General features: G+C 46.1%; 1 long non-coding RNA gene across 1 annotated transcript; it reads right to left on the bottom strand.

The window, feature by feature from the left end:
- Positions 1-44,155: 44,155 nt before the first annotated feature.
- On the bottom strand, positions 44,156-59,437 carry LOC128340611 (uncharacterized). Its single transcript, XR_008313831.1, has 3 exons — positions 59,307-59,437; positions 47,456-47,513; positions 44,156-44,496 (listed from the first exon to the last, which is right to left on the bottom strand). It is a non-coding gene; the product is annotated as an uncharacterized LOC128340611 (long non-coding RNA).
- Between the last annotated feature and the right edge of the window lie 12,652 nt (positions 59,438-72,089).

Raw genomic sequence — 72,089 nt, 5'->3', positions numbered from 1 at the left:
GTGCTTTCAGTTTTCCAGGTTCAGGCTGTTTGCTCCAGAGGCAGACATGGAACCAGTGCCCCTTCCTCCAGATCTTGTAAAAGTCTTGTAATGCAGCAAGGTAGATTAGGCCCCTCTTGTCTCGCTGGCTCCTTCCACCAGTGGTTCATATACTAAAGCTTTTGGTTAATGTTTGGCTTTTTTCATGCTTTCTAATTCTGGAGAGGGTGTGGTCTCTGCCCCCCCCCCAGCATATTTTGGAGTTTCTTGTTTCTCTCCATGGAAAGGGCTTGTCACATCACGCTCTCTTGCAAGGGCTAGCAGTGTGCAATATCCTTTTTCATTAAAGCATGTGGTCAACCTGGCCATAGAGCCATTCAGGGTAGCAGATAAGTCCAGGGATGATAGATTGTCAGTCCTGGTCCCCATCCTGCTGTGTATCCTGTCTGCTCTGCCCTCAATTTGTTTTGATTTTGAGGTCTATCTTTTCCACCTTTCTTTTGTCTTACTATTTTTTGGAGCTTTGCATATAAGTGAGCTCTTGCCTTGATCCAAGTTCAAGTTTTCCTATTTGTTCTGAGATGTTTCAGCGCATTACTCTATGGTTTCTTTGCACTTGCATTTTTTCCAAATCAGATCAGTTGGGTAAGGGAGTGGGGATTTTGTTGAGGGGTGGCATTGTGCAGGGTTTGTGCCCCCTTGAAGAGGTAGCCAGCTTCTTGGGTCACAGAACTGCCAGTTCCGGTCCATTTTTAAACCTAGACTGTACCCCCGACAAAGTTTCAATTCTAGTCCATCTTCAAGAAGGCATTTAAACTTGCCAGTTTTCTCATAGATTGCTTCATCATGCATTCTTTTCGTATCAGTACTGCTTCTGTTGCAGCTTCAGAGGGTGTCTCTGCCAAGGATGTGAAGCAGACTGGGTGCTGGTCTTCTGTCTGTAAGGGATTGTTCTAATGCACCAGTTAATTGTTACTGTTTTTGCTTCCTTGTTTAGGTGCAGCAATTGATGGGGACCGCATATTGATTTGGATCATTGGCCATAGTATTCCCTATTGGGCATCCTTCAACTGCCAGGATCTGTAGCCTGGGTTTGGGTCTCATGTGAATATTCATTGGGCATGATGTAGAGCAGGCCTGCTCATCTTAGGCCCCCCAGCTGTTTTTGGACTACAACTCCCATAATTCCCAGCCACTGTAGCCAATAGCCAGGGATTATGGGAGTTGTAGGCCAACATCTGCAGGAGGGCTGAAGTTGAGCAGGCCTGATGTAGAGAGATGTTGCGGAGGGACTTGGTCCTGGGCTGATGGTCAAATCATTAAGCCAAAGTCATCAACTGCTTAGTTATTCAACTAGGCAAGAATGACATTGCGTTTGTTCCCAGCCTCAAGTTTATATTGTTAGTTGCCAACGATCTGAGTTGTGTTCTTCAGATCTGTCCCAGCTCCACCTTGGCCATGGTTGAGTTATTACCTTGGCTGTGGTGGCCTGGGGCTCAGGAAGTCAGTATGCTTAACAGGTCCAGGAAAAAGATCGATTTGGAACTGTTTGTTTCTTGGCAGGAAGGTATCCTCTTCAGGCAGCCTGAATTCCAGGTGCCCAGGGGGGACATATTTAGTAGTGATGGGATTCATCTTTCTCAACTGGGGGGAAGGATTATGTGTGGGGCTTAAAGGGAGGCATATCTGCCTTCCTTTCTAGGAGTTTGTTTGGCAAGACAGACCCTAGCACAGCTGCAGGGCCACCTGTGGTGATGGAGACTGAGGGACAGCATGACAATTAGTCTTGAATATTAATTTTGGGTATTTGGGGTATAAGAACAGCCCTGCAGGATCAGGCCCAAGGCCCATCTAGTCCAGCATCCTGTTTCACACAGTGCTACATTGCTACATTGTAACTTTGTTGTTAATTATTTTGCTTGGTTAATTAGCAGACGTTTATAACTTTGTGTTGGTTATTTTATTGCTTTTTATTGCTTATTTGCTTAGACAGCCGGGCTGTGCAAGCTTGCCCTGCTCTGGATGTTCTCTGCTTCCTATTGGCTGCTGTCCTTCAGTATCCTTTTGCAAACAAAGCCTAGTTGGTTGCTTATATTATTATTAATAACCTTATGGCCAGAGTTTCTGCCCTGTGCCCTTTTACCACCATGTCACTTGTCTGGCCTAGTCATCTACCACCTCAAAACGTTTTCCATATTGATATTCCTAGAAGTTCTGTGCATTACAGAGGACATAGGGCATGTTCTAGGGTGCATTCACCTGGGTCACCAATGGGCCCTCGGCATTATCCACTGCACACTGAAAGGGCATCCCAGAACACATTGAACATCCCCCTATGGCTGTGCATTGCAGAGAGAGCAGCCTGTCTGAGTGGGGTGGGGTAGGGGACAGAAAAGAAGCTGCAGGTGCAACTCGTTTCCATTGTTTTTGCCCTGTCTTGGCTGCCTTGCTGTCTCATGCCTCACCCATGTTGTTGTGTTAATCCCCAACATGCAGGCTGGTCATTCACCCAGTTCCCCAACCCAGCAAATGACCAGCCCATGCACCTGGGGTTAATACGGTGGTGGGGTGAGGTGGGAAAAGCTGCACCTGCAGTTTGTTTTCTGCCCCTTCCTCCACCTCATCCAGTGAACAGGCCACCACTGAGAGGAAGATCAGTAGTTGTGGGCAAGCTTTCTTTCAATGCTTCTTCTAATTAAGGAACCTCTGAAATGTTAACAAAGATCCCAAGGTTTCCCAGTTAACAGTTTTAAAATCTCTGATATACTTGACAACATATGCTGGTTGGCATGCAATAGTATTTAATATTTGGTAGTTACGCAGTGGTATTTTTTTCTCTTGTAGCAATTTGATAAATAAAATGCAACAACATATAATGGTAATTAGCATTTGACAGTTGATTGCTTAGGAGATTTCATATCTGAACCCTGACCAAATCAAAATGGTCAAGAAATATCAACAAGTCCAAAGCATTCAAATTTCATAGTGGACAGTTCACATTTTTAAAAAATGATTTCACATATTGAATTTGAAATTTCTCATTCAAAATGCAGCTGATGATGAAAGGGGAAAATGTGCAGAATGTAAAAATATGTGCAAATATCAGTTCAGCTCCAGTGGCAGAACATGCTATATCTATGTTTTACCTTTTTGTTCTCTTGGTATTAGCTCTTCTGAATAAAGCTGCTGGCCCAGAACAAGAAAGGAAATATTTAATCAGTTTTTTACACCTGAGGTTTGCTCAAGGAAATACTAATTCTCTTTTATTGTTGATACTGAGTGGTTGGGCTAATAGATCATTAACATACTGGCAATAACTTCAGACAAATAATAATATGTGCAAAAGAAGTCTAAAAAGCAGTCCCTTTCTTCCCAGTTATGGGCATTTCCCAACTTACGCTGAAAAATCCCAACATTTTACTTGTAATTCCTAAACATGAACATGAAAGTTGGTCCTTGCTTGTAGAGACTTGGTGAAACTGAGATGCACCAGTAGAATACATTTCAGAAATTGTTGTGTAATGAAGCTTGCTTTGGACATTTTCCAAGGTGCCTTTGGTAAATATAATCCTTTGCCAGCAGAGGATGGAAATGAAGATGAAATGTGATCATTAGCTAAAGGCAATTGGATGCTTACTGTCCTGCTAAAATGCTAAGAACTGATGGTAAATGTTAACATCTACCAAGTTTCTGATGCATAGCAACAAAACGTGGTGCTCACTGAGAGCTCAGTCTCTATGATCGCACAACAAATGTTGTGGGTAGTGATGACATCCTTGTCCATGAGTGTCACCATTCTGTGGAACGGCTGATCTTTTAACTAGTTTACATTGGTTTGTTCTTCCACACTTTCCCCCATGGTTGGGGTACACAAAAGTGGGAGTTTGACAAATTTGCATCAAACCTAGATACATCTGGTGAATGGGCTGTAATTTCTAGTCATTTGTGCCCAGGTCTGCTTAGGGCTCCAAGGACATTCATACCGACCAACCACACATGCAGGTTTCTGCTACAAACTGAAGTAGTTCACATGTTCTGCTACAAACTGAGGTAGTTCATTAATTGGGTAGGGCAAGCATTCTACCCAGCTTCGGGAGCTGAGTGCACACACAATTTTTGGTCGTGTGCTAACAAAAACCTAGGTAGGGGGAGGGAGGAGTGATTGTCTGTGAGGCAGGAGCTGGGTAAGGTGGCACTATCCTACCCAGCACTTGTACCCAACATCTGAATGACATAGAAGGAAAACCTGTTCTACTCCACCAATGATAACTTCCCCCTCCTACCGAGATTTTTGTTAGCACATGATCAAAAAATCGGGAGCGCATACAGCTCCCAAACCTGGGTAGGATGCTTGACCTAGCCAGTTAACCCTCGTGTGAACTGCCTCACTGTTTCCGTAATTCTCTCACATGGCACCTCACCCTGAAGCCTTCTGAGCTTGCCTCAATACACAACAATAGACAATACACTACATTACGAGGCAGTGGTGATGTGGGAGGGGATATGAGTGGACTGGCCTGAGTGAGTGTGAAGCATTAAAGCCTTGCGTTTAAGGTGTGGTGAGTAACACCAGCCACTATTGCCCATTCAGTTCGATGGTCCAAAGGTCCTTCTAGGAAGAGCACAAGTAAGGCTCAACAGAATTAGGCATTCAGCCTTACAGTTCTCCACAGGCCGACACCTGAGCTTTGAAATGAAAACAGTTTTGAACACTGAAAACTGGCAGCGTTCTGCTTTAGATGCCGCATGGATGGTCTCTTGAAGGACATATTCCATTCAGTATGGAATAATCTGGATACTACAGTGACACAAATGCCTAAGGAATGGTTGTGTTATTCACAGACAACTGGACTGACTCGGATCACAGATGTGTCTGGTGTGGTCAGCAATACCATTATCTTTCTGATGTTGGTTACTTGCTCAGTGGGAACATGGCATATCTGTGAGTGGAGCCCCGTCCCACAGACTCCCAGTCTTAAGCAATAAGCTGTTCCCCCTTCCCTCAGCAATTATGCATTAGCACATGTATTATGAATGAACAAGCCATATTTCTTTCTACAACATAAGTCATCCAGAGAACCAGCTCCCTGCTAGTTTTCATGGTTAATTTAAAAATCTCTGCCTACTCTTCTTAGTCCCTGCAAGGGACAGAAAGTGTCTGAAAATCTCCCGACATTTTGTGTCGGGATCCGAGCTTTCAGAAACCATTAAACCTCATGTAACATTTATTCAAGGCTCGCAATGGCATTCAGAGCGAGGCAGATAAAAAGATGCGGGGACAGAGGGAGCACGGTGCAAGCCAAGTACCAGCTGATGTACTAGGGAGTTGGGTGGCTTTGTTTGGCTCATTTCCACGGCATTAGCCTCTCATTTTCCCCATTCAGTTACATCTCTTCTGATTTACTGATCAGCCACTCTGTTAAGGATCGCATATCCCAGGGAAGCAATTGTGGTGTCTTTTATGAACAGTGCAGTGGAAACACTACTCGCTTGGTGCCCTGTGCACCTGTCAAAAAGGGAAGCAGAATATTAGGGTTCATCAGGAACACGATAGAAAAGAACAAAGATTTCACTCTCGTACCTCCAGTGTGGTTATTCTTAAATGGAGGGTGGAAGGCACTCATGGGAAGTGTGGAAATATTCTTGGACGTCATTCGGCTTTTAGCCCTGGCTATTGGGATCAATATATTACTAATACTTAGCCTTTATGTGGTGCTTTAGAGTATTCAAAACACTCCACATACAGTAGCTTGCAAGTCTGACAACCACACAGGTCAGGATTGTGCCTTGCCTCAGGCCACCCTGTGTATTCACAGCAGGGACAAATTTCAAGCCAGGAACTTGCAGCTCCACAGCTCAGACTCTTAGCCACTGTTGTACCACATACAGTATGGCACACTTATTTCCAGGGAGCTTTTGGCAGCTGAGCTTTATTGAAAAACTTTCTTTTCTCCGCTTAATGTTCTGGCTTTGTGCTTCTGTTGTTGCTGAACTTAACTAAGTCAAGAAAAGGATACCATTTTCAGTTGATGTTGTAGCAAGCCACCTGTCATGTTCTGCCTAGCCTGAGGCTCTGCATGGTACTGCCCCTTGTGACATCTTGCTGCATTGTAGTAGGGTTTTAAGCCTAGGCTACGGGCAAGCCCCACCCTGTGTGGTCAATCATTGGCTCCCCTGTAGCAGGAAGAGAATAAGAGGTTACCTGTCTCAGGCAGGCCTTAGCTCAGTATCAGCGCCACCTTGCTTCTGTTGTGTTTCATGGTGACCTGGGCTTGCCCTGGGCCTGGAATTTACAGGGTAGCCAGAACCTAAGGGGTATACTCGTGAGTCAAATGGGCCGTAAGCCAGAATTTGGCTTTTTAAAGCCAAATCTGGCCACCTAGCCTGGAAAGCACCCAACCCTTGGTGTGTTCCTGACCTTTGGCTACTGGCTTGACCCTTGATTAGGCTGACTGCTTAGCTTGACCTCTGGCTACTTGTTAGATCCCAGAGCTCTGACTGGTTGCCTGCATCTCCTGATCCTGGCTTCTAGCCGTATGCCACCTAGTGGCCGCTGACCATGGTCCAGCCCAGATACCATCTCATGCTTTGGAATGGTAGAAACACCTGTCTGACTGCGTAAACAAGAAATAATAATATAATAGTCAATGGGAGGGAGGACTTGAGTGCCGAGTGTGAAAACTGAACAAATGGAGCCTGAACAAAGAACATTCTTCTGTTGGTAAATCTCCATGGGATAAAGTTATGGGGGGCAAATGTATTTATTTAAAATATCTGTATTCTGGCTTACCATCCTATTAAAGAGACGATCAAGGTGGCTAATGGCATATAACAAAAAGCAAGTCCACAAACAAAACATCAGTTAAGAAAATTTTAAAAGGAAGAAGGAAACAGAGAGGAAACACACAAATCTCTAACAGTAAAACCCCTCAGAGCCAGAAAAGGAGGTCACAGAGGCCAATAAATCAAGAAAAAGCCAGGTGGGAATAAATAGGTGTTTATTGTCTGCTTAGAAACTGGCAATGATGGGGCTTATTGGACTTCCTAGTAGGAAGAATTCTGTAACCTGGGTGCCATTACCAAGATTCCCTGTCAAAATACAGCTTTCCACCTCTCCAGTATAATCTCGCATCTCAGACGATGAGTCATTTCTCATGATTGGTAAGAAAGGGCTACAGAATCAGTGGGGAGCTTACCTCCCTGGAGACAATCCTTGTTGAGAGTCTGGGCACAGAGATAGTGCACCCAGATATGTAGCTGCCTCCTCAGATAGCGTGGAGATGGGGGTGCTGGGAGGCATCGTCCCACCCCACCCGAACTCCCATAATGTACTGCACAAGTAATGCATCCCCCGCTCCCTGGAGCTGGCCGAGATCCCCGCAGTCTTCTAGCCCTGCAAGCAGCCGGGGCTGGCAGACAATTTCAAAACTGGGGTTAAGAGAGCTCTTTCTCTCTTAACCTCGTTTAGGAGGGTGGCTGGCTGGGTGGCTTTGCCGCCGAGGCACTGCTGGGATCGGGCCCAATCCCTGCAGTTCTCGTGCATGGGCAGGAGCAGGCTTGGCTTTGTTAGCCTGGTTTTGCCTAAGCATGAGAACAGCCTCAAGACCATCTTTAGGATGCTTTGAGATGCCATCAGGGGCGTAGCAAGGTTGGAATGGGCCCAGAGACAAGATTTTAAAATGGGCCCCCCCCCACTCAAAGTCCAGGGCCTCCGCACACCCCAGGCCCCCAAGGGTTTAAGTCTGATATTCCAAAATAAGTATGCTGCCTGCAAATACATTTCACTGAATACACACACGCACACGTCACAATATATAGTGATATACATTGAGTACTATACATTTGTTTTACTTTTAATGCCTTGAACACACTAGAAAGATGAATGATTAAAATGGATCCCTCGCTGCAGATTAGCAAAGGAGACTTTCAACCATGCAGGGTGAGCCTATGTTTGTTTTCTCAGAATTCTGAACAAATTCAGTCAAGTTCGATTCCAGGAGGTTTTTCACAGGAGGCTTTTAAAGCCCTTTAACACACATCTCCTCTGGAATAGAGGTGCTGCATTCACATGTTGGCCAGATTTACCCTGAAGTCCCTGCAAGTTATTGGGGAGCAGTTCACACACAAGAAAAATAAAATAAAATAAAAGCACAAGCCATGCTTCACAGTTCTCACTCAGACCTTCTGGGTTGCAAAACAACTTGAACATAAGTGCATTTATAAATGAATGAATGAATGAATGAATAAAATAAATATAATACTGTTTCTTCCAGAAGTTTTTGTAATTTTCTGCCATGAAACAAGCCACTTATAGGCCTTTTTAGATAGTTTTTTTTAAGCCAGCAAATTTTCCAAGCTGTTTAAAAATAAATATTCAGAGACTTCTCAGTCCCTCCCCCCCATATCAAAGCCCTATGGCAAGCAGATCCCTATATATCCGGGTGTGGGGGGGGGAAGGTAACCACAAAAAGGAGTTCACACTCTACCTGGCAGCAAGGGGTCTTCTGCTGCAGAGACCAGTGGCGGCCACTCTGGCTGCCTCCTCCTTCCTGGCTGGCTTGGGCCCTACTGGAGTTCAGGCTTCACAGAGGCCTACACCAGACCTCCGTGGAAGCCCCGCCCACCCGCCGATCAGCTGAGAGGCGGGAGAAAAGGAGCTCTTTGCAGCTTGTCTGCTGCCTGGATTGCCGGCCAGGAGAACAAGCTGGAGAGACGGCGAACAGGGCAAGTGGCTGAGAGGCCTTGGGGCTGGGCAGGGGGCAATGGGGAGTCATGTGAGGTGCCTCTGGGGGGCCCCTCCAGGCAGTGGGGCCCCCAGACAACTGTCTCCCCTTGCCCTATCATTGTTACGCGCCTGGATGCCATCTAATAATGTTGTACACAGTCCAAACTACTGAGCTAGCAATGTGGACGTTATGAGGAGAGGATATATTAACAGGCAATTCCGTAGAAAATAGGCTTGGTTGACTATGGTCACTTTCTCCTAATCCATGGTATGCAGCTGAGCCACTACCAAATAGATTATTTAGGCAATCTGACTCTTGCTGCTTTGATGTGGTTAGGAGCTGAGCTACAGTCATACCTCTCAAAGCAAGAACAACATGGCAACGATCCAGCTTCACAATTCTCAACTCCATGTGGCCCCCCGACAGAGTGATTATACCCATTGCTCTCTCTCGTCTGCTGTCAGAATTGCATGCATTGGTTGAGCATTAGCACTGAGCTGCTAATATTCAGACTTTTTTTTCCTGTTGGTGGAAGCTACATACCCCATTGTTCGACATGTCTCAAGCATTTATTTATTTTTTGCATTGCTTCTATAATGTGTCGAATTCTATATCTGTTTCTGGGGTGTAATGATGAAGCCTGTTGTTGTTCTGCGTAGTCTCCTTAGGGAAATATTCATTTCATCTTCCTCCAAGCCTAGAAGCCATGTGGTTTGGGGAAAGAGGAGAGACAGGGCCAAGATTAGAAAAAACAGGCTCAACACCAGCAACAACCATTAGAGGGAAGCTATGCTGGGGTAGAATAGGGCCCCAGCTAAATACAAGGGGATCACCACTTCCATGGATATGGATTGGAAATGGCATTGGGGAAAGGCATTTCTTTCATTCCCCCACCCATCAGACTCTGTGTGTGTGTGTGTGTGTGTGTGTGTGTGTGTGTGTGTGTGTGTGTGTGTGTGTGTTCCCCCACCCATCAGACTGTGTGTGTGTGTGTGTGTGTGTGTGTGTGTGTGTGTGTGTGTGAGAGAGAGAGAGAGAGAGAGAGAGAGAGAGAGAGAGAATATTGTCAGCCAGCTACTCAATTCTGCAGTGTGACCAAGAAACAACCCAACAAAGAGTATACAAATAAAGTGAGACTATACAGTAGGGATGTGAGTAGAACCATTTTCGGCAGTGTGTTCAAACTAAATTCAAACCAAACTTGCAGTCTGCAAACTGGTTCCTTAGAACCGTCCGGCAGTTCAGTCCAGTACAACCCAGTTAGAGGAGAGATGCTTGTAAAGGGGAATCCAGTGAGGATTCCCCTTTACAAGCAAAGGAGATTCCTACCTCTAAAGGGGTTCAAACGGTAGGCAGGGGAAGCAGTGAGAGGGCACCTTACCACTGGTGGCACAGCAGTGGTGGTTCCTCAGTGGTGGCAGCTCCTCTAAGTCCCACAAATGCTCCCTCCAGCAGCATAGGCCAGCAGTGGCCTCTGTGCATGCACTGAAGCCAGAACCAGGCTGGTGCCAGCCTGCACCATTGGGGAGGAGTACTGGCATGGCTTAGAGGAGCCACTGCTGTGCCATTGTCACACAGATACCACGCCGGCATTCCACTTCCAGTAAGGTGCCCTCTCAATGCCACCCCACCTACCCTTTGAACCCTTTTAGAGATAGGAATCCCCTTTGCTGGTAAAGGGGAATCCTCATCAGATTCCTCTTTATAAGCATAGCTCCTCGAACAAGGTTGAACTGGGCTGAACTGATTTGATCTGAACCTGGCCCAGTTTGGTTCGAACGTGGACTGGCCCCCTTTTTGTGGGGCTGGGCCAGTTTGAGGTCAAACTGGACTGGTTTGAATCAAACCTGGTTCAGTTCAAAACAGTTCTTATACATGCCTACCATACAGCTAGGAACGGGTGCCATTCTTGGGGGCTTCCATTGAATTCAGTGGGGCAGAGAAAATGGCCAGTGAAAGCAACTCTGTTGGGAAGAGGCATGGCTCATTTGGGCGCCACCATGGGCAAGGCTACCTCCATGGGAATGTCACATGGTAGATAACTTCTGGAAGGTAGCAAGGAGAAGGGCAGCACTCCCAGAAAGCTCCCCAGTGTTTCTACCTTGTGCATGGGGTGCGGGTGGGATATCTTCTTCACTTCAGCATTGCAGCTACTGCCGGTGAGCATATGTTTAAGTTTGTATTGTCTACTGACGATATTGTAAGAATGGCATCAACATCAAAAGACTGCATTGAAGTGCTCCCTTTGGTAACTCCTGTAGCTATGTTTCTTGATACCAGAAAAGCTTGAGCAAATCTCTCAAAGTCAAATTGGGGGGAGGGCGGGTAATGCATTTATTAGGGACAACCAAAAGATCACAAAGTAGAGAGCAAGCATCTGAGTTCTCCAGGACTCTGACTCAGACTGGATATTAAAGCAAAAGAACAAATGGATGAGAGAGTGCCAAGACTGGCCACGATGGGAAAGCCCCAAAGTCTACCATTTGTAACAGTTTTGAGATGGAGCACAGAAGGGTTTATGCAGACTTAAGTAGATAAGAGACTCTGCTAAGTGCAAGAGAGAGCTGAGCTGGCACTGAGGGTTCCGGGGCGAGGGGCAAAGAAACAACAGCTGTTCTCCCCCTTAAGCTCTTGGATTCCGCCCCCCCCCCCGAATAAACCAACATTGCTACCTCTGATTTGTAAGGAAATCTGAAATTCTTGGAGTAAATGTAACTAAAGTGAATAAAGATTATCTGGGATTACAGAGATGTCTTGTAAGAGCTCAGGCCTCTGAGCATTACAATATTCAGTGGCTTTCCAAACCTAGTTGAAATTAATTATGTGACCCTGTTTAGAGGAACAGAAAGGCAGCGGACAGAGTCTCACCGTTCTGGTGGTTATGCCAAAGATCATGCTGTTCTCTGTCTTCCTCGTTTTTATTAATAAGTGGCATGTTTAGTGGAGTATTAAGATTCTTTCCTCTGCAGTTTCTTTTTAACTCAAAGTGGTGTGAAAAATTCTTTTACCACCTTTCCCCCATCTCAACAATTTCCTTTCAAAGCTGCTTTTTCCCCTGGGTGTGTGTGTGTGGAAAAGTTGCTCCTACACATGAGAACCCAACAGAGGTGCACCTAGGTAATTTTGGAGCCTGGACCCAAAGGCCTTTGGAGGCCCCCCTCCCCTGAAAATTAAGCATCATTATGGGCAACCACCACCCAGGACAGACTAAAGGAGGTTTAGGGGACCCAAGGGGCTGTGGAGGCCCTGGACTTTGGCCTCTGAAACCCAACCTGGGGATTTAGAGCTCAAAAATGATAGAAGGTGGAAGGGTTAAGCAGTGTTTCTCTATGCACTCTTCTGCTAAGGTGCAACTGTCCCTAAACTACTTTAAATTCTTTCCTTCCCTCTCTCTCACAAACACACTCTCTCTCTCTCTCTCTCTCTCTCTCTCTCTCTCTCACACACACACACACACACACACACACACACACACCCCAATATCAGGACACTGCTTAACATATTGTTTGAGTTTGTTTTGGCACCATAAATTATTGTTAATTGTTTATTGAATAATTATTCAGTTGCTTTCAAAGTGTGAGTTCATTCATTGTGGGCATTCTCTCAGACACTGGAGAATCCATAGAAATAAATTAGGTCACAATATTTTATGTTGAAATCACAATAGTCTATATATTTTTTAAAAAAGTTGCTGATCCCAATATCTTAGGGTGAAAACAGATGAGACATGGGAGTTTATCTTTAGCTAAAAGCAGTGCTAGACATCAAACCTGGACCCTAGCTGCTGTTTGCCCTACTGGGGAAAAATATATAGGTCCTTGTATTTAATAGTTGCTGTGGTTGTTTTTAATACAGAATAGAAATGTTGGGAGATCTGATTATGAATATTCTGCACCTCACCTGTCTGGCCCTTTAATGATATGCATATATGTTAAAGCAACTGTGTTCATCTAGGACTGAGGTTCTGATTGAGAACAGCAGGGCATTATCATATCAGGAAATAAATACATTGAAAGGGTTTGGACTTTATATTTAGCACTTTCAAGTCCTTCATGTTTTGTCTAAAAAACCTGATATTTCAAAATGGTCAGATCAGGACCAGATCGTGCTTTGAAGGATCTATATTTTCAGATAGCAACAAAGAATGACTTGAAACAGTGTATAGCATTTAGTTAGAAAAGTGCATTGCAGAAGTGTACCTATCAGGAAAAAAATAAGGAATTGATTGTAATTATACAATCCCACAAAACCAACCCCTTTTAAAAAAAAATGGTTTAGTGTTTCTTCTAAGATGATATCTATCTGCTTAAAAGAACAATTATCTAAAGTTCTAATTCAGTAGTATTTGACCCCTTATAAAGTGCATCTGATTTATAAATAGGTTCACTGAGTGTGTCAAAGATGTAATGATAATACTAATGATTTTATACATATCTAATGGTTTTGCCTCATAATTACAATGCGGGGAAATACTGCAGCCTCTTAAGGACATCTCAGAATCAGTACAGAAACTCCCATTGGAGCCTTTGGCTGTACTTTTATGTGTCTTACATGGCAAAGGTGGAGAACTTTGAGATGAAATTTGTTAGTAGCTTATACATTCAGCAGGGATAAATCTTGCAGCTGCCTGGAAATGAGTCTTGGCTGCTAAAGTTCTGGAGCTCTTAACCAGACTATGGCAAGTGGTGGAAATACTGAAGCTTACAAATTCCATTCAAGCTCAAGGGTGTCCAGTGACAGGTATGTTCATAGAAAAGGAGCCTTTCTTTGTCTGATACTAGAAAGATATGAGGGGTGCATGTGTCACAGTAGTGTAGGGAAAGCATAAGCAGCCCATGTTTTGGGCAGCCTGTCCCCCCAACTCGGTGCCACCCCTGCACAGATTCCCCCGAGCAACACACCTTCTTTTTCTACCGCGCATGCAGGGTGCCCTTTCTCTCCCCGCCACCTGTGATGGCAGCAGTGGTGGCTGGGCAGCAGGCTCCTCCCTCAGGGAGGCAGCTGCTGCCACTGCACATGCACAGCAGGGAGAAAAGGGACACTGGCAGGGGAGGGGGGCTGCCACCAAGTGCCCGTCACAGCAAGTGCCGGCAGCTGCACACCGGTTCTTGGAATCTATGCACACAATTACAGCTGCATCCTATGGATTCAATAAACAAGGCAAATCTATATAGAGTCAAGAATGTTTGTTCCAGAAACATGCACTGTTTTTCAGTGTGGCCACCTCCTATCTTGGTGGTGCAGGCAGATGGCGATGAGGGGTAGATAGGAGGTGGCAGGCAGTGAAGGCAGGTGTGTGTGTGGGGGGGTGGATCTTCCAATCTTGTCCCAGGGCTGCTTCCAACCTTGCTATGCCCCAGGACTGAGCCAGGGCTTTGACGAGGGATTTGAAGGAACTTGGAAGTAAGAGAGGTGACCCAGGTGTTCTGGGAGGCAGCTCCAAGTATAAGGGGCAGCAAGGTAGACTCGGCAGAGATGATTGAGGAACTAGGAGACCTTTGGGTGGCTTTTAGTGGAGGAGCAAAGGTCACGGGCAGCAATGTAATGCAATATAAGAACACCAGGAATGGTGTATCTGCTGTCCTTCTTGTCAATGTTCCTTTGCTCTGCAAAGACAAAAGAGGCATGTGCCAGCAGTAGCCATAGGCAAAGTGGAATGTTTGGTGTTCACCAATGAAGGCAACTATGTTCTCAGACTATAGTCTTCTCCTACAATTCTTTGAATCTGTAGCAACAGGACTAGAAAGTATCATGGGATGGCTGAATTTGGCTGTGGCCACTCTTGTACTTCCTGATGCCACTGAACATGCTTGTTGCAAGAGGATATTTCAAAGATATTTAGGAGGGGGAGAGCAACTGGCCCTATCCAGGTCCAGCAGAGCATCCCTCCAGTGGCTGTTGCTGGTTTCTTTTTGGGTTGTGAGCCCTTTTGAGATAAGGAAACATTTTCTTATTATTCTTTTTCTGAGAACTTGTTAATTGTTATTGAAAAGCAGTATATAAATAATAGTAGTAATAGTATCGGTATTCCAAATTCTCTAGTTGTTTTGTTTTGATGCAAAGAACAAAACAAAAACAAACCATCGGATCTTAGAAAAATAACAGGTCTAGGTGTACGTGAGGTGGCAGACCTATGTCTAGACTATACCATTTCACATGCAAGACCTTTCACTGAAGGTCTTGCATGACTGAATGTTCCTCCATACCAAAAATAAAGATTAAAAATCCCCATACATCCTGTGCATAGGAAACAAGCCTGTCAAGGGGGGAAAGCAGGCTAGAATCTTTTCCCCTGGCATTCAGTTTTCTTTGTGAAAGGAATTTGGACAGGTCTTAAGAAAAGGGGCTTTTATTCATTCATTCATTCATTTTCTTAAAAGAGGCTAAAGAGCCATAGGTACCATAGGTACCTTTGCTGTCTCTGGTGACAAACATTATTCCTGAGAATGAACAAGAGTGTCTTCGGCCATATAAGGAACCAAAGGTGGATTTTTGGCTGGTGGGATCCGGTCTCTTAATTCTTTAGAGAAGGAACCAGTGTTCAGAAACAATGAATTCTGTGACTCACAAGGCTGCAGCTAGCCGGTAAATATCACAGTGTACTATATTACACCAAGATCTATTTGGCTTGCTGTATTTCTGTTTGACACACAACTTTAATCTGTCCCAGGAATGGTGCAGATTTTGCTTGCAATCAGAAGGCAATATAGGCTCCCCCCCACCCCAATGCACTTCAATAGAACTATCCAATAATTTGTAGGCAAGGGCAAAATAATACTTAATTCTTGGGATATGGATATATGGACAAAACAGAAAAACAATGCCCCACCACAAAAAAAAAATCCACTGGCAATAATGATAATGGCTGGAGTGTTGGAACCTGGCATCTAGTTCACAGATGATGAATAAGCTACTTGACTCCCATTCATTTTTTATTTAAACCTTTCGTTCTGGCCAATCTGAAACTACATGTGCTCCCTGCTAATTAAAAAAAAAAATGTGTTCTCTGACTGCCATGGATAACAGAAACAACTCTGAGGATCAAGGAGGGTTACGCACTGAAATTTTCTTCTGTATTAAGTAATTACAACGCAGGCTGATTGACTCTTTGAGCCAGACTTACTTCCCGGCTTTTGCCTGTTTGCTCCATTTGCTTAATCAGATAATTGGGTTGCACTTTTAAGCACAGTGGCACTGTATTTCTTGTGACAGCATGATGTCACAGAAAGAGTTATGAGGATACAGCCATGCTAATCAAGGAAGGACTGGAAGGCAGAATGATGATTGGATGTTCCTTTGACTTTCACTTACACTACCCAGTCAAGTGGAGGGCTTGATCCTCATTTCCTGTCACAAACCCAAGTTGTAGATGACCTCATAGTTGCAATGGTCCTTTTCTCTGCGTGGTTGGAAAGGGCCTAGAATGTCATATTAGAACTATCACCTGTTCTATGGAACGAAATTTTTCAGATAGTAACATGCTTATATTTCCATTTATTTATTCTAAATAAATTCTCTTAAAGGAGTTCCCACATTGTTTGTGTCAAAAGTCATCTTGGATCTTCGAGAGAGTGGGGGAGCAAATTCAAATGTAACATGAAACCGGAGTTAAATAGGGCAGAGGTTGGAACTCCACTACGCCCAAATGTGTGCAACTGTGGTTGCGAGCTGAAAGCAACCTGCGGTTTGCCTTGCCAAACTCCAATTTGAACCTTCAGTTTGCACTAAGGTTCACTGACGAAACCAGAGGTTTGGCCACTGAAATGTTACATCTGAATGCAGACAGCTCCATAACTGTGGTTCCTTGCAGTTTTTAGAACCACAATCATAGAGATGGTGCTTAGGGTTGCACCTGCTCCATGCCTGTGACGCTTCTCACTGGCCACTTCTCTGAGCACTCACCCCACCCCTCCTTTCTCCAATCCAACAAAGCAGTTGCCTAGCAACAGGGACGCTGCCATGTCCTATCCAAAGCTTGGCATCCTGTCAAGTTGGAAAGTTATGCAAAGGCTTGCCCTCTCACCACTCTGTCCCTTGCTCCCCACTCCTGGAAATCAGGAGGGAAAGTGAATGGGATGACAGGACAGGCACTAAGTGCTTTGCTTCCCGAGAAAGAAGCAACAATGATGTATGTTCACAAGGCACAAACACTCCAGGTGGCAACATAAGCAGGGCACCCAATTGCAGCACCATGACATCATGCATATTTTAGGGTGTGGATACCCAAGGTTGGGTTTGAAAGACAGCCCCTACCAGGTATTCTTGGACAGCCAAATTCTATTTCCCCCAGGAAATAATTTGGGGAAGGGGGGCCCAGCCTCTTCCCCTTGGAGGTACCTGTGCGGTCTGTAGGCTTATTCATTGCCAACACTGAAAGGGAAGATTCCTCATATTTGAGAGTGGCAGATACAGATTCCGAGTGGGCCATTAACTCTTAAGAATGTAAGGACATGGGGAATAGACCCTCAGCTTGGCCTGAATTCGAGCCGGTTCAGAGGTTCTAATGAATTTTTTTTAAAAAAATACCTTTTACACTCCCCACTGGATCTAGGCCGGTGGCTATGGCTGCGGGGTGTCTCCGCCATCTCCCACACCCACCAGCCTTCTCCCACTCTAAAAAGTGCCAGTTGACCCATTTTTAGGCCATTCCTCCAGTGGTGTGGCCATTTTGGAAGTCGCTGTGCATGCCCAATGGGCCTCTGCATGGCCTAGATCATGACCTGGCCATGCAGAGGCCCATTGGGCAAGCACAGAGGCTTCCAAAATGGCTGCACCATCAGAGGAAGGGTCAGAATGGCAAAAAAATGGACCGAAGTGGCCCTTTTTAGAAGGCTGGCAGGGGGAGGGGGAGATGCCCCCCCCACACACACACATACACACAGAGTTGCCAACCTGGACCTGGTCAGTGTAAAAAGTTTTTAAAAATTAAACTTAGAATCCCTGAACTGGCTCCGAGGTTTTGGCTCATGGTTGAGCCAAACTGGGCCCTGCCCTTGAGCTGGCCCCGTTTGATGGTGAATCGGCTTGACCTCGAACCAGTTTACTTATCCCTATTGCCAGAGTGAGCCCTTGCAAGAGCATCGTAGGATATGGTGAAACAGACCCCCAAGGATCCTTTGCCCTCCCTCACATACACAGCTCCTCCTAGGAAGTCATCAGGTTCCCTTCCATTTCCTGAAATGGAAATAGTACCCACCCACCCCAAGACCCACTCCAAATCGTGCTCGTGTGGGACAGTTTTGTTGTGAGGCTTTTAGGAGCGTGGCAGTACTATTGCTGTCAGCACTGGCATGCCATGGCATTTAAAGCCCTTTCCATGCCAAGGGTGGACAACAGACCATTCTAAAATGGCATGATCACACTTGGCACTCCCCCTTTAAGATCATGGCCAATGGCAGCCACTCTGGTGATGTGCTCATGCCCTGCCCAGAGTCAGGCGATGCAAGCACTACAGAGCTTGCTGGGATCAGCCTCAGTGGACCAGGAAGAGGGAGGGGCTTCCCTCTCCTGAAACTGGAGGTTGTCAGATGTGCAGTTGGATGGATGTCTGTGATGTGATTTATGGTTTGAAATTGAAATTGCTGGTTTGTCAACCTCCAGTTTCATGTTACATGTGAATGTGGCTGGAGATGGAGGGCAGAGGGACCCTGTGATTATGTTTTATAGACCCAAATGTCTGATGCCTATTTTGATAATTTAGAAGGGTGAAAAATAAATTGGATTGAGGAAACTCTCCAAAATTCTGAAGAAAAATTGCTAGAGAAAAAATTCAAGATGGCTGCTAGCCAATAGTAACTAACACATTTTCCCTCACAGACATCAGAGGATCATATTTCTGGTATCTGTATAGGGTTCAAGGAATTGGTTTGTGTTAGTATAAAGCATTCATTGAGGATTCATTCCAATCTTCTAAAACTGTTAGTTTTGAATCTAGGTCAATCTACAGAGTGACTCTGATTGAGCTGAATGATATTATTCTGGTACCATTTTATTCACAAACGTTTTCTTTATAAGATACAAAAAGTGGAAGAATATAACTCAAAGCAAAATGGACTTTCTGACAATGTCAACACATGATGTATAATTCATTAAAATAAGGAATTTAACACCTTATGGTTTTATATCTATATTGGCTGGGCCATTTTTGTCATTCAAGGCAGCAACAGTTTCTCCTTCTCTAATCCTACTCTCTGTGATCCTTGTCTCTAAACCTCCTACCATTCCGTCTTCTGAGAAATCTGTCCGATATCTCATTATTTAAACCCTTCTTTACTGGGTAACATCTGGAATCAAATTAACTAGGTAATAGTCAGAATCAGCATGTCCATAGGAGCTAGGACAAGAGGGAAAGGTTAAACAGCCTCTCCCTACCCACCCTCCTTCTGCGCAGATGCACCCTGCAAAAGAAATAAACACAGAACTCCACTTAACATGTAATTTAAGCCTGTCAGTTAAATGGAATCAAAATGGATTGTTCCCTAGACTGCTCTGGTTGGAAACTCTGGACATTTTGTATTTACCATTTGTATCTACTTGATTCATTCTTTGTCTTACAGGTACCCAGCACTACGTGCCTTGGTTTGGTTGGCTCTCAGCTCATCGTATGCTACAGGTGAAACTAAAAAAATTAGAATATCGTGCAAAAGTCCATTAATTTCAGTAATGCAAATTAAAAGGTGAAACTGATATATGAGACAGACGCATTACATGCAAAGCGAGATAAGTCAAGCCTTAATTTGTTATAATTGTGATGATCATGGCGTACAGCTCATGAAAACCCCAAATCCACAATCTCAGAAAATTAGAATATTACATGGAACCAAGAAGACAAGGATTGAAGAATAGAACAATATCGGACCTCTGAAAAGTATACAGTGTACTGTGCTTGATTGGCCAGCAAACTCGCCTGACCTGACCCCATAGAGAATCTATGGGGCATTGCCAAGAGAAGGATGAGAGACATGAGACCAAACAATGCAGAATTGCTGGAGGCCGCTAATGAAGCATCCTGGTCTTCCATAACACCTCATCAGTGCCACAGGCTGATAGCATCCATGCCACGCCGCAATGAGGCAATAATTGCTGCAAAAGGGGCCCAAACCAAGTACTGAATACATATGCATGCTTATACTTTTCAGAGGTCCGATATTGTTCTATTCTTCAATCCTTGTCTTCTTGGTTCCATGTAATATTCTAATTTTCTGAGATTGTGGATTTGGGGTTTTCATGAGCTGTACGCCATGATCATCACAATTATAACAAATTAAGGCTTGACTTATCTCACTTTGCATGTAATGCGTCTGTCTCATATATCAGTTTCACCTTTTAATTTGCATTACTGAAATTAATGGACTTTTGCACGATATTCTAATTTTCCGAGTTTCACCTGTATAAATATGGATGAGGAGTTATCTGCTAGGGGTATTTGGTTCCTTGGAGCAGCGCTTCCATAAGGTTGGGTGAGGTGTTTGCGGGTGTGGGAGGAGTGCAGGGGGCAGCAAGCACCAGATCTCTACTGCCACAGGCACCACCCCACTGTTCACTGTCACCATCCTTCCTCGCCCTGGTAGGGCTTGCTGTTCATTGATGGGAGGGTGTTCCATTGTCCTTCACCTCCAGCAGCAAAATGTCTTGTGGTTCCTCCCTTCACAGAAGAGACTGACTAAGTGACTTGCATGTCCTTCTAGCTTTTCCATTCAGTGAGTTGATGACTACTGACTTAGGAACAGATTATATAGCTAGGTTGTCAACATTTTCTAAGAAGCTGGATGTTGACATTGACTTCTATTTACAGAGATCACAGAGAAGAGAAGCCAGCTATTCAATTGTTTGCATGTGTCCAGTAGTTTGCAGGGAAATGGTAGGAAATCTGAAAGATGAGCAGTCAAATACAAAGGGAATCCTTTTGAAGCGCATTTGTCTATTGAAATGTTGATATAAATATTTTAGAAGAGGGTTCTAAAGCTTTTAACCTGTTACAGCTTTGTTGTGTATGGTTTCTTTTGATTGCTTCCTGTTTTCACTCCTCTGTGGTCTTCTGGCACATTTTTGTTTTAATTATAATATTGATTTAGATTTGACATTAAAAAAAAGTTAATGGAAAACACTCAGTGGAGACTGCTTTTATGGAAAAGAGGCTCACATAGGGAGCTCTGCCAAGGAGGCCATGGTGATCACCACTTTAGTTCCAAGCTATAAGGTTTGCCTGTTTATTTGTGGAGAAAGGCACCAGATTACTCAATTGATCAGCACTTGCAAAGTGTCATTCAGATGTCTATATAAATACTATCCAATGCTGCTTATTATGGTACAAGTGGCCCATGGCATGTTGGGATTCAAAATCAAAGGTTTTCTTCATGACTAAGCCAGGGATCCTCAACATTGGGCCCCCAGATGTTAGTGGACTTCAACTCCCATAATCCCAAGCCCCAGTGGCCTCTGGTTGGAGATTATGGGAGCTGAAGTCCAATAACATCTGGGGGCCCAACGTTGAGGATCCCTGCTCTAAGCCATCAGCTGCAGGGGTGTAGCTATATTTGAATGGGGATGTCCATGGGGCCATAAGGGAGGAGGACCAACTGGCTGGGAAACAGCCTGCTCTACCCTCTCCCTTCCCCCCTTCCTTACTCATTGGCAAGCTGCTGGTTCCTGATCAGCATGTGAGGATTGTGTGGCATTATTTGCATTGGATTGAAGGAAAGGGCATGCTGAGAATAGTTTGTTTTTCACCATGTCCATATATTTATTTATTTTGTACATACCACCCCAAACTCACATCTCTGGGCAGTTTACAACCAGAGGAGCAGCTAGGTAATTTTGGAGCCTGGACCTAGTAGGCTTACAGGAGCCCTGCTTGCAAAATAAGCATTCATTCTCTCTCTCTCTCTCTCTCTCTCTCTCTCTCTCTCTCTCTCTCTCTCTCTCTCTCTCACACACACACACACACACACACACACACAAAAGTTTCACACAGCATTCTTGTACCCACTGTTTAAAAAACATTCAAAAATTATTAAAAATCAAGGAATAGACTGATCTGCTTCAGATTAAAAATACAAAGCCATCCCATCCTGTCCTAAATCTGTTCCCAATATCAAATTCCTAGGCCAAGCCATTCCAGGAGATCTAAAGGGTTGGGCAGAAAAGTGGACGGTTTCACCCTTTTTAACAAGGCAAAGGGCAGATTCCTCCACATGGGGGTGGAATTATGGTTCAAGGTGTATGGGGGGGGGGCAGCGGCTTCAATCTTAGAAGTTTTTTGTAGTTTTCTGCCCTGAAACAAACCACTTATATGACTTTTTTGAAGATTAAAAAAAATCAAAAAATAATTAAAAACCAAAGCATTGACCCATCTGCTTCAAATTAAACACATAGAGTCTCCCCGCCACCCTACATCTGTGCCCAATTTCAAAGTCCTATGCCAAGCCATTCCAGGAGATCCAAAGGGTTGGCAAAAAAGTTGAGTGCTTTACCCTTTTGTATGAAGGCAAAAGGCAGATTATTTCACGGGGTGTGTGTGTGTGTGTGTGTAATGATAAGCCAAGTGTACTGTATGTGGTGGGGGGAGGCTTCAATTCCAGAAGTTTTTGTAATTTTTTGCCATAAAACAAGTCACTTACAGGACTTGCTTGAAGTTTAAATCCCCACCACCACTTATTAAAAATAAATGGATTGACCAATCTGCTTCAGATTAAATATACAGAGCCCTCCCATCCTGCCCTGCATCTGTACAAAATATCAAAGCCCTAGGCCAAGCCATCTCAGAAATACACAAAGAGGGGAATGATCCATACAAGCCCCTTATAATCCCACCCACATACCTTCTGGATAGCTCCCACACTGAGGCAGGCACAGTACACAGCCAGTGGCAGCAGGGGCAGAGAAGAAGTCTTGCCCAAGTCTGGGGGCAGCCAGCACTGGCCCCCTGTTTCCCAAGCTCAGCCCTCTGCTAGACGGGGAGGGGAGGCATTGCAGAAACCACGCCAGCAGCTGTGTGGGGAGAAGATTCCTGGAACTGGCCATTGGCTGGGGAGGCTGGGGCCTTCGACTTGCACAAGGCCTAACAGCACTTCTGTTTAGAACAAATATAACATAAAGCCGTAAAACAATTGAAACATCAAAACAGTTTAACAAACAAATTCACAATTTACAAATCTAATTAAAAACCTGGGTGAATAAGTGTGTCTTGTGTCTTTTTGAAATATCTGCTTCTGCAGCAAAGCTGTGGGGGAGGACAAGAAGAAGACAGGGGAGCCCAAGGACTTATCTTCACTTCTTCTCCCAGGATGCACTTCAACCCTGCTATGCCCCTAATCACCTGTATGGGCACAGGACTACCCATGACATCAGAGCAGCTGCATCAATGGCAGCTGGAAGGACCATGTTATTTGGGCCCAGCATCAGTCTTTCTGATATCACAGAGGGCCTTTCCATCATAGGGTATATCAACAGTCTCATTTGCAAGAGTAGCAAAGGATTACTGTGTCATTAGAGCAAAACAGCCAATGAAATCAAGCAATGGAGAATTCAGGACAGTCACATAGGGAAGTTTGATGCCACTCATATGTCAGTCTATTTCACAGCTGGAGCTACAGCTAGTGTCAGTGTTGGGCTTTAGTGAAGGGCACTAGATCTTGTAGCACAGTTGAGACTGCTGTCCCCCTAGGCAAGCTGTAGCTTGACCTTTATCATCTTCCCAGGTCGGTGGAAGTCAATGAGTTGCCTGAGTGGGCAGAGACATCCTGGAGCTGAAGAACATGTCACCTTCTCACCTGAACCTCCAGTGGCTCACCACACACCAATCCAACACAGATCCACAAGGTCTCAATTCTTGCCCTGATGACTCTTGATGCCGGCTACACTGCATTAGCACCAGAGGTGCAGCTGCATTGAATGTATACATGCTGGAAATTAGCATTTCTTTAGACTGAGCGAAAGGGATCCAGTGTTGTCATTTGCCTGGTCTAGGACAGGGAGGGTATCCCAGCAGGGAACAGAAAAAGCTGCAATGAGTGTGTGGGCTTTGACAAGTGAGGCTCCCCTCTCCTCTGTGCCTGTAATTAGCAAGCACATATCACTTAGAGAGCTTGGTAGGGATTCAGCAGGTGAGAAGCAGCCTCTTGATAGGGATGTGTGAACCAGCTCGAGGTTGAGCCAGTTCACCATCGAACCGAGCTGGCTCGGGGGGTTCTAAGTTGTGTTTTTTTTAAACTTCACTCACCACTGGGTCTGGGGCAGTGGTTGTGCAGGGAAGGGGTCTCTGCCATCTCCCTCTCCCCCACCGGCCTTCTCTCACTCTAAAAGGGGCCAGTTCAGCCCATTTTTGGCCCATTCTGGCCCTTCCTCCAGTGATGGTGGCCAGTTTGGAGACCACTGTGCATGCCAAATGGGCCTCTGCATGGCTGGGTCATGACCTAGGCCACACGGAGATCCATTGGGCATGTGTGGCAGCCTCCAAAACGTCTGCCGCCACCGGAGAAAGGGCTGGAATGGCCCAAATATTGGCTGAACCGGCCCTTTTTTGACTGGGAGAAGGCTGGCTGGGGGAGAGGGAGATGGCAGAGACCACCCCCAATGGCTACTATGGCCCCAGACCCAGCGGTGAGTCTGGTTAAAAAGAAATAAAATAAAATATTTTTTAAAAACTTAGAACCCCTGAACTGGCTCGAATTCGAGCTGAGCTGGGGGGTATGTTTGGGGGAGGGGGCACAAAGCTGAACATGCCCAGTTTGATTTGCATTCAGTCTAGACTCGAAGCAAGCCTGGCAAACTGGTTTTTTGCACACCCCTACTCCTTGATTTCTGCCCCCGTGCATCTTTCCATCAACACAGATGAATGCTTCTCTGTTTCTCTTCAAATATTATATTAAGGATCTTCAGATGTAGGCTCAGCTTCCAAGAGCAGGCATGTGTCTTCTGAAAGTAAAGCAAAAAAGCAGTCCTGGATCCATAGCTGTTTGAGTCTTTCGATTTGAGCTCAAATTACCTTGATGCCAATAGGAGCCTACCTCTTGAGACAAATAGCAACTGCCCTAGGGGGTGGAAAGCTGAGTTGGAAGTCTAGTGGGGGGTATAGCCCCTCTTTCTTCTTCACACCATGGCCTCAGTCCAGATGTCTTAGTCATGACTAACATAGTCCAGATCCTGCCCATTGCTTGAGGTTTTAAAGTGTTTACTGAATATATTCATAAAAATATTCAAATCATAATTCCAGTCATTGCTTGTACAAAAAGCCACAAATATCAATAAAGACCATAGCAAAGGACAAAAACACATATCAAAAACAATGTCATACATTTAATGTGACTTATGAATTCTTAAAACTATAGACAGGTCAACGATCCATCAAATCCATCCAGTGCAGGGAACAACATCCATCATGCCTTTCCTCACAAAGAAGCTTTCAAAAACTTGCAGTATATCATCTCTCCTACAGCAGCCCCCCTCTCTAAAGTGTATGAAGCAGGAACACAAGGAGCTGTCTTATATCAAGTTAGCCCATTGGTCCCTCTGGCAGTGGCCCTCCAAAGATTTCAGGCAGGAGTCTTTCTCAGCACTACCTGGAGAAGCCAGGGATTGAAGCTGGGACCTCCTGCATGCAAAACAGGTTCTCTAAGCACTGAGGTACAGCCCCATCCCAAGGGAAACTTGAAACTGTCCAGCTAATAAAAGAGCTGTCCAGCAATCCTTCAGCTAAAGTATGTTTTAAGTAGTGCTATCTCCTTTCTCAGTGTGGCCCAATTAGCATGCTTGCCATTATCAATTAATTAACTACAAGTCCAGTCTCTTGCTTTGCTCCTGAATCTTTATGGTATCCTAAGACTACCAGTGGAGAATCTATTGACATTATAACTTCTGTTGCCTTTGCTGACACTTGATCCCTCAAGACATTTTGATATAACCAGTCTGTTGCACGTGTATGTGTATATGCACACAATTAGTCTATTTGATATCGCCAACAATGAGAAGAGAATTCTCTAAAGAATTTTTTCTGGATAATAACTCCCTTCCCAAAGACTTCCCAAAAGAAGAGCCAGGGGAGAGAAGAGAGACAGAGACAGAGACAGAGAGAGTGTGTGTGTGTAATTAGACAATACCATCCTGGCAGAAGGATGCCTTCGATGCATTAATTCTAGTAGTTCATTCCCCAAACTTGTCATGCCTGCACAGAAAGACTCAAGAGGTGACATCCCAGGGCGCTTTCCAGACTAGACCCTACAACAGGGTCAGGACGAATCTCGGAAGTGTGCTTCCACACTTCCTGTGTCACGACACTGTAGTCGCTATGCGGACAGGAGGTTGCCATTCACATTTCCAATGCCTTGTTTCGAATTTAATTACTGCAATATAGAGCACAGACATCGTACATCCGGCGTGAAAAAGTTGCTGTTTGGGTGGGGTTGTTAGTTGCTGTGAGACTGCTCCCCCTGCTTTTTATGTCCCGAATGCACCTTGCCCGAACGGAGGCATTTTGCTGCTGTTCCAGCAGCTAGTCTGGAAAGTGCCCAGGAGCTATGCCAGAGTAACATCTTAAAGATGATTATACTGGGGTTTGCAGCAATGTTAGGTTGCATGCTAGTTTGAGGCAGAAAAGAAGTTCCATTTTTCGGGCCCCATGGACATTTCTTGTGGGATCTGCTTGGGAGGCAAGGGCTGTGTGTGTTAAGTGAGTGGGAGAACTGGGCAGGGTTCAGCCTCAGAAGCACTTTCCTTGAGCACATTTCCCTGCTATTGAGCAGAGCAGATTCCTCCGACAGTTGTCGATGCAGTACATTTACTGAGTACTCTCCTAACATGCTTTTAGCAGTGCCCAGAGAAAGCATATCCAGGCTTTGCTGAAGTGTGATTCCAAAGAGCACGTGGCATTCAGATACTTACATGCTGAGCAGTGTCGAGTTGTTAGGGACACTGATCATGCCGAGACTGCTGGGCAACCCTAAGGAGGTTCCTCTCCTACAAATGGACAGCATATGAAGCAACCAGTCCTGGAGGAGGAGGTCATAACACGTACACCTGTCCTGGGTGTTCAGCATCAAATGCTGCAGAGCTGATCAGTTTGTGTATGGTTCTTAAAACACAGCCACAGTTAACATACTTCTGATGGGGTAAGTCAAATGTCAGCTGAAATTGCTGGGTCATCCCTGCCCGTTCCCTGCAAATTGAAGGCTTCGCCCATCTGGCAAAGCCATACGGTAAGCCTGGCTTTGCCATTTAAATAACAGGCTACATACCAGCAAGGAAGCATGATGCAGTCTGAAAATGTCCCACTGGCCCAAGTTATAGCTGAATACATGAAGTAAGCACCACCATCCACCCTGACCGGCAGTGGTTCTACAAGGCCTTTGGCCGAGGCCTTTCCCAGCCAGGCTGCTTAAGGTCCCTTTCTGGATATGCCTGGGATTGAATCTGGGACCTCTGGCATGCCAAGCATGTGCTCTGTCACTGAGCGATGCATTTGTCGCATCTCTGTGCTGATGCTGCTCGCCACCACAGCCAGCTCTCATCGATGAGAAGCAGGTGATGCTGCCATGGCTGGAGAATAGCTTCTAACTCTGAGCTTTAGCCACTGCAGCAAAACAGTCCCTGTGCAGAGGACAGCTGTTGGGTCCTTCTAACTTGCCCTAGCATGGCCTTTCTGAAGATGGTGAGGATGAAGGCGGATGTCACTGATGAGCACATATACTGCAGGTTCCTCACTCCTGCTTGTCCACTGACTCACAATGAATCTCACCAGCTTTGCAACTTGAGCAGGACTACACACCAGTGAATGGAAGGCTAATTCCATCCAGGGAGCACAAACTCAGCGCAGCTACTGTGAGGATTTCCAGCTGAATGTAGCCATATGTGGGACTGCACTGTTCTTCACAAAGCTCCTGTCCCATACATGTCCATGTTCAATTGGGTGCCGGGAACGTTGCTGTAGCTTCACTGGGTTTCTCATCCCTTGTGCAAAAGTGCTGCAGTGATTTGGAGGGTGGGGGTTCGTGACTAGCTCTAGCCAATTAACACCTCTGGTGCCAGTTCCTTCAGAGCTCAACCATAGCCCCATTTACATGTCATGTTCAACACTTGTATGATCTTTGTACTATGTACACATGTGCAGTTATTCACACATTATGTTCATGGCACATACAGCAGTGCACTTTCCTTCTGTGTCCTGCATTTGGGGCCTGTATAACCAAGCTCACTTTTAAAATGAACACAGACACAGTCATTCACCCACAAACATGTGCATGTATGCAGACACCTGTAGACATGTACAATGTAGTGTCTGAATAGGGCTAATGAGGAGGGAGAAATGCAGTGAGGTGGGAAATGTTTCCCATCTGGCTGCACCAATCTAGACATGGAATGGAATGGAATCTTTATTTCAGCCATTGACCAGACAAAAATGCAACACAATAGATAAGTAGTAACCTCCAGCAATCATGATTCTGCCAGTACTTTCTTACAAAGCACCATTCACAATATAACAATACATAGTACAACCGACGCTCATGATTTTACCAATTGCTTCCTTACACAGCTTGCAACATAGCACAATTTTGCCACCTTGGTGGAATCTGTACATGCAATGACAGTCTTCACGGGCTCCTAGGGCCTGTCCTAGATGGCTGCCATGTTGCTCTGAGGGTTGGAGGGCTCCCTGGCACCATCACTGAAGGGATGGGGCTCGGGGGTGACAATCCTTTCCCCTTTCCCCTCCACGATGCTGCGCATGAGTATCGATGAGGGGCAGCCCGCACCCCACCCCAAGATTCAGGACCAATACATACTCAGGGTTTTTTTGCTGCTTCTGTTGCTGCCTTTTACTGTTGTATCGTTGGTGGTTTTCATTTGATTCTTATGAATTTTATTGTAGTATTCATTCTGTAAACTGCCTTGGGATAATATTTATGAAAGGCAGTATTAAAAATCTCACAATAAACCAACAATAAATAATAAATGGCTGGATTAGATTTCTACTTATGTATTTTATGTAGAAAGTCCTGTGTCCATACTTTGCCTCCCTTCCATCCTGCCAGTGCATACAGTTGCCAGGCTGTCTGAGTCCTGGACTATCCTTGGTGGCACTGAGGGGAAAGGATTCATGCCAGGAGTCCTCACCTAGATGGCATCACCTCTGAAGAGCCCCAGACATCAGAGTGGCAGGGCGGAGCTAGGACTCGGTGTAGTGGCTTCCTCTCTCTCTTACTGGCCTCAGAATGGATCCTGTAAGAAATACCACAAGGTGGTGGCATCACACTGTTGAGTCAGGGGCAGATACTTTTAAGCTAGGCCTATCCTTCCTATTAGTTCCCAGTGCTGACCCATCTCCATAAAGTGAAGGAACTGCCAGCAGTTAGAGACAGGGCTGGGGAGAAGACAGGCTGTAGGTATGACCAAACTTGGGTCTCTTGTCCTTTTTGGACTACAGCTCCCATAACCCCTGGTCATAATGGCTTAAGGACAGGGATGTTGGGAACTGTAGTCCAAAAACAAATGACCCAAGGCTGAATATGACTAAGGCCATATGTGGCCACTGGTCCCTATCTGCTCCCCACATCTCCCAGGAATGGATGGTCAAAGCAGATGTGTGATATGACATCATTTTCCCCAGCCCTTCCCCCCTCCCTCTGGCAGGAGCCAGTGTCATGAGGCAGGGAATCCCTGAGGGCAACGAAGCCATGTTGCACCTTTGCTTTAACTGAACAATGCTGGGAGACCTTGAGAGGAAACATGGGTCAAAAGAGGAGGCCCCGTATTTTAAGATGGCCTGAAGCCTTTCCCACACCCATCATTGCTATGTGTGTAAACTGGAAGCTAGCACACCATAAAACTAGAGCAGCGCAATAACAGTCACTTGGCAGGAGATAAAGATATGCCGCACAGCATGATGGGGGAAATGAGTGTATGCTAAAGTGGCATTTTTAGTACAATGAGTTAGATACAAATAAACGACAGGCTTGAGGAAGGTCGGGGGAGGGTGGAGGCAGTTGCTGCAGCCTTTTGCATCAAGGTTAATTACATGGAAGGCGATTCCAGCATGCAGCGCCTCAAATATATGACAGAACAAGATCCGCTAGGCTGGGATTGCTCCCCCTCCCAGAAGAGCCCCTTCACCCAACTGTTACCATGACAGGCTGCTATTCAGCTGGAAGGCGATACTCATGGCAAGGATTCTGTGGGCTGTGAAAAGAAAGGCACATGGTGAATGAGGAGCGGAATGTTATCTTGTCATGGTAATAAAAGGGAGGAACGCAACCGCGTACTCCATAAAGAGAAAAGTGGGCTGTTTCTAAAATATAAGAGACATATTACTGAGAAAACTCTATTAAGAATTTAAAAGGTGAAAACCTTTCATCCAGCGGACTCCGGAGAGAAATTCCTCAGTAAAGAATGGATAAATAAAGGCATTTGCCCTTAGCTATCCTAGCATGAAAGGGACATCTTATGAATACTTAGCAGATTAATGAGACAGAGGACTCGTAAATATGTCAGGAAAATGAACACTGCACTGGCAATGAAATAGACGCCTCATTGGGATGCAGACTCATATTCAGGAGGGCAGGTATTTGGCCAGTGGCTGCCCTGATGCCAGGGTGGGCTGCGTTGTCAGCTAGAGTGCCCTTAGCATCTAAGTTAAGGGAGCTCAACCTGTCTTGCTAAGCTCTAGAAGGTCACTGCAGCACTTGGCGCTATAAGTTCAAGCACAGCCACTTAATGAGCAGAGGGTTGAGCACCCCAGGAAAGGCTGGAGGTGGTGCGGTTTAGTCACCATTATCACTCTGCTGTTACTCCACATGAGGCTGCCTGGACTGAGTCAGACCATTGCTCCATTTAACACAGCATTGTCAGCACTGACTGGCAGCAGCTCTTCAGGGTTTCAGATAGGAGTCTTTTTGAGCCTACCTGGGAGTTATTCACACATGCTGTGGGGTAAATGTTGAGCAAAGCCACTTTGAATCACACTCGCGGCATTGAGGGAAGCAGCCCCTCCCCTCCGCTCTCGGTTTCTGTTTTGATGCAAGTTCACATGGCATGCCTCCATGTTTTCCTTCTAGCCAATGGTGGTGCGGGGGGGGGGGAGATTACTAAAGAGCTATATCTGCATTTCAAAGACAGTATCCTGCTTATCATGCTAATGATTCTAGTCAGTGCCTCTCCCTATTTGCTCCGGTGTTTTCAGAAAAAGTAGCTTAAAAACAGCATTTTAAAAACCCAGAAATACCTCGAAATAAGCTAGAATCCATGAGGCAAAGCCTGGTTTGTGTGTGGAGTGGGTCCCAGGATCTCGAAGGGACTTCGGGGTAAGTTTGGCTGGTCTGTGAACACACACTCTCTCTTCTGAAGGAGATTTAGGGTAACAGCCCTGTCTGTAAAGCCTCGTGGAGATACCACAGAATGGTCCTGGGACCTTCTGCATACCAAGCATGTGTTTTCCAGTCCGATCTCCTTAGAATGTGAGCATCTGAAGCTGCCTTGTATTGAGGCAGACCAGTGACTCATCTCACTCAGTATTGTCTATAGTGACTGGAAGTGGCTCTCCCGGGTTTCAGATGCAGATGTCAGGGAATGAACCTCAGGCCCTTTGCAGGCAAAGCAGGTGCAGGTCTGAGCTACAGCCCCATCCTGAAAATCAGGTACCAGATTGGTCTTCCCTCCAGGCCAGCCATGAAAGAGGGAATTCTCCAGGAACATAGACCCTTATTTGTCCAGAATATTGGCCTGCCAAGCATGCTGATAGAAGCTGACTCTTTAAGGGACTGAAATGGTATGGAGTACTTTGTGGATAACACCGCAGCTCAGCTCAAGGTATTAGAGGAAGGGCTGATAAGCAACAGCTGACCATGGTGAGATGAAACAGGGAAAGCTGAACTTGTACAGACCAGTACCAAGCCCCAGAAGTTACTCTACATTCTGTTGTACTGTTGCACCAACTCACAGTTACCCCAGTGCAAAAGATGTAAAGAAGGGACAGAGGCAGGCCAAATGTGCACGGCAGTAGAATTTCAGCAGGCCAGATGTGTACGACAGATAGCTCAAATTGGCACTTTTACATGGTAAGCTAGGCTACCTGTGTTCTCTTGCACAGTTCGTCAGCTGGTCTCTGCAATTCCTGTTCTTCAAACGGAGAAGACTGATTATCTGATGATATAGTACCTTCTCACTGACACTTCATGAAGCAATTTTCCTTCTCTTATTACTAAAAAAGACATCTAAATTTTGCTGGGTTTGGAAGAAATGTCTTCACGGTCCTTCCCTGACTCTGTTCCTTAGTATGTAGGCCCTAAATAAAAAACAAACACGTGTTCTATAGCGTTTGAGACCAGGTTTCAAAAAGCCTATCTGAAACACATGACAGATACTGTGGCAGGCTGCCAGACCAATTTCTGCACTTCTGTTTTAAATGGTTTCCCACAAACAACAAATGGCTAATTGCTGGTGGGGTGAGCCATTTGGGCATTATTTGGCCCTTGCCTCTCCACACGCCTCTTTTATTTGGGTCCTTGCTGTCTTCACCTCCTTAATAGCCACCCTAAAATCCCCAGTAACAAGGAGGACCTAGTCTCTCATGGCATGTCCCTTAGGAAATGGTGACATCCAGGCTTCCCATCTACATAGGGCAAGACATATCCAACATCTTTCCATATTTGGGGTTTTACGGGAACTTGTGTGAGCTGAACAGGCAAATGGGAGGGTAAACTCCCTTCAGCACATTCAAACACCCTACTAACCCCCACTGTCAAAATACAAAAAGAGGTAATATTACAAATTGGGTCGGGATAGAAGAAGCAACCAGGCATATAAGAACATAAACACTTGCAAATTAGCTGCTAGCCCTACAGTCCTAATATGCAAGAAAACTTACAGAGTCATTCTAGGCCAATTTAACCAGTTTAAAGGAGGCCAGTTTAATCAGGGCTGGCTGCAGTCCTCCAGAAAGAGAGGGAACATAGGAAACCGCTGTATTGGCCCATCTAGCTCGTATTGTCTACACTGACTGGCAGAGGCTCTCCAAGGTTTCAGGCAGGAATCTCTCCCAGCCCTACTATACCTGGAGATGCCAGGGAGGGAACCTAGGACCTTCTACATACAAGAATATGCTCTACCACTGAGCTACGGCCCCATCCCCTAAGGGGAATCTCTTAAGGCAGTAGTACAGTACTCAGGGGTGGATTAAGCTTTTTGCCGCCCAAAGGCGACCAGAGATTTACCGCCATCGCAAGGGTTCCCCTTTACAAGTAAAGGGCTTGTGGGGGTGGGAATTAAATTTACTTTTAAAACATTTTCAGCCCATTTTGAGCCTCGCATGCACATGCGCAGAGGCCCGAAATGGGCTGGAAACCGCCTGACCTGTCATTTGGGAGGCAGGTGGGCCCGTGGGAGGGGCTCTCGCCGCCATCTCTGCCACCATCCCACCACATGCATGTACAAAGATGACCCGTCATGATTTGGGAGGCAGGCAGGCCCACTAGGAGCTCTCACCACCTTGGCTCAGTGGTGGTTTTAAAAAATTTTCACTGTAGATGTAACTTTCCCCTGCCCACCCCAGGTGCAAGTGGCAGATTAACAAACAGGAAAATTTGCTACTCCTCAAAATTTGCCACTATGGGCAAGTGCCTACTTTGCCTCTGCATTAATCCATCACTGACAGTACTCACATTTGGTCACCCTTCCAAATGCAAACCAAGGCAAACCTTGCTTAGCAAAGGAGACAATTCATGCTCGCTACCTACATTGGGCCGCAGCAATATAGGAAGATGCTGAAAGGCATCATCATCTCATACTCCATGGGAGATGACAATGGTAAACTCCTCCTGTATTCTCCCAAAGACAACCACAGGGCTCTGTGGCTGCCAAGAGTCAACACTGACTTGGCAGCACACTTTACCTTTACCATAAGACCAGCCCTCCACCCCACAAACATTGTTCAAAAGCAATGAGAGTGGGGTGCAGGGGTGGGTTACTTCACCAAACTAGATAGAAGTAGACAGGACCAAAATTATCTTTACCAATCAGAGATTACCTCCCTCAGCTTCACAGAGCTAGGAAGACAGTTGCCAGGAGGAAATCCACACAATTGGTGGGTTAATTGATGGACACAGGTTCTCCGGGTCTCCTGCTTACATGTCCAGAGAGGAGGGCTAAAAGAAAGGTCAACACTTATTGGCTCTGGCAAACGAGAGCTGATAGAGTGACTGAAAGGAAGGAAAACAAAATGGATGACTTCGCGTGTGGTTTTTGCTGGTAATGCTGGGTAAGCAAACAGGAGACGAGGGAGTGCAGTGCAGCTACTCGCATTGGTGGTGCAGAGGAATGGAAAGGCTGAGGTCGGAACTGCATGTGCCCCACCAGGCACTGCCCATGTTGGAGCATTTTGGAAAGAGACATGACATCTGGCAGGCTGCAGCTTCTGAGAGGAGGCACTGCCACAGGTAATGTTGAAAAAATGATTCGAAAGGAACAAAAAATTTATAGGAGTGCCACCAGTGTCATTGTGTCAGCAAAAGAACTTCCCTGCACCTTTTGAAAAATTCATCCTCCCCACTTCAATTGCCCAGAATTTTGTCTCCCACCTCCAGATTTCATTCTCTCCCCCCCACCAACACCTATTTTGACTGAAAGTTCATTTTTGGCTTAGACCTATAGCAACCAATTAGTATGCACTCTGGTTCAGGAAATAAATGATTTACTAAATGGGAAACTTGATTCAAATCTATTATTTAAATCAGTCTTTTTTTCTTCTTAGTGAATTAAATTGCCTTGATTTAATTCAGTCCACCTATTGCACATGCATGACAGATGTCCTGCATTCTTGAATTTAGTGCCTCTGCTGTAAATAATGCTACCTGCAGAAGAAGCCCCCAACATCCCCCTGAATGACCTTTATAAAATGTTGGGTGTAGGAGGACCCACCACGCTGTTCCCCAGAGCCCCATCCAACAACAATTGCTGCATACTCAGCCAACATCCACTCCAACGCAATTCACAGAGCATCGAGTTCAGTTGGTCTTAGGAGGAGGAAAAAACCCGGTTATACCTTTCCTCTGCTGAGTCATTTGCCCGCGATGGGTTTAGGGTGAGCATTTGGCCAAGCATGGTCAGTGAGGCAACCTCTGTCCCCCAAAACCCATCCTAGTATCCTGTTCCAGGCCTAGCCTGGAAGGAGGCAGGGATCCAGGCAGGACACATCCAAGGGAAAAGAGGGTCAGGACTTCAGATAGCTTCTAACTCGTGCTGCAGGGGGAGGAGGCAGAGGGCAGGGCAGGTGGGTGCGTAGAATGGGCTACAGCTGTGGTTTCTCTTTTTCTCTCTTCTCACTCCTCACTGGCTGCCTCTCTCTCTCTCTCTCTCTCTCTCTCTCTCTCTCTCCTTGTTGCACAAGCTGGTCATTTGTTGAACTGAGTTGCACTCAACATGGCTCAAGTTACAGCCAGGGCAGGGCAAGGAGCTAGGGGGTTGGGTGGGCAGCCAGGGCAGGGCCGGAAGAGAGAAAGATGAATTGCCACTGCAAGCAGCCCACTCTCTGTCTGCCCCCACTGTTGGCTATAGGAGCCTGGCCTGATTCCCTAAGCTGTGGCTCTGCTAGTGCTGCTGGGGAACCTCTGCTAGAGCTGAGGTCCTCAAAGGATTCCTCTGAGTTGGTGGATGAAGGCAGGGCTGTGTCCTCCGGTTGTGCTGTGGGGGTCCTGGCGACACAGGGTTGCCTGGGGTCTGGATCATAGAGTCTCCCCACCCTGTCTCATCTCCTGAACTATTCACCTCATTGCTGCCCTAAGGGCCCTGTTATTGCGCTCATCTCCTCAAGCAAGGTCAAAAGCTGCATCTTCACCCCTGAGCAGAGCTTTGAAGGCCTGGTGTGGCGGGGGACCTGGGTGGTGGTAGGGAAAAAGCAGGGTTGTGGTTTTTTTTTTCATTTTCCCCAAGGACTGTTTTTGTTCCAAACATTTGGACTATGAAATATTTTCATTTGGAATTATGAATAAAGTGTTTAAGAAAAGGTGTTCAAATATATGCATCTTTTAAAAAAGATGTTCTGGCCTTTAGTCTCCCAAGCTTCTTGCTTGCTTCAGATTCCCCCATGTTCTGCAGCATGTGAAATAAATTGGTTATGTTTGGTAATACATCAGATCAAGAAAAATGGTAACATGTGAAAACGTAGAGAAGAGCTTATCTCAATCCAGGCAAACTTTTGCAGTTTTTAGCGAAGTCAATGAAGATGGTAAAAATGAAGGATCAGAAGCAGCAGAAATTTTTGATAGAGAGAGCTCAGAAAATGAAACTCACTCAAACAAAATTTCATGTGACAAAAACTTTTATTCAATAAATTTTGAGGTTTTCTTTTTTACTCTCCCCTTTATTCTGAAAATGGGTGCTTTCTGTATTTACTTGACACTGGAGGAGGCTAAGTCCAGAACATATAACAACTTCCTTTATTTGACTTTAATGTTGGCAGTGTCTTATTTTTTTATTTACTTACTTACTTATTTATTTATTAAATTTATACCCTGCCCAAACTTATGTCTCTGGGTGGCTAACAACAATTAAAACACATATAAAAGTTAAAACAGTTCAACATATAACACATATAAAAGTTAAAACCATACAATAATTTAAAAACCATAAAATCAACAAACAGTATTTTTTAATTAAAAACCTGAGAAAGCTTGGGTTAAAAAAAGGGTTTTCAATTTTTTTTTTAAATAGCCAGAGATGAGGAGGATTGTGACTCAGCATGGAGCGCATTCCACAATCTCGAGGCAGCAGCCTAGAAGGCCCGTCTCTGTGTAGCCACCAAATACTCTTAGATAGAGTGCAGCAGCCTGCTAATCCAAGAGGTGGACATGCACACTCATTCTGTGCATCCCCAAACAGCATCTCCACTTCTACCTGGCTTGCAAAGCTCCATGGCTCCAAATAACTGCGGCATCACTGCAGCGACAAGCCTTCCGTTGGTGTTAATCGGAGGCTTGTTGTCACTGCAGCAATGACAGAATCATTAGTAGCGACGGAGCCTCCATGAGCTGGGTAGGACTGGGTTTGGGGATGCACAGAATGAGTGCACAAACCCTGCTCTTGGATCAGTTGCACTGTATGTAGCCAGTTTCTTCTGTTTTCAGGTTTAACTTGTTGCCTGCTTCTCATAAACTGGCAAACGCTAAGAGATGCTGGATTCCTTGGCATTCAACAGCTTGTTGTCCATTTGTAACGAAAATTAAAAATATTGAAAAGTAAATTCAGTTAGTACCTTTGTACTTATTATCTGAATAAACTATACTTCTAAATGTAATATAGCAAACAGGATAGATGTTATAAATAAAGAAGGTAAAAGATAATACATTTTACATTCCTAAAGAAACAAAGTGATTTTAGATCTGTAAGGTGCATTTTAAAAATAATTTTGCATATATTTCAATTCCCCCCTCCTTTCCATTTTTCCCACAAAAATAGGATCCTCCCCCTGATCACTGTTCCCTCTAAGGCATGTGCACACGTGTGTGCACTCACAAGTTTTCTGATGTCTGCTCAGTTAATTTTAGATTGTGATCAGGCTGAATTAGGAAGGCCCCACTCTGAATGCATGTGTGCACACAGTGCCTTGATACTACCACCCAGAAGAAAACTCATTCTGCACAGAGATGACAAAAATTAGAGGGACCACTGTCCCTGATTTGCAGAAATTTTACATCTCTGCTCCTGAGTTGTCCAATCTCTGATCCTTCACACAGAGGCGTAACTATAGGGGGGGCAGGGGGGGCACGTGCCCCGGGCGCCATCTTTTCTGGTCACATGGGGGGCGCCGCCATGACCAATTTTATTTTAATTTTTTGTTAATTTTTTGTTAATACAAATGTTTCCTGCTCAGTGCAGCAGCGCTGCAGCAGTCAAGGGAGCGCGTTGGTGCCCCCTTCCCCACGAGCGGTCCCTTCCACGCCACCTGCGCCCCCCCATTGCTTTGCTGGCGCCTGGCGGCCAGTCAGTAGCCTGGCTTGGCGGCGGCGGGCGCTTGTGAGGAAAAACCTAAGTATAATGTAGTATGTTGGGGGAGTGGTGGGGGGGGCGCGGTGGGGGGGCGCCATTTCAATGCTTGCCCCGGGCGCCGTTTTCCCTAGTTACGCCTCTGCCTTCACAGAGTGCTTATCCTTGTCATTCACTCAAGTGAGGCCAGAAACTATGTCCTCATCCTTGAGTTGTCCTCCCTTTCATCTCTCGCAAATGCTCAAGTAAAGCCAGGAGTGACACCCTCTTCCCTGAGTAAAATCACTGGCTGACATCCTGATCAGGGGCGTAACTATAATAGGGCAAGGGGAGACAGTTGTCTGGGGGCCCACTGCCTTGGGGGCCCCCCCAGAGGCAAGTCACATGACTGACTCCCCCAGCCACGAACCTGCCCGGGCTTCCTTCAGTTGTAGTCATCCTCCGAAATTGATGTGAGTGTTAAGACCTGGAGCTACCAGAACAGCATCTCTTTCTCTAGCACTATTACATGACTTGCATCATCCACAATTTACAAAACCTTTTAAAATATAATTTAGGATGATGTTCTATTGTGGCACGTAGGTTCTCTCTCTCTCTCTCTCTCTTCAGTAAGCGGGGGGCCCATTTTAAAATCTTGTCTCTGGGCCCAGTCCAACCTTGCTACGCCCCTGATCCTGATTAAATAAAATTGACTAGAGGAAGTCTAGAGGGAGTCCTATTGAAATTTGGTAGTCATTTAGAGTAACTCCTGAGTAGTAATATTAAGTAATTTGGTCAGGATGGCAACCACTGATACTCTAAACTGAATCACTGGACTAGGGCAAACCTAGAAGGATCTCCCTGTGGAACATTCCACATGAGACCACCCTAGGAATCCTTAGATCCCTACATGGGATCACAGAGGCTGGGCCATTCCAGATGAGGGCTTTGTACAGGCCAACCCCTGTATATGATTGCCACCTAATGGCACAGTGGGGAAGTAACTTGCCTAGGGAGCAAGAGGTTGCTGGTTTGAATCCCCGCTGGTATGTTTCCCAGACTATGGGAAACTCCTATATCAGGCAGCAGCAATATAGGAAGATGCTGAAAGGCATCACCTCATACTGCACAGGAGATGGCAATGGTAAATCCCTCCTGTGTTCTACCAAAGAAAAAACACAGGGCTCTGTGGTCACCAGGAATCGACACCAACTCAATGGCACAACTTTACTTTTACCTTTAGAACTCCAGTGCTCCTCTGATTGGCTGTTGGTCTGTGCAATGTATTATCCCTCCTTGGAAGCTGGTGCCTGCCCAGCAGCCCGCTGCTATGCAAAAGTTGACTGAGGGATCTGCCTTGGCAGTATCCTAGCCTCTGCTTTGGCAATCACCTTTGTGGAGGGGAATCTCAGACCTCCCGGTGGAGATCCAGCCCTTTGGCATCACTTCATGTCCGCAGATTTTAGGAAAGGTATTCAAATGACTCTTTCCCACAAAGTCCTTGTTTCTGACTTGTTTATCCCTCTGGGTAAACCTCACTGTCAGGACCTGACTTCTGGAGCATGCCATCCACACTTGCTGGTTGAGTGTTAGTAATTCTGGGCTCATTCTTCTGAGCGAATAGCTGCCTGCTTTCCCAACTAGTACAGTGGTTGGCAAAGGCTTTCCCCTAGCAACTGAGTTCCTGTACTCACCTAGCTTTGAGTAGTGTTTCTCATCCAGATGGGTGTCCCAAGCTACAGAATGCAACGAATGGGTTCACACATATATAGGACATGGGTCTGAGCAAGTGTGGTAACACACCAGCCCACATGTTACTGTCCAGAAGTGGACTGTACTCTCCCCACATGCTATAGCTGTTATTTGGGGAAGAAAAGAAAAAAAGCATGTACAGGAAATGATAATGACTATAATGATGCCTGTAACATCTTAACAGTTTGAGTTCTCTCTAGGTTGGTTTTGTGCTTGACTTCTGTCCTTAATTAGGGGATCTATAAATTCTGCTCTGTGCTGTGTTGTACTGCTCTGCAGGAGAGCTGCTTTGTGAAATCCTTTACTATGCTTTATCATCTTTATTGTGCTGCTGACTCTTTCAGCAATGCTGTGAGGTGGTCATTGACTTCTCTTATGTTCTTATAAAGCGTTAAATATATTCATGGCCAGAGGCGTATCTAGGGGAAATAGTGCCTAGGGAAAGCAGTGAAATTGCGCCCCCTGTCCAAACATCTGACACCCATCTGATTATCTGTACATAGTGTCAAACGGAATATGTGTACAGTGACTTATATTATATTATTTTTTTTAAAAAAAAATTACCTGTAGCCCCTTCGGGTGGCTTCCTAAAGGCCGTGGGCGGGTCTGCAAAGGTTCCCCCTCCCCATTCTGGCCTGTAGGGCCTCACAGGGACCATTTGAGCATTTGCGGTGGCCATTTATATATATATATATATATATATATATATATATATATATATATATATATATATATAGCCGCTGAAAACAAAATGGCCACTGCACATGTTCAAATGGCCTCTGTGAGGCCTGGCATGGCCTAGGGCCTCACAGAGGCCATTTGAGCATGCGCGGTGGCCATTTTGTTTTCAGCAGCCATTTTAAATTTTTTTAATTTTAGAAAAATGGCGCCCCCCTTCAAGTGGCACCCGGGGCACGTGCCCTGCCTGCCCTACCCTAGATACGCCCCTGTTCATGGCACACATGCCTTTTTGTAATTTAGGTTTTGTTTTGTTTTGCTTCATTTTAAAGCTCTGTGTGTGTGTGTGTGTGTGTGTGTGTGTGTGTGTGTGTGTGTGTAACATTCAAAATAGAGTGCCAGAGCATGATGCAGCTAAACATGCCAGTAAGATCCTTCATGAAGTACCTGTGGTCGTGTGTGTGTGTGTGTGCATAAGTGTGCACATCTGCTGGAGACATGAAGCATCCACTATGTATCCTTTTTAAAAAAGGATTGATGGAGATGTTTCTCAGAATTTGGCCAGGTTGTATACAACTTTGCTTTGCCCCACCCTTTCCCTAATATCAGTGGTATCATTGAAGGATTGTTAGATCTTCACTTAGATTTCCTGTCACATTCTCTAACACCATTATCTATGTTTCAGTTTATTTAGCAATAATATTTCATGATGGGGCTTTTTTTTTTTACATGCCCACTAATTAACTTCTATTGTTATGTCTGTGCCATCTGTGCCTTTGGAAGGGTCTTTGGATGATTACCCCTAACTCATAATGCAGTTTATACTTGCAAGGAAATGGGACCAAAGTACAGGAAGTCCTCAGACTTGCAACACAATTGGTTGCTGAAAACTGTGTCTTACATCAAAACATCTTAACTTGGAATCTAATTCCCCCATAGGAAACAATGTAATAAATGGGGGTGTGGGTCCTGAACCAAAGTTGGATACCCATTTGCTGCTGTCAGAGTTGCGGTGTGTCAATCACAGATGTGCAGATCAGTGGAGAAGCCGAGGGAAGAGAATCAGAAGTTGCCTTATCCTTGCCACCCATTCCTTTCCCAGTCCCTTCCTGGCTCATTCTCATTTTTTCTGTGGAAGGAAGGGAGGTCACTGGGCAGCTCATCTCCTCCTCCTCCTCTTGGGCAAGGGTTGGGAAGGAGAGTACAGGAGGTGGTGTGTGGACTGGGAATTTATTTATTTATTATTTATTTATTATTAAAACTTTTATACCGCCCTTCCAAAAGGCTCAGGGTGGAATGGTCCAGGCTTTTTCACTTTCACTGTCACAGTGCCACTGCTGAGCCTGAAAGATGAAGAGTCAAAGCAGCAGCAGTGGCAGCAGTGGCAGATGGGTGAGTCAGCCAATCCCTCTGCAACCTCAGCAGCAGTTAACAACAAGACTTCGATTCCCAATGACAATGTGAGCCTGAGCCACCATTATCGCCTCCGCCTCCACCTCCTCCTCCTCCTCTTCCTCCAGCCCACACACCAGCAGCTGTCTAGAGGAGTCTCCCTTCCCATAGCCCGTGTTGTAAAATTGAAACAAGGTGGCAATTTAAAAAGGTCTTAAGTGCCATTTGCCTTAACTCAGAGTGTCTTCTTAAGTCAAAGAAAGACTGCCTGTAGTGCATATGTCAATTGCAAAGCCTAGCTCATGGTGAAAGGGATAGCAGAGCAACCTGCCCGGGCTGCTCAGCAAAGGCCCCTCTTTCTGTGTCTGAGTTAAGGAAGTAAATGTAAAGCAGTAGCAGAAAGCCCTGATCAGGGGAATGCTGAGGACCCCGTGGCTGGTGAAAATGGCTCCCAAGTGTAGGTGTTTAATAGGGCTATCATATCAAGTAACACTACATTAATCACCATGGTAACAAGGCAGGAATAAACTATTTGAATGTGTCCCAGAAATCTCATGCAATAGGTTTTAATGAGAGCAAACAACCGCACTGGCAACGACACAGGGCCAAACTACATGTGGTAGCAGCAGAACTGTGTGTAAAAGCTGGCTTGCCACCAGTTTAATTTCGGGTGGAGGATGGGATGATTTAAAGTGCAGGGCGAGTGGGAGGGAGAGCGGCTGAACCCTTGCCCGCCTATGCATGTCGCCCTGAAATGACTCCACCCCATCTGTTCTTCTCCTCCAGAGACTCTGAGACCAGAAGTTACCCTCTCTGGGAGAACCACAGCTGGGGCCCGGGGCAGCACAGTTTTGCATGGGCAAGGGGAGGGCTCAGCTCCACACCTGCCGTGCTTTCGATCTCTTCCCCAGCCACTTTATCTTCAATCAATATGGCCCAAGCTGGGGCCTGTTGTTGTGTTCCCAAAGTATAACTCTTGCCTTTGCCTGTGTGTTTTCCACACAGCAGGGCTTTATCATGAGTTTACTGGGAGGCTTTACTGCAAGGTTGAAGTCTCCCCCCCCCCCGCAAAAAAGAGTAATGCAAAAAGTGGATTTTTTTTTACCCTGGAAATAGTTCAGGCTACACTCTAGCATGCAATGAAAGACCCAAATCAGGTGTGAAGTGCTCCCTGAGAGCTTGCAGGGACTTCAGGGTACATCTGGCCGATATGTGAACACACACACACTCCAGTCTGGAGGAGACGCGAGCTAAATGCCCTGTGTGAAAAACACCCAGCTGAACAGAGAAACCAACATTTACTTTTGAGAGTCAGTCAACCAAGACTCAGGCAAACTCTAAAACTGCCCAGATAGATCAGATCTTTTGGGCTAGAACTGTTTTAAACCCCTTCCTGTAAAACCCTACAGAAATCCTTTCCAATTCAATTCTGAATGCAAGATTTCAGATTAGCCCCAGCTCTACGCCTGTTGGGCATCTTCAGTCTGGTTTTCCAGTGTATGCCCGGGTTGCCTGCATAACATTTACAGAGGGGGCTCTCCCAATGGGCTTCTGCTGTTTTTAGTTGATAAGTAGGAGTGCTTTGCATCTTAATTTGTGATTGGAGGGCTGCCTAGCCAATCAGAGTGCCAGGATCTTCTCCAGTCCAGTATAGCTAGATGCATCAGAATTTTCATGGTGCATGAGAATCAAGGGCCTCTGTGCGGGGTATAAGACGCTGTGGGACACAAATGCACAAGATTCAAGGCTACTCAGAGAAGCGCTAACTTGTGCCACACGATAGCTGTTCCTAGTGTAGCCACTATGTCTTCTTAAGCAAGAGTGGGAATGGGAGAAAGGAATGGATGGCCTGTGAGAGAGTGGGGTCCCCCCCCCACCACTTTACTGATATGATTTCTCCAACCAGTGGGTTTTAAAAACTGCTTCTGTTTTAATTGTGTGGAGGGCAGTTGAATTAAATGGTGATTTATGATAGGGTTTTTTGGATAGCCACTCTGAGTGAGGACCATGTGGTGGGAAAGCATGATATAAATCCTGTCTATCTACAGTATCTATCTATCTATTGATACTGATATCAGGGGCACATATTTGGAAAGATGGACAAAGAACATGGGGTTACAGCTACAGGTAGGGCTGGTAGGAGGTGGTTGGATGGAGCTGGAACTAGAGTTTTAATCAACACACACACACACACACACACACACACACACACACACACACCATATTTGGGGGGCACCAGCCACTATTGCATGGATGGTGACTGATTATGCAGGCAGTAGTTGAATCAGGCAACAGACCAGCATCGTATCATGAACATACCACTTAAATAATTTAAGGAGACTTATTTGAAATGAACATTAAAGACACAGGTTTTATTTCCAAAACTGATCACTTTTTATTTATAGTAATTTCTCCCTCCTCCTCCTCCTCCTCCTCCTCCTCCTCCTCTTCTCCTTCTTCTCAGACTTTCCACACATATAAATAGAATTACAACAACATTATACAACAATTTGACTGACCACATAATAGAAAAGTACAAGTAAACATCCAGCTTAAAATGGATGGTCATGTGCAACAGAAATTGAGAGCAAGTGTTCACAAAGATCTTCTAGGATGGCTTACCATCATGCTACCTGACACATGCTAGACACACTTTTAGACATCAGTGTAAAATTCCAGGTGTTGAAAAGTCATTCATGTAATGATAGTACATTGGGGTTGCATCGGTATCTGCCGAGTAACTTGGGAGATAATGGTCTTTAGAAACAACATATTTTAAGTAACTCAACCATTACTTAGTCATGAAGACAGAGAATATCCCCTCTTGCTTCTCTTACACCTCTCTTACACCACCAGTGTGGCGTAGTGGTTAAAGTTCTGGACAAGGACCGGGGAGACCTGAGTTCAAATCCCCATTCAGCCATGATGCTTACTGGGTGACTCTGTGCCAGTCACTTCTCTCTCAGCTGAACCTACTTCACAGGGTTGTTGTGAGGAGAAACGAAACTATGTACACCGCTCTGGGGTCCTTGGAGGAAGAGCAGAATATAAATGTAAGAAAGAAAGAAAGAAAGGACAAAACAATTCTCAAAAAAATCATCACTGTCACAGTCCTACAAATCTACAAAATCACGGCTGGAACATTGACATTTCCAATATCTTTCCCTCCCTGGATAGTAAATTTTAAACAAGTGATTTGGTGTCAAATACCATCTGTACATAATTTTGTAGTGATCTCTCCTAACATTAATGCACTAAGAACAAGCTGGGCTATTAAAACAAAAAGACTAATGAAAGTGTACCATCATCTGGTATGGGCACATCCAACCTTCTGTTTCAGCTTACTTTAAAACCATTAATAGCCTTGGCACTCGAGTTCTATAATCTGCATATGCAACTTTATATTCTAACATGTTATTAATTCTCATTATCAATGAAGGTCTTTTATACAGGTGCCCAAGGGGACGTCAGCCCACTGTATGGCCAAGCTATATACATCCTTGTCTTGCTACTGGCCTTTCAATTTAGAGCTTCTGGCCCTTGCATCATTTTATGTTGCTCTCTTCTGATATGCTTTGCAGGTTGATCATTATAGGATCTACTACTCAGGAATGACATTATAAGAATGGCAAGTCTACACCAACTGATACTTGGAGGCTATTCACGTGATGGAGGAAAACTAGGCTAAGGGAGCCCGGTCTGGCTTTCCTCCATCGTGAGACCCACTGGGCTCGCAGACAAGCCCAGTGGTCCAACGGTGGCTAGCCTGCCAAAGTAGCCCTCCCCTTAGATGAGGTTAGCGGACCTCTGCTAACCTCACTTTTTAAAATCGTGAGTTGCCATGCTGTGGTTCCATGGCGTGGCGACTCACAAGGAGACCCCCGACCAAGAGGCTACAACAAACCTCCTGCCATGGGGTGGGGGGAGCTCCCAAAAATGCCCCACGCGCTTGAACGGGGCATTTGGGAACTTGTGGGGGCCAGGGGGCCCCTGATCCGCACTGCCCAGGGACAGCTCAGCAAACATCTGCGGGGAGAGGTAAGTTAACCCGCTCTCCCCACAGACCCGCCCGAAGCTCTTCTTATTGTTTGTGAGAAGAGCTTCCTGGTCTACAAGGGAGGTTATGGTTCCAGGCTGCTCTGGGGGTGCACATCTAGCTTTCACATAAGGAACCAATTGCACACTGTACTTAAATGCATTATTTCAACCCTTAATGCCTGCATTTTCAAAAGAAAAGCAACCTCTGGAACCAGGAGCATTTTCAGACAGCAGGCTTCACCACAGGTTTACTGCGAGGCTTTACTGCAAGTTCGAATTTGCCCCCCAAACTGATGCAAAACCCAAACACACGCTGGGCCACTTTCCAATGCCTAATTAAAAACCCAAATCATGTGTGGAATGCTCCCCAATAGCTCACAGGAACTTCGGGGTAAATCTGGCCGATATGTGAATGCACACTCTCCGCTCTGGAGGATAGGTGAACTAAAAGCCCCATCCGGAAATGCTCCAGGCAAATTTTCAGCAGAAAAGAGGTGGGAGAAGGAGTACATTGGTGTTGGGAATTCTCTCTGGTAAGAGATATCCTTCTGTTACAGCAGAGTGCACAGAAGTAAAACACAGCCGAGTCTGACAAGGCATGCATGTATGCTGAGAGTAAAAGAAACTTGGAGCCAGTTCATAGTTTCAAATCAATATAAGGAGTCTTTATTGGAGAACTTCATTCTAGATAGGAAAGTGGAGAGATGGGATCTCTAGTCTAGCTAGCTAGCTGGATGCAGAGGGATGGTTTCGGCATCTCTGCACACATGGTGCAGGGAGAGAGGAGTGTGAGTGTTGCAAGGGAGAAGAAGGGGAAGGAGGAAGAGGCAGGCAGGCAGGCAGGAAGTCCCTGAGAGTAGCAATCTACATATCAAAGGGATAGCATCAGAGCAGTAGAGAAGGGATGACCAAAGTCTTGACTCCTCTAGCCCTCTGACTCACTATTCTGTCCCCCTCTGTCACTGAGGCATGAGCCAGCGCAGGGTCCTTCACTTCCAACAATTGGAAGTTGCCTCTTATTGAGTCAGACCCTTGGTCCACTTACATCAGTATTATCTACACTGACTGGCAGCGTTTCAGACAGGGCTCTTTCCCAGCCCTACCTAGAGATGCCAGGGAGGGAATCTGGGACATGCTGCATGCAAAGCACGTGCTCTGCCACTGAGCTACTGCTGCCCCCACCACCCCATCCACCACTTGGCTATTGTAACTTCTCTGGTCAGGCTGTTGGAGTTGTGCTCCTTCACTGCTGAAGGGGTTGCAGAGGCCGGGATTGGTCTTGCATCTTCTGAGCCCAGTTCACCACCACACCACCAAGGATCTTTTGGGTGACCCAGAGGCAATCCTTGCAACAGGCCTATCAGGTGGCCCCTGCAAAGATGAAGGGGGCACGTGGTGGGTTGAGGAGTGGAGCAATGCAAGTGAGCCACTGTTTCCCCAGGCAAAGGGCAAAAGACCCTCCTGCCACAGCCCTATATGCTACATCGCTTACCAACCACCACCAGTGACATCGGCTCACACAGGTCTAAAGATGCGCATAGGTTAAAATGTCACACCGAGGCAGCTCTCAGTGAAGGCCAAAGAAAGATGCTAGTTATTCAGGGACTAGAAAGAGTCCTTTCTGTCAAGCCTACTGCAATCTTGCCAGCAAAATCCCCTGCTGAACTGATGGAAATATTGCTTGTTATGAAGCTGCAAAAGGCACAGCTGGAAGAGTCTCACTTCTTATATTATTAAACAGTTGGCATATCCTATTTGAGGAGAGAGCTATCCAGCCAGGCCCTGGGAATTTCACTGCCCTAGGCAAACTGGGGGAGGGGGACCCCTCCACTTTTTCTATCCGTCTTCCTTGTTCATGCCATTTTTTATTTCGTTTGTGTCACAGGAAGGAAGCCAGCTTGTCACTAACTGCCCAGATGCCTGACTGACTTCTGTGCTTCATTCCTTACCCAGAGGCAAGGGGTGATGTACTGTTGGGCTCAGACGCAATGCTGCCAAGGCCTTTATCTGTTGCAGAGGGGAGAAAATCAGACAGGTTCAATTTTAAGAAAACAAAAAACATGTCATATTAAATAGGTAAAGCATTGGTTCCACTCACAGAAGCCTGCGAAATTGCTGGCATTTTAGAGCAGCCCTCTTTTCACATGCCGTGGAGTGGAGGGACTCCCTCTGAGTAGGTCGGCATGCTGAGAAACAGTGCCTACAAACCTTCCATATTTTCAGCTTTCGAGGTCTTGAGCTGACAGCTATCCACTGGGCTGGTATTATTTTGGGGAGGAAAGAAATGGGCATGTTGAGTGTTTTTCTTAGACTTGCAAGGCCTCAGAGCTCTTCCCTGGACATTGATAGGACAGTGGGGGAGTAGTACGGTGCAATCCAGGCAAAGCAGGGTATGTGATTGTCCTTTGGGTGGCATGCCATGTCGGGAGGCATTGTGAAAACTGTCCTCCCCTCTCTATCTGTGGCATGTGATTGGTACTGAAGTAAATGAAAAGGCACAGAGTCACAGCAGCATTCCAAGAATTCAGAGGGCATTGTTTCACTTGGATAGAACATAACCGCTGGCGAACAGCTTACGAGTGTGGGAAGAACTGGCTTGTGAACAACATCCTTCTTCGGTTCAGAGACCCAAAGGTGAAACTGACAAGCTTGACTTGGAGATGCCCCCTTCACTGTCAAGGTGAAACTGACAAGGACTTTCAAATCCATGCCAGTTTCACTGGCCTCTAGATCATATCTGATTAGTTGAGAATGGAGAACAACTGTGTGCACCCAGCGACTTACCTGACTTCACGGCAGAGGTCAAGGGAAAGCCTTTCAGTTTCACAGTTGCTCTTTGCAGACCTTGTACACAAAACTCCACAAAATATGCCATATTCAGCCACATCTCACTGTTTTCTTTGATCAGCATGTTCAAGAGTTCATGCCCCCAGCTACTGAGAAACATGTTCCCAACTGAACTTAAATGAAAACAACCAGACTTAAGGAGTCTTCAGAATATGTATCTGCACCAGCAGAACTATAATGTCGACATTAGAAATCAAACCTGAAACATTATCGTAGCACCCCTAGAAAATATCGTGTCACTTTTTACAGTGACCTTATACTATTCAATAAGTGACAAGGTGGGAGGGCTTCAGCATAACATGCTGCCCAAGGGATAATAACATACCTTGCTTTGCCAGAATCACACAACCTCGCCACTGCTCCACAGTCCTATTCATGTCCAAAGGGTACTGCTAAGGCCAAGCAAGTCTAATAAAAACATTAAACATGACAGTTTCATTCCTCTAAAAAATAATACCAGCCCAGAATTGTCACAGGATAACTGCAAAATGCTTCTACAAAAATACGAATAAGAGGTTTTCTGATTGTTCTGTCACTTGGCTGGGTTTTTCTCTAATTCAGCCTTCATATTCAGCAATGCAATTTATGTCTCCATAATTAAAATACATTACCATCTATAAATGATTCTCTTTTTAAAATTTGGTACAGGATAAGGTCCTGCAGTGAAATTCTTTTAAGTCTAATAGAAAGACTTTGATTCCTCTGCAATAAAACTTCAGAGTTGAGAAACAGAACCGGGACAAACACATTATTTTTTTCAGTCTTTTAAAAATGCATGTTACTTTATCTTGTGAAGAATTTCACACATATTCAGATCTCAGCCTGTGCTTAGAAGGTTCCCTTTTTCTCTTCTGAAAACCTTTTTACACAGATGGCTTGCAACTGCACACTTGGATAAAACATCTGTAAGGCTAGAATGCATGTGCATATGTGAGCGTGGGTTGAAATAATCAGTTGATGCTGGGACAACCCTGACTTCACCTTAGGTTTCCAATGGAGTCCACCATGTATTACACCAATATAGAAAATGATCTCCCTCTAGTGTCTGCAATGAGATCATCAAGCTTCCCTGTACACATTTGAACCAAGACCAATGCCACAGTGATTCCAAGCAGCACTGTACCTATCGCTGGCCGGCTATCAGAAAGACATTGAAGATGTTGCCTTCATGGACCCTCAGCAACAGGAGATGGAGACCAAGTCCTTTCCCCTTCCTTGTTTCCTCCAGTTCCAGGCCACATCAAGGCAAGAAGGCCTTCTCCTTCCCTTGGCAAATTGTGAAGAAGTTGTTGCCATTGCCATGCAACCAAGAGAAAAGGTAATGATCTGTCCTTCATTCAGTGATATATTGGATGACAGGTTGCAAGTGGGAGTGGGAGGACTCTTGGAGGATTCACTCCTTACCCATCATCAGATTTACCCATGAAGGACGTGTGCAGCATGGAAGGGTTTCCCTTGTGCGGGATGAAAAGTGCGAATTCATGGTGAGTAGTGTGTGTGGTTGTAAGATAGAAATTATCTGGATTAGTGATTCCCAAACATAGGTCCCCAGATGTTGCTGGAATACAACTCCCATCTAGCTGGGGAGGATGGGAAATGTAGCCCAACAACATCTGGGGACCCAGGGTGATCCTCCCACTCAACTTCACCCTCTCCATTTGTCACAAAGGCAAGCAGTTGATAATGTAATAATTACAAATGAAAGCCAAGACGGATGTTCAAAAGAACAATGCAGCAGATTGTACCATTTTGGACAGTAGATGTGAGAGTCACAAATTTGACTGCTCCCTTACATTAAAACAATTCCCTGCACATCAGAGAGAGGTTTTAGCCTAGCCCTCTCCCTGACCTTTGTTTTTTATGTGGATTATCATTTTAAAAATGCAACCTTCTTTCTTCCTTTCCTCCCCCTGCCAAGTTGCCACATGGTTTTGCTGAGTATACTTCACAGTGGAGTCCTTCCTAGACTGTATCATGTGATTTGCTGAACCTGCTGTCCAGCTTTTTGAGATACTTGGAAGCAGCAGTGCTAGTCGAATATGTTCACACGACCAGCCCTCCCCAGGCATGTACAGTCCTACTTGGGTAGGGCTGGTCGTGTGGAGCACCAGGATCAGTTGTGTAGATGTTCAGGCTGCCTGCAGCTCAAGTGTCCATAGAGCTGGACAGCAGGAATGCCCAGCCATGGAGAAATCCCCCAATACACCGTGCTCTTCGTGCAGTGCATTCATTGTGGGATGCTGGAAGAGGACATCCTCCAGATCCTGTCTCTACCACTCACTGTCCCATCGCTCATGTGGGCACATGGGCAGCCAGTGTAAAGGAGCCTCCTGACCATCAATGGGGAGGCAGGTAGGAGCCTGCCTCCCCACCAGCCCTCCCCAGGCCCAGATAAACTGGTCATGTGAACGACCTTACTGTGAAGCAAAGCAGCTGTTGTTCGAGAGGAAGGAGTAACCATTGTGTTCTAAGAAGCGAATGGAGAGATTTGATTTCCCTGGCTTGTCACAATGTTGTCAAATTGGAGCACACTCTGAAATCTTGGCACAGTTCAGATTCATGGAGATTTATTCCGCCAACTTTCAAAATGCCTGCGCCTGGAAACATTTCAGACAGGAGCATTCCTGTCATCTACATCTTGAAATTAATCTAAAAAGGAAAAACATCCAGCTTTTATTATTCCTCCTTCGCAAAGGTGCTGTATGATGGCAAATAGTCACAATCATATTATCAGACATAAAGAACTCCCATGTTTTAAAATATTGTAGGGGTGTGCATTTCGGAATTTTCTTGTTTTGATTTGTATCTGAATCGAAAAACCCCCGTTTTGTTTTGTACCCAAATTTTCTTAATCCGAATCACCCCTGTTTTGTTTTGTAGCCGAATTTTCAGAATCCGAATCTGAATCGATTTGGATTTTTAAAAAGGGTCTCAGGGCAAAAAGAGTGGGTGGTGGTGGTAGTGTCCAAAGGGTGAAAGCTACCACCCAAATTTCAAAGGAATTGGGCAAAGGGCTGTTTTTTGTGTGAATTGTTTAGGTTTACGCATCTTTAAGAATTTTCCCATAGGGAATAATGGAAATTCCAGCAAATGTATCACTTCACATCGAGGGGAAAGGGGTGGCCCAGAGCGGAGTGTGGTGGATGGTAGTGCCCAATGGGGCCAAGGAAGCTACCAGAATTATTTCAAAGGAATTGGGCAAAGGGCTGATTTTTTGTGTGATTTGTTGAAGTTTATGAGTCTTTAAGATTTCTCCCATAGGGAATAATGGAGGTTTCAGCAGCCCCATAATTCCATTTGGGGGCCCCCATAATTCCACTGGGGTTGCCCAGAGCGAGTGATTGTGTAGTGCACATAGGGTGCCAACCACCCCCATACCCACAAGCCCGTGGGTTACTGGGTTTTGTTGTTTCTGAGGTGTTTGGTATAGATTCTCTGGTAGCATAAGAGATTTTCAGTGATAAACAAGAATCTATTCTCATATGCTACCAGAGAATCTATGCTCAGAACACCACAGAAAAAAACAGAACCCAGCACCCCATGGGTTAGCAACCCATGGGAGTGGTTGGCACCCTATGTGCACTACACCACTACTCGCTCTGGGCCACCCCGGTGCCTCCCAAGTGGAGTTACGGGGCTGCCGAAACCTCAATTATTCCCTATCAGGAAAAATCTTAAAGATGCATAAATTTTAACAAATCACAAATAATCAGCCCTTTGCCCAATTCCTTTGGAATCTGGGTGGTGGCAGCCTGGCAGGCACCCATTGGGGCACTATTACCCAACCCACTCTTCTGCCCCTGAATCCATTCCCAGGCTGACATGCAGTAGCCATAGCAGGCTGGGCTCAGGCTGGCAACAAGGCAGGCATAGGCAATGGCATGGCATCATGACAACTTAAGGAATGCAATGCTGCAAACTAGTGTTCTCTCTCTCTCTCTCTCTCTCTCTCTCTCTCTCTCTCTCTCTCTCTCTCTTTTCAATGAGACAGAGAGGCAGAATGGTGACTACTGACTTGAATGAATTGAAAACCCCTCCTTGAACTCCCCCCCACCCTTGCCCCTTCTTCGACCCTTCCCCTGGCCAATGTGGGGTCAGTAAAGAGTGGGAGAAGCAAAAGAGCCAATGGGGAACAAGGATGGAATTGTCAGCAGGTCAGCCCATGCTTTAGGTCACTGATGGGAAGGCTGGAAGGGTGGGAAATTCAAAGAGATATCAAACACAAAATGGAGACTGATTCAGAGATCACCACAAAGGAGGTCCGAAACAACAAAACGTTTTGTAGCCGAAACAGGGACGTTTTGTTTTGTATACAAAACTTTTGGATCTGGAAAATAGGTGTTTTGTTTAGTCTACAAAACATCCGAAACGGGCTGTTTTGGGTACAAAACGTTTTGTATACAAAATGTTTCGCACATCCCTAAAATATTGATATCTCTTGCAGGCCACAAGGGAACCAATTTGAGAATAGAAAAAGCAATATCCTGTCCAACTTACAAAATGAGAAACTGACATCAGAGAGCAGTAAATCCTTTATTAAAGGAGGGAGAGGTGAGCACGGTCTGTTGGCCTGACTAGGAGAAATCTGAAATGTGGCCTAGGTGGATTTAGCATGTGGCTCCACTTTTCTCACTTTTCTTTGAACTGTCCAGATAGTGGTATGTAAATATAACAAATTGGTCAATAAAGATGCTTGTAATGACCCCCAAGTGACTCTTTCCTGACTACCAGAACACTGAGTCAGTCATTCTTGGACTACTACTGCAATTCTGTGCCTTTTCATTTTCTTGACTGTGTGATTCACTTGTACGATGAGCCAGTGATGATGTAATTGCCCCTTGCATTTGTGAGTATGCCTATGTGCCGGTTTTGTAAGAGGAATCAATGGGATGAATGGCTTAATGTGATCACAGTTGTGAAAAGCAGAAGTCCTTATTTCCTCTGAGATTCCCAATCCCAGAGGTGTAAGGGACTGTCATTGCAATTGCCAGCTTCACTAGCTGTCTCCAAAGCTGGAGTTTTGTGGCACTGGGAAGAGTTTATGTAAAAATCACACAAGGCAGTGGGCTATGTCACATGACCCCCCCATCCGACTAGGAGGAGTGCCTAGCCAGAGTAGGAGAGCTTGGTGCACTCCTGCCTGGAGGTTATGTAAACCTCAAAGATCTAGTTAGGAGGCGGGGAAAGTGATTGTGTGGCAGGCAGGCGCTGGGCTGGACAGCTTTTCTCTCATCCCAGAAAAATACTGTGGAGAGAATCTGGGTAGTGTGTGCTGATCCTACTCAGCTCCCACCTCCAAAACGATCACTCTTCCTGCCTCCTGCCTCCTACCTTGATCTTTGGGGTTCACACAACCACCAATCAGAAGCACATCCGGCTCCCCTACCTTGACCAGACACCTCTCCTTCCCAGATGAGGATCCTGTGAATGAGCCTACTGATTTTCAATCTCTCAAACCCAGAGGACCACTGTGTCTCTTCAGTCACCTGGTTTTGCTTGCAGTTACAGCTGTGCCCAAAAGGTTTGGAAAGAATGGATGTTTCAACTATTGGCTTGTATAATTTCTAGCTCATGGGGGTGCTAGTATGCTTATCACACAACTGTTGCCACTGGAATAAGACCAAATGGGGCAGGACCTTAGGGAAAGGCCATGGGGCAAGCGGCTGAGAACAATGGGTAATATCTGCATTGCACATGCCTATCGGGAAAAACTGGTCAGATTAGCGGAAGCGAATTGTAGTGCTTGGATGTGTGCAACCTAATCTTGATGTTAGCAAGTTAACAGAACACTACCGAAATACTTGCCCAATGGGTACAAACTGCCAAGGGGCTTTAAGGTGAAATGCAACACACACACACACACACACCCTGAGAACCTGCATCCCTGTCAGGCCAAGCCATCACAGGCAGCTTCCTTGAAGTGGCTCAGGGTCCAAGGTCAGGATTGCGGCTGGGTGTGTGTGTGTGGTGGTACAGCAGTCACTCTGGAATCAAGGGACAGAAGAGAAGGTCAGAGTCAGAGTCAGGGGTCAGCAACTGAGTGGGCTGATCAAGTTCACAAAATGAGCTGTAGGTCAGGGCAGAGCCAAGGGTGGAGCTGAGAGCACAAACCAGAAGCCAGGGGCTAAGCAGGAAGCCAGAAGCCAAAGAGAGGAGTTCAGGGTCAAGCCGGGCAGACAATATCAGAAGTCAGAGTTCCTACAGAAAGCCCAAGTTCAAAGTAATGCTGGCCTTGGGCTGAAATAAACAAATAAACAGTAAACAGTAAGTTCAAAGTAGACAAGCCAGAGAGGACAAACACCACACCAGGGCCAAGGAGACCTGGAAACTGAGACAAGGCTTACTTCAGACAGAAAATGACTTACGCATTTCCTGTTGTAAGTGGAGACAGTGGTTGATCTCACAAGATGGGTCTGGCCCAGGGTCTGGAGAATCAAGAGGGGGAGCAAGGGGCAGAGCCTTAAGCTCGGTAGAAGCTAATAACCCCAAGGCCCCATTCAGACATTGAGGCAGTTCCCACGATTAGTGGGAGCCGCCTGGAGAGGGTTAGTAGGGAGGGTGGCCCCCCCACACGACTGCCAGCTCCATCATGGAGCCAGTGTGGGCTTGGGAGTTCAGGGGCCACATGGCCCTCTGAAGCTCCAGCATGCCCTGCAGAAGTGCACAGAGCATGCTGGAGAGACCCCTGAGCCAGGAGGCTGCTTTTAAGCCTCCCAATCGAGGGTCTCCTCGTGAGTTGCCACAGCGCGAAGCCACAGCACAACGACACATGGTTTTAAAAACCGGGTTTAAGCACCAGGCTACTTAAGCGGGTGACCCCTTAAGAACCACTGGACTCGCAGCCAAGCCCGGTGGTTCTCACAATGGGAGAGAATCGGGCTAGCCTCCGCTAACCCGATTTTCTCCCATTGTGTGAATAGCCTCATTATGTCTGACTGCCAACTCAGCTATGACTGCAGTTTCACATCAGTTTCCAAACCACAATCATGGAGGTGGCGGCCCAGACCCACCTGAGGACTTGGCTGCTCCATGCTTTCAGTGCTTCTTGCTGGCAGCCTCTTGGGAAAACCAGCCCTGCCCCTCCTAGGCAGCAATGGAGTTGCCAGGCTACAGGGATGCTGCTACACCGCAGCCTGGACTTGTCAACCTGTCAAGATGAACAGCTGCTCAGGGGCAGCCAGCCCCCATTCCCACTCTGTCCCTTGCTCCTCCCACCTGGCAAGTGGCAGGGCAAGGGCATGGCATAACAGGATGGGCACCAAGTGCTCTGCTCCAAGGGAAGAGAGCCACTGTTATGTATGTTCACAAGCATCAGCACTCCAAGTGGCAATATAAGCAGGGTACTCCATCATAGTGGTGGGAAGGGAACACTTTGCTGGAGGGGGGGAGACCGGGGTCAGGTGTAAAAGGCAGAGCAGCAAAGTTCTATTATTTTTCACATATAGGTTGGGGAAGGAGCAGTCAGCCCCTTCCCCTTTGAGGGATATTGGGGAAATATTTGCTCGTTAAATCTTGCTCATGAGAAGGTCCGCCTGTGATGATCCATCTTGGACGTTATCATGCTGGAGACCTAGCCCATTACCCCAGGTAATGCTCTCTCATGAGTGTGGCAGACTATGGGGAGAGAGGGGAGATGCTCTATGCAGGAAAGCCGCTGGAACGGGCACTTGGCTGAGTGGTGTTCTGGTCTCAGTGACTGCCGCCAAACTGCTGTCAAACTCTGCACCCTGCCAGACCGTACACCCTTGTGGGGATGTCTGCCACTGCCCACAGTCCTGAAGAGTAAGCCCAATGTCCTGGGCCAGCAGGAAATTGGGGCTCTCCTCTCCCGGGAATCCCTGCACCAGGAGATCTGCATACGGCACTATGCTGGACCCAGCCCAGGAACCTGGAACGGGTTTAAAGGTCCATGCTTGACCCCTGTTCCTACACTGTCCACACAAGTGGGTATGCCCTGGCAAATGGACCCCTCGTGGCAGCAATAGCCAGCCTGCACCAGGCATCCCCTCTACAGCCAGGACTATTTTTTTGTGTGGGGTGACACTCTTGTCTGGGTTTGAGGGGCTGCCACAAGCAGGGATTCAGGAGCAGTCAAATTCTATCTTTTTCACAGAAAACCTGGGAAAGGGCAGCTCAGCCCCTTCCCCTTTTGGGGGTTTCATGCCCCCCAAGCTGACTCATGAGCAGGGCTAGCAGTTGGACCAGCAATGTTCCACCATCTGAAAGTAGCCTTCCTTGGTGATGGTTAAACCACAGCTCAAGAGAGTGCCAGGCCACAGGGACACCCCCACACAACTCATGAGAAGAGCCATCAGAGGGAGGAGAAGCAACTGCCAACCACGATCTCCAAAATTATGGGAGGGCAGGACATCCCCTTCTCCCACAGACAGCCCTCTCACAAAAGCCTCTGGTCACTGGGGCTCTAAATAGAGCAAGGTTGCTTTTTGGATGGCAGCCATCGGGAGGGGTACCCCGGAGATCACTTTGCTTGTCTTGGGAACCGCGGCCTAGCTGCTTCAGAAACATGCAACCCGTTAGCCTGCCCACCCATGTAGAGATGTGTCACCCCAGGGGCAACACCGCCATCCTGGGACAGCTGGAAACCAGGGATTCCCTCTCCCACCGATACCTCAGGAGATCTGCATATGGCAGCAAGCCAGGACAGACCCTGCAATTAAGGGTCTGTGCCACAGCCTGGTATCTGCACTGTCCATGCAAATGGTTTGGTTGGGGGTGCTATTGGCAGGGTTTGAAAGGCAGCTCCCTAGAAGGGATTCCCGAGAAGCCAAGTTCTGTTCTTTTCACAGAAAGGTTGGGGAAGGGGCCACCAACCCCTTCCACTTTTGGGGGGATTTGTGCCCCACCAGGCTTACTCATGATCAAGGCAGGGTCAGTCTTGGGTCAACTGAAATCCTTCTTCAAGGATACAGCCACCTGACCCAGGGCTCCCTGTCCAGGCATGAGAGGGAAAAACCACAGGGACACCCCCACAAAACTCATTAGAAGCCCCATCAGGGGGGAGGGGATAGAATTGCCCCAAGAAATCTGAAATAAATCTAGACTGCAAAACATCCCCTTCTCCCACTAACACCTCCCTCACGAGAGTGTCAAACCATGGGTGCTCTAAATAGAGCAAGGATGTTTTCTGGATGGCAGCCTCAGGGAGTGATGCCCTGGAGACCACTTTCTTTGTCTTGGGGACTGCAGACAAGCTGCTGCAATACCGTCTGTCCTGCCAGCCCGCCAGCCTATGAGTACACGTGCACCCTTGCCATTGCCCTGGAACAACCACCCCGCTGTCCAGGGGTAGCCAGAGAATGAGGGCTCTCCTGTCCCAGGAATCCCCACACTGGCAAATCTGCATATGGCACAACGATGGACCAGGACCCAGGAATTTGGAATGGGTTAAAAGGTCCAACCCACTGTCTACCCCTCCTACCCTCTATGCACTTGCCTGGGCAAGGACAAAGGGAGTATCAAAATAGCCTTTGGGTGTGTGAAAATCTGCACAGAAGAAGAGGGTGGGGAGGTTTAAGGGGGATCTACTGTGTTTTGGAAAGCGGTGGGCAGGGGTATCCCAGAGACTATTTTCCTGATCCTGTGGATATTGGCCAAGCTGCTGCGGAAACAAGCCCCCTGCCAGACCATCCGCAACTCTGCACAGATGCACCCTTGCCTACAGCCCTTGCAGTTGCCCCTGCTGCCCTGGGGTTGGGGGAGAAGAGGAAAGTGCCCACTCCCATGATTTCCCGCACCCACTTATTTGCATACAGCATACAGATGGAGCAGACCCAGGAGTTTTGAATTTGTGTAAATGTACATCCTATTGGCCCACCCCACAACAGCACAGGTGACCAGGCTATGGCACATGGATGCAAGGCTTCAGAAGGATTCAAGAAGAGGGAGGTAGTGGAGAATCTTTTCAATTTTTTTACCATACAGCGCTGGGGGCTGCACTAAAGCAGGGGGGCCCCTTGGGTTCAGTGGTGGTTAAGTGGGCGGCTCAGCCCATGATTTGGCAGTCCACGGTTGAGGATCACCCTTTTCATGGGCACAGCACAACCATATCCCCTGTAGACTTGCCCTCTCATGAGAGTTCGAGCCCACTGGGCTTCAAGCTGCCAGACAGCGGATTTGTGATGGATCTAGATGGACTGATTTACTGCAACACCCCCTCGCAACATCTTCCCTGCTATGGTGGGACAGACCCCGCCAGCATCCTTTGCCCTGCCCCATCTGCATATCCCATTCTAGCAAATGTGAATTTCCCCATCCCGTAATGAAAGCGGAATCCCACACACACACACACACACACACACAGCCCCAACCCACCAGAAAATGTGTGCAGCACATCTGCAGCATGTTTTGGAGTTTCAAATTGAAACCCCGGCCACGATTAACTGCGGCTATCCATTACGTCTGAATGCAGCCCAAGTATCACTGCAGAAGGAGAGGACTTATTCCATGCTTTTAGTTTTACCACCGCAGACCTCTTTGCTTGTACTTCTTAACTGTCACCTCCCACACTCTCCTTCTTTAAAAAAACAAAAACAAAACCAACCCACCCCCACACACCTCCTTTTCTGTTTAGGAACCCCACAGGTAGCAGAAAATCTTCCTCCTCTTTCGGATTGCTGTGCTGAATATAAAAATTAGAGCACATCTCCTTTCAACCTCCCTCAAGGTCATTAATTAGCTCAGCAAACTGGGGCTGTTTTGTATCCCTTGCATCGGCATTCATGCAGCAATTGGGCACACAGAAGAGGTTTTTCAGTCCCTCTTCCCTACATCCATCTGCTGCTGTTCTGTGCTCTCTCAGCCATCCGTCCATTCCCCGCCCCACCAGAAAGGCTCATGATTCCTTACCAGCCGTGCGGTTCCTAGATTTTGTGAGGCCCCCTTTTTGACACGAGAGGTGGACTTGCTAAGGATACAAAAAGAACCCTGCCTCACCTTATCGATCGTTCATGCCCATTCACAGCCCTGATGTGCTGCTTCAGCACAATAAGCTGCCCGCTTCCGATTCTCACAGCTTCTTCCTCATTGTTGTTGCCAGCCAGGAATCCTGTTACATAGCCAGACTTGACTACCAAATCACTGGCTCCAGTCTGGCTCTAGCTGTGTGTAGTTACACAGGGCTGGTTGTGGCAGGTGGTGGGTGGAGACAGGGGTATAGCTATAAGTGAGCAAAAGGCTTCCAAGAACCCAGCCCCACAGTTCCTGAGGGGCCCCCAGCTCCACCCCTCCCTATTTTCTTCATTATCTCCCTCACTCTGAGGGGCCTCCAGGGAGAGGAGCGAACACAGGCCCCTCTCCCTTAGCTGGATGGAGATGTGGACTTGAATGCACATCCACAACCTGCCAGTGAAAGTGGGGCAGTGGATATGACTGACATCCACATCTGGTTGCACACTCACCTGCAGATGTCATCCATCCGCACCGCACCATTTTCTAGATGTGCATCTAGATGCTTGCCTCACCCTGCATTTCTGTCCACATACTGCTTCAGCTAGTGAACTGCACCAAACAGGGTGGGGAAAGGGAGTGTCGCATTGGTTGCCTCAGCAACAGGACACATTTCCGCCTGCCCTTGTGTAGTTTTGCACCTTTTCATAAAGTAGTGCACACCACTGACAAAGGGAATGCTTTTTGTGGGGGGCAATAATGTTTCCAAAACATGCTTTCCCCCCGCCTGCCCTGGTTGCCATTTTGTCTCTGCACTATTCCCTTCATATCTGGACTGACCATTTGTTCTTTGTACAGTTCATACCAGGAAGTTTTCCACACTTGATTTTTTAGCCCACATTTCCTCCGGAATGGAGGGTGTGTGTTCACATTTTGGCCAGATTTACCCCAAAGTCCCTGCGAGCTATCAGGGAGCACTTCATCCACAATTTGGGCTTTTCACTGTGCATTAGAATGTAGCCCGATTTAAATCTGGGGTTAAAAAAAATGCACTTTTTGCACTGGTTTTTTTGGGGGGGGAGGGCAGTTTTGAACTCGCATAAAAGCCTTGCAGTAAACCCGCGGTAAAGCCTGCTGCCTGGGAAAGCTCCTAGCATCACAAAGCCTTTTGCACATTTGAGATCCTGTCTCTCTTGTGACTCAGAGCTGACTGCATGCTAGCAATCAATCAAACAAACAGCAGGGACTTTCAGTAATGGTTCAAGCTGGATGCAGAACAGCAACCTAGGAGTGGAAAGTGCAGGGTCTGATTCTTTCTGTCTTCAACGAAACCAGAGGTCCCAACTTTGGGTCCACAGATGTTGTTGAAGTACAACTCCCATCATTCACAGCCACAATGGACAAATGCCAATGTGGTTGGCGTTGATGGAAGTTGTAGTTCAGCAACTCAAGATTGGGAAGCCCTAAACTAGATTATCCTTTTGATCTCATCCATGGGAGTTGTAGTTTGACAACATCTGGGGACCTAAGATTGGGAACCCCTAAACTAGACAGTCCTTTGAAGCGATGGATGAGATCAAGGACCCAGCGTAGCATGGAGGAAGATGATGACATCCAGTTGCTCTGCTTGCCAAAACAATTAAGCTCTTATTGCCCTTCTCTTCTTTCCTGGCTCTCCAAAGTCATTGATGGTCACTGTGGCATGTTTTTAAATCTGATGTCATCGATGTGGTATCTGGCAGTGTGTCAGCTCTGGGACCCTCAGTGTTTATTAATGGATTGTGTTCTCTGAGCGTCTTCAGCCACGACGCTTATTTACTCAGAAGGGTTACATTTCACGTACTGATGTTATCTGTTTTGTTCATTCTTGCAGGCTGACTCCCAGGCAAGTATCTTAAAGCTGAACTGCCAGCAGCAAACTTCAACCTTTCCTCACATTAATATTAATAGGATGGCATACAGTACTTGCGTTGTTGTCCCCCCTCCTCTCTCCCCACAGCATCAGCCCTTGCCTGTAAAATGTAGCTCTCCACTCAGGGATGCACTTTCACCTGAAAGAGATGTGAAATGGCTGGAGTTGGGTGTTTTTTTCCTTTACAGCTCCTTGAATGACTTTTCTTCTTGAAGCAGCAACTTCTGCGCCATTGTAGTTTGCTTGAAGTGGTCGTTATCACAGATCCAGAGGTGCTCCCATGCTTATCTCACTGAGCTTCAGACTTGGGTGACTTTATATATGGTAGAACACCCAGAGATGAAGTGGTCCTTAGTCAAAGTTCCTGTTGCCACAAAAGTCCCAGCCTGAATTCTGGATGAGTTCTGTCATCCAGGCCAAAACCACAGCTTCGGGTTAGTGAAGAAGCATTTGCAGATGGGCCCAGAACTTACTGCTTTCTGGTGGGTTCTAGGTCCATTCCAGAAATATGTGAGAAGTGGGTGCAGCACAGCCTGGGATGTCCTTGGGCCTTGCTACATTCTCCTGCCAGGCCTGGAGGCCTCTGGCCTCTAGGGGAGGGGAATAGTGATTTTACTGGATGCCTCAAAACATGCACAAGGAAGACCAATATTATTATTATTATTATTATTATTATTATTATTATTATTATTTCGATTTCTATACCACCCTTCCAAAAATGGCTCAGGGCAGTTTACAAAGAGAAATAACAAACAAATAAGATGGCTCCCTGTCCCCAAAGGGCTCACATTCTAAAAAGAAACATAAGACACACCCCAGCAACAGTCACTGGAAGTACTGTACTGGGGGTGGATGGGGCCAGTTACTCTCCCTCTGCTAAATAAAGGGAATCACCATGGTAAAAGATGCCTCTTTGCCAAGTTAGCAGGGGTATACTAAGAGGCTATTCACACGATGGGAGAAAATCAGGCTAGCGGAGGCTAGCCCGATTTTCTCCCATTGTGTGAACCACCGGGCTGGGCTATGAGCCCAGTGGTTCCTAAGCGGGTAACCCGCTACAGTGCCCCTGCCCTTAAAGCATGTTTGCAGAGCGAGCGCGCCACAAACCTAGTTTTTTTACTCGTGTGCTGCCGCGGCAGAACTCCACAGCATGACAACTCATGAGTAGACCCCCGACCGGGAGGCTAAAAAGCAGCCTCCCAGCTCGGGGGTCTCTCCCACATGCCCTGCGTGCTCATGCAGGGCATGCTGGGACTTCTGGGGGCCGCGCAGCCCCCGAACTCCCCAGCCCCAGCCAGCTCTGTGACAGAGCTGGCAGTGGGCGGCTGCTGCAACCGCCCAGAGCAGACTGCTGCTCTTGTGTGGGGAGAGCGGGCTGGTCGTGAGAAGAGCCTCGAAGTCTTCCTGCACATTTCCAGAGCCAACAGGGAAATTTGTTTTTTAGAGTGGAATCTAATGATTCTGTTTGTTCTCAACTCTAATCAATAGATAGTGAGGGGATAGCTTGGAAAGAACCAAATGTATAATCCGAGACAATGTGAAGTCTAGGACTATTAGGAAGTCAAGATATTTCCATTGTCCCCACTCTCTTAAGTGCTGGTATGGCTGCTGCTGGAGATATACTGTAACTATGGTGTGCGGGCACAATCTGTCCCCCATCCCTGGCAGTGTTCCCTGTAACATGGAATCCCCAAAATTGTTGACTACAAATCCCAGCATTCCCCAGCCAAAGACCATTGCAGCTGAGGATGCTGGGAGTTGCAGTTAACAACATCAGGGATTCCATGTTACAGGGGTCCCTGGGGAGCAAATCTCCCTCTAAGCATCTGAATAATTTCTCCTTTGTTTTACTGAACTTCCCCCCAGCAACCCTAATAGCCTACGTTCTCCCGCGCTCCCCGCAAAGTGTCTTTCCTTCCCCATCTGCAAAATGTCAGGAGTTGTTCCACAAGCTTTCCCTCTGTCTGCTCCCCTGCTCACACCTCCATTGGCAAAGATACCAGGGTGAGTCAAGGAGAGGGAAGCAATGTGCCTTTGAGTGGAGAGAGGCATTGCCTGCTCATTGGTTCCTTCAATATACAATTCTTCCCTCCACTGCCCCCTCACCTTGCATAATGCCAGGCATTTTGCTACTTTAGTATAAGGACTAAAACACAAAGGATCAATTTAAATGTAACTTTCGACCTACCCAGGACCCCGCTAAGAAACACTTACAGCTTGGACACACATATATATCTTCTGTTGTTGTTAGAAGCAGCTCACGGTCTCCCCTTCTCTAGCCATAGGCTCTGTATGTTTCAGCTTTTTAGTTAGGCAATAGGGATGTTTGCATTTTTAATACTATGCAGCTGATGTGCACAAAGATGAAACATCTTTATTTGGGATTCTGCAGTGGTAAATAAATGTATGCTTTTCGAACTGGGGTTCAGTCTGTACCATCTATTGAAAGAAACACTTTCTTAATGTGGAACTGAAAATGGCTTAAGTGAATCTCTTTACGTATACTCCACACAGGAAGCTGGCATATCTCAGACTCAGACCTACTCAGGGGTGCCAAAGTACATCCCTCTACTTTCTTTTTTTCTCCTCTTCTTTTAGAGATTTGGGTGGTGTTGGGTTGTTGTTGTTGTTGTTATTATGTCTCTTGTGGAAGACCTCCATTTCCCAAGTAGTGGCTATATTTTTGTTATGACAGTGGCCTGGCTTGACAAGACTCTCTGATATGTGCTCTGCACAGGGAGGGAGGGAGATTGTGCCATGAAGCCTTCCTACCTGCCTGCACAGCTGGCAAGCACACCTCTGCCACTCCCAGTAGACCATGCAGAGGTGTTGTGTTTGAACAGGGAGGGTGGACCACATATGCACAACTCAACACTCACAGGCTTAAATGGTGCCATTGGTTCCTGGATTTGAGGGTGAGAGGAGGAATAGACCATCCATAGTTACATTTAATATAGGACATGCACCCTATTTAAACATTACACCACAAATAGACGTCCTGGGGTATAGGAGGTGAGGCAGGCATACTCACTGGGTGGGAACACGTCCTCTCATTTTCCCACTGTGTGTAGGAGGAGAAAATAAAGGGAAATTATCCACTGTACTGGGCAAATATATCCTACTAGAGCATATTTTGCAGAGTATCCAGTCAGGCTTCCTTCGGTGAAAATAAAATTACATGCCAGTGTAACTTGTTTTCTAAATGCCTGTTTATAATCTGTTTTGCTTCCACTGCTTCTGTTGTCAAAATCCAGAGCACTAAGCTTCAGTTCTTTTGTCAAGGTAGAAAATCTATAGGCGACTAAAAACATGAAGGTGGTTTATTCAGGAGAGCTGCCTCTATAATCCAGGGAGAAATTCATATATTCATTTGGAGCGTGTGTATGATTTATTTTTGTCTTTTGAAAAAGAAAACCCACTGAATAATGTTATGCTTCTCACCTAAGGAGCAGCTCACACAATTGACGTTCGGAGTGCAACGCTCTTTTGCCTTATTGGCAATGTATTGCTATAAAATGTGCTCCCAGAAAATGCTCAGATAGGCTCTACAGTAATAAAGGGGAGGAAGGATGCTAATGTCAAGCATTTCAGTTCCCAGTGGAGACTACATAGCTGAAAGCAAGATGACTTGCAAACGACTAAGAAAAATCTCATGAAAGGTCAGGCACAACACCAAAAAACAGGCTTGAAGCATGAGTTCAACTAATTGCTTTGGAAGTCAAATATTCAGAGTGGAACTACATGTTATGAGGAAAACATAAGAGTCCCATCCCTGCATTTTCTTTGTAACCTTAAAGCAGAGACTAGGGTGGGGGGAGCACCCATAGAGGGAATCTGCAGGCAGTATGGAAATATTTATTATTTTCCCTGCCCATTGACTGATCTTCCCTGCAATTCACTGGGCATTTCAAAGAATGATCCCCAGCCAGGGTCTAGAAACAAGCCTGGCTTAGTAGGAGAAGATGACCTTTCTGTGAAACCTTTTAGGAGAAAATCAGTAGGTACAAGAGAGAGAGTTCACTTTTCAAATTTATTTACATCCCTCTAGGGATGTGAGGAACTGGTTCTATTCAAAACCGGTTCAATTCGAACCGGGCCAGTTCAACTGGTTCAAATTTGAACCAGACCAGTCTGAGTTCGAAACAAACGGACCCAGGCTTCAAATGGAACCAGTTCAGAACCAGTTCAGCAGTTCGAGGGGTATGCTTGTAAAGGGGAATCTGCAAGGATCTGCATCATCACGCAAATGGCCTCCACTCATGCATGGAGGCTGGAACCGGGCTGTGCTGCTAGTAGCACTGGATCCGGTCTAGAGTTTAAAGGAGTTGCTGCTGGTGCTACTGGCAAGGTGCCCTCTCTCCAGCCCCCTGGCCACCACTAGAAGTATTTTAAAGGCAGGGTTCCCCTTTGCTTGTAAAGGTGAATCCTCACTGGATTCACCTTTACAAGCATACCCCTCAAACTGAATCAAACAGGTTTCGAACCAGTTCAACCTGCTGCAACCATCAAACTGAACCGAGGGCCGGTTTGACTCAAAACGGCTTGTGGCCTAACAGTCAGGTTCAAATTTGTTTCTAATTCAAACCACACTGCCAGAATCGGTTCAGTGGATGCCCCTACATCCCTCCTTTTTTCCCTAATGGAACTCAAGGCGAAATAGGCCATTTCCATGTGGCAATAAAGTGTGGGATATTCCAAGATTTCATGCAAGTTCCAGCTGCAATCTTACTCCAACTTGTGCAATTTCGCAGTACCACTTGCCAGGCAGCTCTTGCATTCTGAGAATAACTTGCCTTATTTCATTACCACTGTTGTAGCAACTGGGATGGCCAGCAGGTGGCACTGAAAAAAATCACACAAGGTCCCTGGTTGGTGTGTGTACAGAGGGTAAGATTGGATTGCATGAGCCTAGCACATACTAAGCTAGGACCTTGTGTGATTTTTTTCAGTTCCACCTGCAGACCTTCCCAGTCTTTGCAGCAGTGTGTGGATGAGGAGCAAGATTGCCCTTGGAATGTGTATCAAAGCTTTATGTATCCCACATTTTATTGCTGTTAAGGAAGTGGCCGTACATACATAGAACTCTCATATGTTCTCCCATCTAGGGACTGACCAGATTCAGACCTACTTAAATTGCTGCATTATATACTTTCAGATCATGCTTTGGGACTAAGCAACCCTCCTCCCTAGTTGTATTTTCTTCCCTGCAAGTGCAACTTGTGTTTGCATTCTTAGTCCATGCAGGTTGGGGAATATGCATTTGCCAAGGTAACATGCATCTCCACCCTCAGTGATCAGCCTCAGCTGCAGTTGAGTTAGTGCATGTCCTACTAATGTCAAGGGATCACCTCCTGATGCTGCTTTTTGAGGGCTGGAATGGCTCTGGAAACTCCAGAGCCAGGCTTGAACTATATTACTGTATATGGCAGTGAGTGGCCTCATTTAGTCTGACATGCAAACTGAAATAGAGAAAATAACTTTTTGTTTGTTTTATTTACAAATAGAAAGACCAGCATTCAATGTCAACAGGATCCTTCCGCTCAAGGCGTGCACTGTGATTGATTCTCACTGTAAAAAGATATATTTATGTATTTATATAATGGCATTCCAGCAGAGAACAGCTGAAGGCTGCAGCAGTGTAAACATTATGAGAAGTAAATGTCTGGCATGTTCAATAAAACGATGAGCAAGTCTCATAAGCACTGGGAGAAGTAATGGAAGATCTTATAAGAATAAATTAAGTGATTAATTAGAACAAGCAACATCAAGGATGATAGTTTTTTTAAAAGGTTCAGAGCAAACCAGAATACTAAGTTGTGAATAATTTTTACTGTTTCAAAGAATACTGTATAATGTAAACAAGAGTCTTGAATTATCTGATGTAAGAACATAATCTCCATTGTATCCTTCTAGCATAATAGAAACCATATCTTTCCGCTGCCAACAATTGTCTCTGATCAACACTGAGGCCGCCATCGCACATAGCATGAAATCGCGGGTTGACAAATCTGAGGTTAAATACCAAGACCGGGATTCATACCACAGATGATTGTTCAACCATGGTTTGGCAACCTCCAGTTTCTGGGAAGATGAGCCCCTCCTTCTTCCTGGTCTACCCCAGGAAGGCCAAATCTATTCCCAGGAAGCTTCCAGCTGTGCTCCTGGTTATTCCTGCTCCTTTTGGTGCCAAAAGGACATTGGTTGTCCATGGTCCCCAATAACAGGCCATTGCTCCTGTGGGTCCGAAACCATCCCATTCCACCTTCTTTCCCAAAACGCTGCACAAAGCAGCAGTCCTCATCCTCATCCCAAGCCCATTCCTGTCAACCCCACCCCTACCGGCCCCTGCAGTGACTCCACAATACAATGAAAGCAGAGGAGGAGAAGCAAAGATCAACACCAGGTGTAGACACTCCCCTCCCCCATTTCCTGTGAACATGCCAGGTAGTTAAAGGGCAGCTAGCATAGACACTGGCAACCAACAAAGCTTGTGGGCAAAACGTTAGAACTTTATTTTTAACTTCAGTCATTGCAGGCCCTCAATGGGCATGGCCAGTCCAGGTGTATCCTTGATTGATCGTTCATAGAGCCACAGCTGGACCCACTGGTGGTGTTCAAGCTTCACCCAATTTAAGAGCAGTGAGTCCTTCCAACACCACGCACCTGCCCACCTTGCAGGTGGGCCAGTGAGAGATGCTCCCATGTGTGTCTTGAGAAAGCTGCTCTTACTGCCTGCGCCTTCCTGCTGCTGCCCTGGATCCCCTCAAGCAGGGAAGTGGTGTGTACCAGCTCTGCTTCCACATATTGCCTGGGCACCTGCCCACTCTCCCTTCCTAGTGGGGATGGCATATCCGGGTGCTCCAACAGCAGGACATCTCCCCTGGATTCACAGATCTTGTGCAGCATGCAGCAGGCCACTGTGACCTTGGGTACAAGATCTTCCTTGTCATCCAGCAAGATGTACAGGGTGTGCCAGCCGGCCTTTAGCTTCCCAAAAGCCTGCACCACCACCACCACCATCACCCTGTTGTTCCTGAAGTTGGTTCCTCTGGAAAGTGCTCCGAGGTGCTGCTGCCATGCTCCCCAAGCTTCCGAGAGCCCACAGCAACTCCCTCCTCTGTTGAGATCTGTGTCTGGCTTCCTTCTCCATTAGTGATGTGCCCGGACCGGTCCGGAGGCCATTCTAAAAGCACATCGCGTATGCAAAAGGCTTCTAAAAAAGCCTTTTGCAGCGAAGGATTAGAAGGAGCAGCAGGAAGGTATCCTGCCACCCCGATTACTGAAGGAGGTAGGGGCACGTGGGTAGGCTTTTGCACTAACCCTTTTGAAGCCTTTTGCACTAAGCCACAGAAGGTAAGGAAGGAAGCGGGGGAAGGTGCATTCACTGCACCGATTAAATTGCGTGCGGGCACAAAAGGCTTCTACAAGGCTTTTACACTGTGTAGCCAAGCACCGGGAGAAGGGGCGGCAGGGAGGTATCCTGCCGCCCCAATTACTAAAGAAAATATGGTGAGGGACGGGGGAAAGCAGCATGAGGGGTAAGTAAACCCTCCGTCCACCCTTAAAGGAACCCCCCACCCCAGTGCCGGACCGCAGCTCCGCGGTTCCATGCACACCCCTACAAGCTGTAAAGGACCATCTCCATGGCACTACACACAGCCACGCTGGGTGCCATGCCTGCCATTGAACTGTCCCTCGATGCCGGGCAAGTAGCTGGGATTTAGCTGCACACACTCCAGAGACTTTGTAGTGCCCAGTTCTTGGTGGGCAATGTGTTTCCTGCGGACTATGCCTTGTCAGGCTAAAAGGCAAGATGATTTGTGGTGTTCTTGCCTTCCTGGCATAAAGCTCCACCTTCACCCTGCACCACTTTAAGCTGCTGCGTGGGATACATGCTTCAGGCCCATCCAACGTTGCCAGTGGGGGGCGTGGTCCCTTCAGCATGCAGATTCTGCCAATGGGCCACTTGGGCTGCTATTGCCAGGCAGCAGGGGGAGGAGAAAGAAAATGGGGGGAGGGGGCTGGGCACAGAATCTGAGAGGTGACCAGTGAGAAGCATGGCAGGCATAAAGCGGCCGTGTTTCTGGGTTGTATGAGCAATATGATTTCGGGAGCAGGCACAGCACAAAATCCAGGTTATGGTAGTGGCAGAATTCGGATGACACAATGCTGCCTCAAAACCTGAGGTTCAACCAGAGAAACTCACTTCTTCTTCTTCTTCTTCTTCTTCTTATTATTATTCATTTTATATCCCGCTCTTCCTCCATGGAGCCCAGAGCAGTGTGCTTTAAAATTTATCTTCACAACAACCCTGTGAAGTAGGTTAGGCTGAGAGAGAAGTGACTGGCCCAGAGTCACCCAGCAAGTATCATGGCTGAATGGGGATTTGAACTCGGGTCTCCCTGGTCCTAGTCTAGCACTCTAACCAGTACACCACGCTGGCTCTAATACCAAAGGTTCAATTTATGGTTTGAGGAGGGAAACCTCAGGTCGCTCTTGTGAATAAACTGCAGTTTCATGGATTTGGAAGACTATGAAATCGAACTTCTGCCTCGTCAGCCTCTAGTTTGGCATTACGTGTGAAGGTGGCCTGAGACTTAATTTCTCATGACTAAATCCCATTGAAATTAATGGGACTTAAGGTAGCCATGCCTAATGCCTCATTGGTTTTAATGGTGCTTAGCCATGCCCAAACAGTCTGGATGTGGTGATCTATTTTTTATCTCAGGGAAATTTTTATCTTTTAACACTGTTTACATTTTCAAGTATTAAATACTTGTACAAACTACATGCAGCATGATGTGGGGGGCGGGGGGCGGGCAGGGAAATCACTGAAAATGACTGATTAGTCTGCTAAGTGCCAGAGTACTGAAAATTCATTTGGAATCAGTTACCATTTTGTGTTGAGAGGTTCAGTTCCAGCTCCAGTTCAAAGCAACCAAGAGCTTTTGGGTTTCGGTTCTTGTTCACTGAAAACACCTCTTATGAACCAGTTTTTCCGGTTTGGTTCAACTCCCTATTTTTTAAAAGATCATGGTTTCTTAAAATGTTATGCATTGTTAATTGATGACATTATGGTAGGTTTCAATTAATTACAGACACAGCCCAGTTGGTCCCTTATACTGTATGCACCTTTAGGCATCCACATTTGTCCCTCTAGTGCCACTCTCCAGTCACAGGAGGGCTGTAAACAGGAAGAGATTGTCCAAGATTTACTTTATCACAACCGATCATATTTCATTCCTTCATTGATGCATTTCATATACCAACCCTTCTTAAAGTGGCTCAGGGCAGTTTACATTAAAATAAAATAAAAAACATAATAAAACAATTACAATTTTAAAAACACACACATTTAAACCAGATTAAAATTAAAACTATATATCATTAAAAACCAGACTAAAATATTAAATGTTGCCTCCCCCTTGAGCCTTGCTGTATGCTGAACAGTACAAAAAATGCACATTAAAGGATCAGGAATTGACCATGATACTCTTTTCTCATTTATCATTTTGCCCATCTGTCATTTATTTCCTGCCCAGTGCCCTTGACAACTGGACAACTGAATTGTAGATCCCCTTAGCAGCCCATGGATATCAGAAGGCCCCCTGCAGGGGATCTACCAACCTAACTGATGAACTGCTAAGCTTTCTCTCTGCACCTACTCCAAAGATGCAGGGTGGTGGTTCTCCCCGAAACATACCCAGAGTTGAGGCAAACCCCCATGGCATGTTGGGAGCCCAGGCATTTCTCTACTTTGCCTTTATGGTGAGTGTGAAGGAAACTAGCTAGATTTTAAAAAGTCATTTGAGGTATTAAAACCTCATTGGAACCAAGATGTTTACTGTGTGTGTGTGTCTGTGTCTGTGTGTCTGTGTGTGTGTGTGTGTGTGTCCCTCTTTGTAAACCCAAAGTCTGTCACCCCAGCAGCAGACATGGCCTTGGGCCTGATCCAACAGGGCTGTTCTTATCTCCCCCTTGTGATCCTGTTATACCAATTCTGTTTAGAGTTGGTATAACAGCTGGTATAACATCATTCCTGAGAGCCCTATTCATACCTTACATTGCATATGCATACAGATGTCTGTACCAATGTTCCTTCTAAGGCATGTGGGTGTGTCCGCACTCACATGTTTTTTTATGCCCGCTCAATGAATTTTAGATCCCGCTCAGGTTTAATCAGGAAGGCTGTTGTATGTGTGTTCAGGTATCTGGATACATGTACATGTTTTGTGTGAGGGAAGCCCTATTCAGATATTAAGTTGTATGAGTGTACAGATGTCTGGACACTCGTGCATATTTTTGTGTGAATGACTGTACCTGCATTCATTCTATAAGCAAACCTGGGTACATGAGCTTCAAATTCAGGGTACAGATAGGAAGTATCCTGCTACTACTGCACTTTGTTCAACATAACATGTGAATAACTATACCTGTGTACAAATCTGTAGCTGTGTACACTGTACACTCATTGTATTCACACATAATGTGTGAATAAGGCTTGTCTGTACATAGGTTCATTTTACAAGTGAACCTAAGGACAGACCCTCACAAATGCAAGGTACAGATAAGAAGAGCTTGCTGGTCAATGGACCAAATAAAGATAATTGATTGATAGGAAGTGTAGTGTAGAACATGTGTTGAATATCAAGTGTGAATAACGTAGCCCTGGTACTAAGGGAGAATCAGACTGCTGCAGCACTGAACACACAGCAGGAAGTCTGTGATTTTTTTTAATGGCTTTATTGGAAGGCCCTTTTGGAAGGGCCTTTTTGATACAAATCAAATCAAATCAATCAATCAATCAATAATTGTTCAGAGTTCCCCAGAATTCACGTGTACTTTAAAAGAAAATTGTTATAAGATGATGTACAGGTGGTATCTGACACTGAAAAAATTAGCATTAATGTATAAAAATG

The sequence above is a fragment of the Hemicordylus capensis genome, chromosome 1 (assembly GCF_027244095.1).
Source record: "Hemicordylus capensis ecotype Gifberg chromosome 1, rHemCap1.1.pri, whole genome shotgun sequence".
NCBI classification, from domain to species: domain Eukaryota; kingdom Metazoa; phylum Chordata; class Lepidosauria; order Squamata; family Cordylidae; genus Hemicordylus; species Hemicordylus capensis.
This window is presented reverse-complemented; position numbering and strand designations above follow the sequence as displayed.